We start from the raw sequence: 72,089 nt of genomic DNA on the forward strand, positions 1-72,089 counted from the left end.
ATGAATCAACATAAAGATATTTCACTCATGAAAAAGGGCAACTTTGTCCAAAGGTTCTGAAAACTATTAAAAAGTTTCTGCAATCCAAAAGCAAGTAATACTAATCATTTGAATTTTTTTGCCAATTATTTTCTAAATTAATCAAAGAGTGACTGATCCCATCAGATCTCAGCTAAGGAAGGCTGGTCCTGATTAGTACTTGGATGGGAGACCACCTTGGAAGACCAGGGGCAGTTAGCCTCAACCCTGGGTAAATGAGGAGGGTTGTGTCAGTAAGGGCATCCGGGCTAAAACTTCTGCCAAATCATTCATGCGGATTGATTGATCCACTGTGGCAACCCCTAATGGGAGCAGCTAAAACAAAAAAAAAAGTCTTAATTAATCAATGAATCAGTTGATCTAAGAAAACAGAAAAAAACATTCCCTAAGTATTTTACCCACAACCTAAGGTTGCACAATTTATGAAGGGGCCATTTTTTCCAGTACCACTTAATGGAGCTCTGCAAACCTGTTGAAAAACACAGTGCAAGATTGGTCTGAAGACCTTTCATGATGTCAACCACCCTATCAAACGGCTCCTTTGACATTGATGCATAAGACCAAATAGCATAAAAAATACAGGACTCTGTGCACTGATTTAATGTACCGAGTGGAGCACAATAACCAATAATGAAAGCCCTTGACTGGTAAGATTATCCCTCTCCTCCACTTTAGGCATAGCTAGAACTAAATTTAGATCTGAGCTGTCAAAGATCTCAGCCAGACGCACACGTTAATGTGCTTCGTTATCCGCACATGGTCCAGCCCGCTGGACCCCTTGACCTCCAACCGCTCCAGGTTGCCTTCAACACCTAGTGAATCCCATACGTGGCTGCTGCTGCAGGAGTAGTAGGGTGGGGTAAAGTGCTCCAAGTCCCAAGTGCTCACTCCAACAGGCAGGGAAATAAGCCATTACGGACGAGCCTTCAACCTGAGAGCAATCCACAACCTTTACGTTGCGCACTGCTTTTTATTTTAATCTTCCATCACTCCTGGTTAAAAGCACTCTTATCAGTTGTAGCGCAAAGCAGCAGGGACAGACGCAGCTCTCAGCACTTCGACAAGAGAGCTCTGCATTTCCTTCCTCTTGGGCAAACCATTGTTCACTGATTAGGATGCTGGCGAAATCAAAACACAAAAACATGGGTTCCCCTGGACTTCAACAGGAGAGGAAAAGTGATTTAACTTTTGTAATGCATCTCAGCTGACAATCAAAAATGATATGCATTATAATTTCAAATACTGGAGTGCTGTTCTAGAATACTATCCTGCTCCCACAGTTACCGTAAATTCACAAATAGAAGCCCAGAGCTTTATTGGACTTTATTGGACTTTATTGGACTTTTCTATATAACAAAAAATAAATTTTTTTTGTCAGCATTCTCTTAATCCAACCTGGCAGCTAAGAGGTTGACCCAATGATGGTGAGCCAGGTCAGCAAAGCAGTGCATAAAATATTTGTATAGAGTAAAACACTGAAATTCTCAGATCGGCCTTTACTAAGCCTTGGTCAGTGAGTATACATTTTAAAACCTTTTCAGTGCCAAAAACCAGCCTATGGCTAAACCTAAAGCTGCATTTGAAGAACCTTTTAATACTCGTAGAACACAGGTCCTTTCACCATGCCCCAGCAGCAGGTTTATTGGCTCTGACTGAATCTTCGTAGCATAGCCCACCCTCCCAAAAATCCAGCTTTAGTTGAGAGGTGTATAACACCTGCTGAGACATTTTTTAAATAATGTTGCTGTCTGTGACAGCCAGAAGACAAAATTAAGGCTTTTTAATCACCATGAAAAGCTTTTTCATCTCATTTCTACACAAGTCATTATATCAACAACAGAGAGCCACTTCATATTCTCGTATTTTCTCTTATTTAACACAAAATACGTTTTCACCCAGCAAAAACAAGAGAGATATACTGCAAGAAGGATAAAAGAGTCAGTTGACTTACCATCCTCCGTGGGGACGTAGATGTTCAGGTAAAGGCAGTCTTCGCTCTGCTCCTGCACATAGGTCACCAGTGTATCCAAGTTGGCGGTGAACCACACAGGGAGCATATCATTGAGTAAAAATCGGTCCTCTAAGAACTGAGGACAAACTGGAGCGAATTGAGTAGCATTCCTGATGCCTGGCCAAGACATGGGCGGCTCTGGTGGCTGGAACCTCCGCTCCCCCGTCGGGGCCAATGCGTATGGGATCCCCAAATACTGCTCCACCGGTCCCAGGATCTCATTGGGTAAAGTGACCTTCACACCCCGTAATTTTCCATAATTGGTGGTGACAACAGGATTCTGCTGGGCAGCCGTGCAGATGGACGTGAGGCCCATCCACAGCAGAAGGTTGGCCTTGGCTGTGGAGGGACACATCCATGAGGGGCTCCTGAGCGCTGACATGCTCCCGTTGTGCTGTGCTATGCTGTGCCAGAACCTGGCAGCTTATGGTTATGGTCCACCTCTGGGGCCTCCACCCCTACCGCCCTCCACCCTCCTGCCCCTCCGCCCGATATGCTTCCCGCTCCTCCTCAGGCTGCGAGCTGAGAGAAGGAGCCCCGGCCAAACGAAGCAGCATTCACAGAGCTCCCCATCCCGAGAGCCTGCATGGAGACTGACCGCTGTTGTACAACTCCCCCGTCCGGAGTAGGAGAAAGCCTAGGACACTTTTCCATTACGCAGAGTCCAAATCTGATGAGATATCCTGAAAGAAGAAAGAAAACAGAGTTGACTATAGCATCATGAGTAATTATGTTAATCTCTTCTAGAAAGATTCATTCAAAAACAAGTGGGACCTGCTGAGATCTTGGGATTGGTTGAAATAATTTGATGATGGGTAATTCTCAGCCTCCACTGTGAGGGCATTTTGGAAAGCCCTCTGAATTAGAAATCTAGTCTGCAGGCTTGGATGCATCTCTTGGGTATTTGTGTCAACACCAGATGGCACAAAGCCCGTTAATTCAATTTCCCATTAGAGCTCTCGCCTCATTCTACTGCCCCCAGGTCTTGAAAATATCTAAAATATTAAATATTTATATTTTATATTATAAGTGGTTTGGTTGAAGAAAATCTCACACATGACTGGCCCAATTCAAAAATGTTGATTAATTGCCCTCTCACTCAAATAACACTATGTGCCACTCAAAGTCAGGCCAGATCAATTATTAAATCTCATGCTGACCGGCACCGACTCCCTTCTGATATCAAATATAAATGAAAAGGCTGCATGAATAAATGAGTTGGATTCAGGCTAATAGAGTCCAAGTACACTCCGGCTCTCGCACGTACACTAAACAGTTTTTTCTTTTCAACAAGGGTTAGTGAAACAGAACAGAGAGGATTCGAGCTGTCGCCGAGCACGTTGGTGGGTGGGGGTGGGGTGGGGGTGGGGGGTTTCTGTCGTGTAAGGCCTGTCTGCCTGGGAACACATCAGCTCAGAAACAAGAAAATGGATGCACTGGGCGCTGCTGCTGACAACCCACCATAACACAGCGTCATAAATTAGGCTGACAACATGCTGGCGTCGACTGAGTTTACTATCACCCAGAGAGAAAAAAAATTATCTGTTAGTGTCTGTTAGGAACAGAGGTGAGTGTGAGGCTGTGTTCAAGGCCCCGATCATTGATATTACCATTAAACAGAGGGGATATAAACAACAGTATGGCCCTGGACAGCTTTACGCAGCCTAAACAACAGTACATGCAGCTCTGAAAACCACTGCATATCATGAACCTTCCACAAGGCTTGTTATGTTATTATGTCTGTATAATGTTTGTAATGTTAAGAGGGGGGTGACTGTCGGTCAGGAAACCTGGACTTATGATATGGTTTCAAAATAATCCAACCACTGGTTGTGCAAATGTTTGATGAAGAAAAGAAAAGCATGGACACCTTTTATTTTGGTGCTCTGTGCAGAGGCTTGGTATCGCACCCTACCTTTTATGGCTTAGTTATAGTGCCATGCAACCCCTTAAAAGTTTACCATCCTACCCCCAGGCCCATCTCAGAGCTAGCAGCAGCGTTTCCACGGTTACAGCCAACAACACCTGCCCACAACTGGCAAGAACCAAAGCAAAAATGTCTCATAATTTCTGCTTTGTTAACAATGTTGTGGAGTTGGCAGCAGGATGAGAAAGCTTTTTTTTTTCTCAAGACTGCAGTAAACAAATGCTTTAAAAATAAAAGCAAGTTTCTTAAATTTTCAGAACTGGTGCTGTGATCTCTTAATTTTCCAAGAAAACGTCCTTGGAGCTGTGTTTCTGAATCCTTCTCCCAGAGTGAAAGAGGTAGAGCAGCCTTCTCTGACCAAACAAAAACATGGCAAATGTTGATTGTCTGACTTTTAGGTCTAGTAAACACATTCTAATACATTTCTAACTTTGGTAAACAAACACAGTTAAACGTTATACCTTCTAGTCCCCTAGTAAACGAATAGGGCCGACCTTCACTTGACAAGCCACTGCTTATAACTCACCACATGATAGCATCTCACGCTGTAAGGTTGCACCTTAAAGGAAAATAACATCATAATGTTCCATGGCTCCCTCTCGCAGGAGTCATCCTTCTCCGTGATGAAAGTACAGCTATAAGTAATGGAAGCGTCATAAATAACTCTCAGTGCTGCTCTGATGTGGAGCTGATTTTCAGTGGAAGTCTAACTTTAATTGCAGCTCCGGAGAGGGAGTCTGAGAGGCCCACTTGTGTTGAATCTCCAGATCCTGTATTTTGGAACAGGCATGTTTGTTTGTTAACTCTTTCCTAATGAATTTGACTTGATTTTTGTTCATAAACAACTTTCTGGCAAGGCTGTAAAACAAGAGCCTAATCAAGGCTGTATTCTGTGAGGCGATCGTGCACCAGCAGCAAGGGGTTGTCTCTGCGGATGCTGTGGCAGGGCCCGGAGGACACTGCCCAGATGAGACAGCAAATAGATGTCCTGATTCACAAGTGGGATTGTGAATAAAGGGCTAACGGGGTTGTAGAAACCCAAGCAAAACACGGTGTGAGTCCACCAAGTCACAGTCTGATACGTTGTTAATGGAGTAGCTCCACGAAGAGCCACCAGCTCTGAGTTATTCATATATTGATTAAACTGACTGCTGTGGACCCACATGCACTGTTTCAACTGGTTATTTTCAACCTTTTAGCTCATTCTTTAGCTCACCACACACCAAGACAAAAAAAGAAAAAACTAAGTCTGAAGAAATCAGACCTGTGCTATTCTCTTTTGATTTACCTCTAATCCTTTTGAAATAAAGGTTAGAGTAGAATATGGACAAAAAAGAGACCAAGGACAGATCCCTGAGGTGCTCCACGGGTAATGGAGGATTTACACTCTGAAAGATCCTATGTGTGGCTATACAAATACTAGCATGTAAGCACAGTACTGTATATACTGAAATAACCAAGGCCTTAAGGGCTCTATTATTTTAGCTTATAATGTGATTTAATGGTGCATAAAGTGTTGACAAACACATTTGCAATTAATTTAATTATGCCATCCTAATTGGATGCTGGACCTGAAGCCTTTTAGGGCCCTAAGGGTCTAGGGAAGTTGCCCACACTGTAAATTAGCTAAATCAGGAATAGAATTATGAGGGCAAAAAAATATTGAGTTGATGAATTATTTTGCTTCCCTTAAGTAATCAAAATTTCATATGCTTTTTTTATTCTTATATACAGTCAAGCCCGAAATTATTCATACCCCTGGCAAATTCTGACGCATGTGAGTAAAAGTTACTTTTACTCACATGCCACTTTTTGTTCAAATGTAAATAAAAAAATGAGTAATCATTTTTTCCACAATGATGCCTCTTGTCCATCGTCTTATTTTCTTCTGGGAGACGTCTGTGTCATTTCTAATCAAGAAAAAACTTGCTGGTTGAATAAAAGTAACTTTAAGCCAGAATTTTCCAGGGGTATGAATAATTTTGGGCTTGACTGTATATATATATATATATATATATATATATATATATATATATATACAGTCAAGCCCAAAATAAATCCATAAATATATATATATATATATATATATATATATATATATATACATATATATTTATGGAAGAACGGTGGCACTTCATAAACAAAAAAAATACAAAAAAAAAAAATAAAATCACATCATACAGATTTCTGAAGATAAAACTCCAATCCAGATTATGCCAAACATATATGGAGGTGGGCCTTGTTCCACCTTTGTCCTTGCAGTTTCGTTATGATTGTCATTGTCACATGCTGGAGAAATTGCTAAGAGAAATGTTTTGGACAGAAACCTTACATTTAGTACTCCCACGTGGTGTTAATGACTCATTTGCTTTCAAACTATTTAAATTCAGACCACCTGTGTCTCCTGTCTTCATCTCTACCGCCCATTTTTTTCTTCTCCTACACTGATTACATTATACACCTCTGCACATTATTAAGGAAACCTCCTAAATGCTTTGAGCTCATATTAACATCCCAAGTGTTCCAACAACACAAGAAAACAAAAACCTCTTTGGTTTGTTGAATAGCTTCACTTGTATTTACTTTAGCATGGTAGCCTCCTTATCTTTGCCTGTATAGCAATGTATTATATTTTGAATTATACTATTATCACTACATACCGTTTGATATATGCTAGAAACACAGAGATCGATGGCCTTGAGAAAACAGTTGTTTGTCTTTTGGGTGCAACCACAGTTCATCATTGGCTATTTGTGCTTATGAGGTTATATAAGGATGACATTTACTATGACATGGGGGAATGCGACAGCCTCACATGGCAGGCAGATCAGGGGAAACTGCTGCTGACTGTTCACAGAGGTCACGAGGCTCCCCAATGCTTCAGTGATAAATCGACACAATGTATTGTATTCGTAATAATGTGTTTTTGTTTTTTTTCTTTTAATGATAAACTGTCCTTCAGACGGCTCAGGGTGAATGCCCCCGTGGACCACCTTGGCAGAAGCACACGAGAGATTGCAAACATTGTTCCCGCTCTTAATGATCAGAGGCGATAAGTCGAATGAATACCAATGACGGCGCTCTCTGTCGTTTGCATTTCAATCATTACATGAGGCAAGCCTGTCGGAGACACCCTGTCCTCCTAACTGTAAAACATAACAGACGCTTGGAACCACCGCAGCTGATAATTAGCTATATTATGCATATATGTTGAGACTCTGCATATGTTGTTTTTTTTTTCCCCAGTGCATGATGGCGATCAGGTCAACTAAAAACTATGCAAATTACTGTTAGCACGACAAACATTTACATTGCTACAGCTTTAACGGTTGCCACCTGATTCAGATCAATGGAATTAAATAGTGAACTACATAAAAAAAAAAAAAAGACAATCAAATGGTCCCTCCACAAGCTCTCTCCCTGTGTATTAGCAACCATTTCAGAACAGATGACTGTTTGTATGAGCTAGTTCATTCTAAGCATACACTCAGCCTGTAGAGAAAAAAAATAAAAAACCTTGTCTTATTTATTTTCCGTGCCTGCTTACAAGGTTGCTGGAGCTGGAACCCGTCCCAGCTCATGTTAGGGTGAAAAACACTCACAGTTACACTCCATAGGCAATTAAGCCTCCAACATGCGGCGTGACCAGCCTGAGGTAATACAAGCAGACACAGGGGGAGACAACATGCAGGGTCCTCACAGAGGAGCTCCAGCCGGCCATTTCTAGGCTCCCCTGTGCCAACTGTTGAGCCACTTTGTGAGCAGTGCAACGGCTCCCCTTTTTGAAATATCCTTTTAGCAGTCTGCATACTTATTTTGAATACATTTCCATTAATCATCCCTCACAAAGCGTGTCTCAATTTTCTTATTTCTGTTTGGAGGAGCAGGGAGACTGTCTGGAGGTGACATGAGCGAGGGCGCGGGGTGAATCCCAATTCCCTTATTTTAACGGTCCTGGGTTGACCCGGAAGTCGTCCCAGTCCGCCCTGATAATGGATGTCCCAAAGCTTTTATTTCTGTTTGGAGGAGCAAGAAGCAAGGAGGCATCCTGGAACTCTGTTACAGATTGAGACGCCCCTTTATCAGATATCAGTTTGTGATTGGATGCCTCGTACTCTGGATCAGAGAAAAGGAGGTCTCACATCAGTTAAAACCTCTCTCCGTGAGTTCTCTCTTCTTACAGTTTCTTCTTACATCTTTTCCTCGCATCTTATCTGGATGGGACTAAGACACAAGTCAAAAAAACATGAAGGCAATTCCTGGAATTTGGGATTCACCCACAGGACACCATCCGCCATGGAAAACCTTTAAGGGACTGGCACACCCTTTAATTGGAAATCCGTTGAGAAAGGCTCAACTTTATGCAAATGTCCTCTGATGCAATGCTAGCGAGGTGAGTGCCAACTAACAGGAAGTTGATTCCAACGGGAACTGGAGTGCAGACTTGTTTGCAAGTCCACGTCACCAGTACATGAAGGATTTTTTTTTTTTTTTTTTACAAAATGGAGGGAAAATCTTAACATTGTCATTCCTCCAGGAAAAGAGGCAATTCCATGCTTCATGTTTGCTCTAGCATCACACTAGGAAACCACTTAGCTGCCCATGTGTGACTATGGACTCCCAAGGGCAAGACAGAAAATTCACAAAAAGAAGCCACTGTGCAATAAAAACACAAACTCTAAGGAAAAACATGCCTGCACAACGTGATGGAAGAACACTCGCCAAGGTCTGCTCCCACCCTGAAGAGGTAGCCCCTCATTCAAGCAAGGCCTGAAATTTTGGCTCATCCATCCATCCATTATCTATACCTGCTTATTCCTAACCAGGGTCACGAGGATCTGCTGGAGCCTATCCCAGCTCTCTTTGGGTGAAAGGCAGGGGTACACCCTGGACAGGTCACCAGTCCATCACAGGGCCACATAGAGACAAACAACCTCACACACTCACACTCACTCCTATGGGCAATTTAGAGTCACCAATCAACCTGACATACATGTTTTTGACTGTGGTAGGAAACCGGAGTACCTGGAGAAAACCTGCACAAGGCCCCTGCTGGGTTTCAAACCAGCAACCTTGCTGTGAGGCAACAGTTCTATCCACCTTATCCACCATGCCGATTTTGGCTCATACTACAGTAAAATGGAGGTTTTGCTCACATTTTTTTTAGTAAATAACTTTTTTTGGTGTTTTCCTTAAAAAAGGAGGGGTTTACTATTAACATCTGTGGAACCACACACACACACACAAAAAGATCCAAGGCTGCTGAGTGCATATTGTAAAGGTACCCATAATCACCAAGGATTACTCTCAGACAAAAGAATCAAACCAATTTCCTGCCTTGGTCCTCTTGTCATGTCATTTCTAGGAATTTTCTGATAATATTTGGTACACGCCAGACGAGTGGATTACTGAGCTGCACTTTCATCGGGGCTGAATTGTCCAAAAAAAAAAAAGAAAATAAACTGTCTTACAGGAGGGAAATATGATGGAAAGAGGATGACAGTTTTGATTGGACATGGATAAACGATTTTAAAATTTTTTTTTATGAGCAATAACATGAATGTTTGTAGAAGTTGGACAAGTCTCAATCATAACTACTCAGGACGATTTTGGAATGCTGGTTCATACAGTGGGAATAAATACACACCTGTCAGCCCCCCCCCCACCACACACACACACACACACACTCTAAAGATGGCAAAGGATGGCAGCTTTTGCCTTACATGGAGTGGATGAGTAGGACGCATAAGCTTTTTAGGGAATCCATTTCCGTGGAGATTAATGTGATTAGAAGTTATTATCCCTCATATAACAAGAGATGTGCACTTTCGTTTCCGCCACACACACACACCCACATACACACACAAACGCCCACCCACACATGCGTCAATATTGGTAGACGCTCGTGTTCTGTGTTCTCCTTGTTGCCCTTGCGCACCGAACTTCGAGAACGGACGTCAAAAAGCCTTTTCATCTTGTGCACGAGGACGACGCAACGCGCACAAGGTCATGCAATGTTTTAAACCCCCTCGGCAGTCTGAATGACCCCCCCCCCACCACCACCTTAAGTAGGTATGTATGTGTTCCAAAAGAAAATACAGAAAGAGAGGAAGAGTAATGCATAACCCCACCACCACCACCACATACACACACACAGACACACACACACACACACACCCCTCCCTCCTTCAAAACCCACATGCAGATATCCACACCACCATCTTGTGGCCGCTCAGATAGAGATGCGCACAGGAAAGGTGCCTATCGCCTCGGACGTAAGAAGAGTTGTGGTGCAAAAAAAAAAAAAAAAACAGAAAAAAACGCAAGTGTCAAACGGGTTTCAACGTTTTTATTTTTATTTTTTTTTAATAAGGCGGAAATTGCAGTCTGATCACACACCCCACTTCGTCCCGACCACATTACCGTCCGGTCCTTGCCGCATTAAAGTTAACTGGAGCTGTTGCTTTGGCACACTTTGGTTAAAAGCACCGCACGCCTGTGTGTGTGTCTGTATGCGTGTGGATGTGTGTGTGTGTGTGTGTGTGTCTGTATGCACAGCACTAACGCTGATTTACACATAGCCTATAATAAAAGCGTCACGTGTGATTTGTGCGGTTTTAATCGCGTATTCCTTTTAGCGACATTTACAAATGAGTCGGGCGGAAAATGCGCAAAAATGAGCCTCTGATTTTTTTTTAAACTATAGACAAAACCTACATTGTTCCTGTTTCCTAATATTTTCTTATAAGTTGTAAAAATTATTCTGATTCGTGTTGTGGTTACAAGTTAATGTCGCTGGTTGGTTGAATTCCCCTGTGGGTTAGGGGGGGCGTTCTGTTCACACTGAAGCGCGTCCGGACGAGCCGTCAGAGCAGGTGGAGGAGGAAGAGGAGGAGAGGTGGTGGTGGTGATAATGGTTGGGGTGGGGGGGTGTCCAGCGCCTAAAAAACGCAACGAAATCCATCCACTTGGGGGGGGGTAGAAAAACCGTGACACACTTACCTCAGCCTGTATCTCCACCGTCTTTTTTAGGCAAGTCCGGACTTCGGGCGAAATACGCACCACATAGAAAGGAGGAGAAAAAAACCCCAAAAAAGAAAAAAAAATAAATAAACCCACAATAAAGTCCACGTCCAGTCTGCTGGCTCTGCAAATCCAAAGTAAAGAGAAGCGCAGTCCCGGTGTGTACCGAAGGCAACCCAACTACATGCGTGCGCGAGTGAGTGTATGCGTGCGCGCGTGTGACTGGGGAATAGAGATGCGGTTTGATCGGCGCAGGAGATGTTTCAGTGAGTCATTGCAGAGGCACTGGGAACGGCGCGCAATCTAATTGCTCTCATGGAGCGAGTGTACGGAGAGGACGAGATTAGTGATAGAGAAACCAGGTCTCTCTCACTCTCTCTCTCTCTCTCTCTCTCTCTGTCTGTCTCTCTCTCTCTCTTTCTGTGTCTAGCTTGCCATTGGACTACACCGACTGAAATTTACTAAGCCTGCAGCCAATGGATTGCCGCATTCTCTCCATCACCCCCTTTAACCAGACGCCGTGTTTTGGCAGCACTGGCATGGAGCGTTGGGTGGGGGTGAAGGAGAAGGAGGGGTGGTATGTGTAAGGTCCTGGGGCTCCCAAAGGAACACTCCCACCTTCCTGCTGCCCCCTTTGTGCCACAGAAGAATGAATAATATTTACAGTAATATCCTCTTGTCAAGGTTTTGGTTGATGTTCTAGTCAATGATCATCTTAAAAAAAAAACCCTTAAATTTCATTATTCTTTAAAATATTAATTATCTGTTTCATCTCAGCTTCAGATACTACCAAAAGAAATTCACAAACTGGAATACTACATCTTCTGAATGAGAAAACCCAGAAATATCCACAAAACATAAGTTCAAAATCAGGTTTCTAATCAGTTTTTCTAAAAGTGGAAGATCCTTTACTTAAGTAAAACTATAAATTCCCCTAATAATACTCTGAATTTAAAGTTTTCCTTCGATACAAAAGTATTAGCAGCTAAATCTTTTTGAAATACTAAAAGTAAAAGTACTCACATCTCACATGAATGTATTTTATACTATTGGGACAGTTTAATGCTGTAGCTGGCAGCTAATGATAACATATATGCTAACAATTTACTACTTCCCCACTGTACTGTATTTTGCTTTACCAAAAAAGTAAAGCTTCCTGCTATGTTGGTTTCCTATAACCCAAATCTTTTCCTAACACTAAGTCTAACCGGACCTTGACCAGACCTTAAGACAGATCCGAAAATACTGATATTATCATTGGAAGAGACATCACAAAGCACAAAAGTATTTGTGTTTCCAGGACATTAGGATTCCAAATCCTAATCCAATTGGACATGGGAAATCATTTGGGTCAAAACTGAATTTTATTAATGAAACATTTCCTTCACGTTCTTTATATTTCCGAACCCCTTTAATAATATCTGCAGTTCAAGCCTATGTAGGCAACTCGCATACAAATTTTATTAGATCTCAGGAAATGAAGGGCGAGCGCGTTTGGAATCCACTGCTGATACCCTTTCCTTTCAACGGGTCTGCGTTTAAATTTAGATAATGATAAGAGGCGGGGGATGGATGCAGAAGCTTTTAAAGTTTCAGGAGGGTTTCTTGTGATATCAAGGTCAGATCAGCTTGAATAAAATCAGCACCCCCACTCCCCAGCATCATCATCATCATGTTGGTAAAAACTGTAGAGTTGAGACCCCGAGGATGGGGCTAAGGATGAGAGGGCTGTTCAGAAGGTGGGCTGCTCTTTGATGTCGTCATCATTTATTTCCCCCCTTCCCCTTCCCATCATAACCTCAAGCAGCTGGGGGTGGGGGATGAGGGTATCTTTTACACCTCTGAAGTGTGTATATCAGCCCTGATTTGACTGGAGGACTGTCAGAAGATGGATTGGGGGAGGCCCTGTGATGGACTTGTGACCTGTCCAGGGTGTACCCCTGCCTTTCACCCAAAGAGAGCTGGGATAGGCTCCAGCAGATCTCTGTGACCCTGGTTAGGAATAAGCGGGTATAGATAATGGCTGGATGGATGATTTAGGGGGGGGTGTCACTGCTTACTTGGAGGGAAGTCAGCGGACCTCTGAATATGACCCACGACCTTGCTCCCCGTGTATTAGCAGGATCGCCACCCCAAATACAGTCACAGCGGTGAATTCAGTAGAAACACTCCCACTCTGCAAAATTTCTTATTGGTGTAAAATGCAGTAAAACATGGTAATAATTTAACCGCACTGATCTCTGTTGCGCTGACACAACTAATGATTTTTCTTTCTAGCGTAATTAAATGAATTTGTCACTGTCAGATCAGGTTAAAATGAATAGCTGTCACGTTATAACCATTTTGGTATTTATGAGTTCAACTCTTATGTCTATAAAAATTATGGGTTGACTAAATATTTAGCTGACGGTTTGCTTAAAGGCTTAAATACTTCTGTTTTGAAACATTGACAGGTTTTCTGGCATGTTTAGCATTTGGTTTCAAGTCATCCAGAAAGCCATAATTTATTTCTAATTTAAGTAACTGTTAATTTAAAGGGTCAGTGTGTAATATTTAAAGTGATCCAATAGCAGAAATGGAATACATGGCTGCTATGTTTCTACAGTAGCCCAGAATGGACAAAACTAAACACTGGTGATACAGGGAATCATGTTTTGCTTTAACGGTGCCGGAGACTCAAGTCTGCAACTCAGACTCGAGTTGAACATAAATTGCAGACACATCACTCGAACTTGATGTTTTTGACTTGTGAAGAATATTTATATATTTATTTAATACATTTTTGCACGTTAAATTTTGGCAGGTTATAGTTTGTTTAGTATTTTCTTGTTCTTCTGGTAAATTAGAGGCAGAATAGACACAACAAAGTCTTGACTTGGACTTGTGATTAAACACTTGAGACTTGACTTGGACTTGTGACCAGAGACTTGAGACTTGACTTGCAGTTATGACCAGAGACTTGAGATTTGACTTGGACTTGTGACCAGAGACTTGAGACTTGACCTGCAGTTATGAGCAGAGACTTGAGACCTGAGCTGGACTTCCAAAAAATGACTTGTGAGCATCTCTACTGTAGAGCCAACGACTTTTGTTTCTCTGCTAATAGATCGCCCTAAATATCACACATTGAACCTTTAAGGTCCAGAAACAGCATTACATCCTAATTACACTGTTTGATAACCTAAATCCGTCCATTACTCACAATCCAGTCTGACTGTAGTCCTAACATTCAGCCTTAAAAACACACCAGTACTTAAAGGTGAAACATGTTAAATGTGAAAAGTTTAGTGGCATCTGTTGGTGAGCAAGCCTTCTTGTTATGAAAAAAGTTTTCTTTTACTGTAAATTTTGCACAAAGGCATTTTACAACCAACTGTGACTGTACGCAGCTATGTCAGACGTGCAGAAACCTGGCAGGCACAAAGTTCAGTGTAAACCCAGCAGTGGATAAAGAGTGTATGGATGATTGGAGCGTGTGGTCGTGCACTCTCTTGAGACTGTCAGACCTGCAGACTTAAGAGCAGCGCCACAAGACGAGGGCAAGAAGTGTGGCATTTAATACTTCACAGAGGACAAGCTCGCCTCTGATGATTTAGACAAACAGTGGCAGGGACTGCGAGCAGAGAGACCAAGATGGGGGAGGGGGGCCAGGGATCTGAGACAGCGAGGACTCCTCTCTTCCTCTGTGTTTAAGCACAGACGATTCCTGTCGCCTCGGGGTAGCAAACAGATACATAAAGGCAGTAAAGGGACCGCTGAGGCATGACGATGGGATTCTTCAGGAGCAGCCTCTCTCTGGTGTTGACGTGCAAAGACGAGGACAAGGCCTCTTCAGCAAATACTTAGCAACAAGTGCAGTTTGTCTGCTTTTATTGGATTTTTTTTTTTTTGACATCCAGAAATCTCTGTGTTGATGCAGTAGAGACGAAGCAGATGGCTTGTTCCTCTACCCATAATCCTTTAAAGATTAATCAGTGATATTTTACAGTCTCTTCCCCAAAAATAACCAAAGCGATCAATCACTCCTCCTTGTGCTTCCAATTCCCACTTTAGGCCAAAATTTTGGTGCTTTTGTTTTTCAACCCTTTTTCGTATTCTTTCTTTTATCTCCTCCTTTTTCTTTGAATACCCAGAGGTGTTGGAGACATTTCAGTTTTGCTATGATATTTCCGTCCTTCGCTCTCCTTGACCCCGCCAGCGATCCTCACTTCTGAAACAGACAAGCGCATCTCACAGACATCCCATGTCGCCCTGCAAGTCTCATGAATTCAGATTGGTGTCGCCTGCAGTCGGTCCCCGACCTCAGGCCTGCAGAAATTTCAAGCCCCTGACCAACTGGGCTTTTGAGCCAAATCATAAATGGCAGCTGCCGTAGCGACCAGGCAGTCGGACAGATGGGGTGTCATGCATCACAATATGCGTGGGATATCATAAAGTGAAGCGTGTATTGCGGTGCTGCAGCTGGTGTTTGTTGTGCGATTTAATCAAAGCATGTCATCAGTTTGAGTATAAATAATGTATAAGTCACATGAGTGAATTTGGCATAACTGCAACACTTTCTCATGATTCAGCCTGTCACAGAGTTGGTCCCTTTCTTCCCAGCTTTTCTGTCTTAACACTCAGGATTTGTTATTATTGTTATTTTATTGTCTTGTTTTCTAGTCATTGCATCAGTTTCACCTAATGATCTGTCACCATGTCCAAAAACACTCAATTGGCTTTAATTTGAGCATCTGATGGGCAGATAAATGGGTATATTGCCTGGAAGAAGACGGTTGTTGTTACCATTATGTCTAAATTACAGTTTCATAACATAAATCTATCCATTACTCACAATCCAGTCTGACTGTAGTCTTAAAATTCGGCCTTAAAAAACACATCAGTACTTAAAGGTGAAATGCGTAACGTGAAAGATTTAGCGGCATCTAGTAGTGAGCCACCCTACCCCACTGTACCCTACCTCCTGCATGGACACGGGACATGGGGGTAGGGTACAGTGGCCATCGTTTTCACAACAAAACTCAATTTTCTATCTAGAGCCAGTGTTTGGTTTCTCCATTCTGGACTATTGTACTCAACATGGCCGCCTCTGTGAAAGGGGACCCGCTCCCTATGTGGATTTAAAAGGCTCATTCACAGATCAAGAAAATGCAATATTTGGTATTTATTGGTATTTACACACTAATGACAACATATTTATGAACACTGTATTCTGTTTCTGCTAAAAGATCATTCTAAATATAAATTTAATAAATTTAATGCTCCTCCCCTAATTTTCTGTTTCCCAGAACGCCCTTGGGCAGCATCCAGACTAGAGTTTAGATTCTCTGCCCGAGCCCGAGCCCGGACTTGACCCGACCCGACCCGGCTTGTGGGTCAGGCCGTGATCAAACATTTGTTTTTTTTTTATCATTACTTAATTAGTCTAATTGGGTGGGGAGCTATGCCATAGATAGAAATATTATATGAATATTTTTACCAAGTAGGCGTAAGCAACATGTGTAGGCCTACAAAGTTGCACAATTTGCAACACGTGTCATGCGCAGCAACACTCCAGCTCCTGCGACAGCGTCTCCTCCACTGGCATACATAACACCGGGCCTGCTGTGCTGTATTTTGTATAACTTAAGTGCAACATGGAGCTTGAAGACGTAAAGAAAAAAATAAAAACGGGAGAATTAACTTTGAGCAAGTTTGGAGGAAGGTCGGTTTTCAACAAATCGTGGGCAGTGTCCTTGTTGCATTATTCATTAAGATAAATCTAAACTAATTTCTGTAGTTCAAACAACTCAGAATTATAGTTGAGAACGTCTGTTATAACGGCCCACGTATTAAAAAATTGTCGGGTTTAAATCGGGCTCGGGCTCATAATTACAGTTAATGCGTTGGACCGGGCCGGGCTTGGACACAAGGTGCACGGGCTCGGGTAGGGTCGGGTTTAATTTTTTGGGACCGATCTAAACTCTAATCCAGACAACATGTTTTTTTCAAAAGTCAAAGATCTGTTGGTACATACAAAAACTTTAAGGCCGTGGTGATTCTGCAACGAGGTGTGTGGGTCTGTGACAACAACAGTATCCATGACGACAGGCTTCATAGTGGAGAGTGGCAAGTGTTTTGTCAATGCAGAGAGCTCTCTGCAGCAGGTCATTGATTATGCTTCATTTTTTTGGGCATGAACACCTTCACTTTTTGTCGTGAACAAACCAAGCAGGGTGGTTTGGGTTTTTTTTCCACTTCAGGCCTCATCTGGCTACTTTCTAGAAATGCTAGTAGGGTAGTTAAGAGTAGTTATTTTAGTTGTGATTGTCATATACAGATGTCATTGATGTCTAACTAGGAGTTGAAATTGTAACACAGAGTGCAACAAGCAAACAAACACGGAGCTAGGATGCCGTGATGCCTTTCAGTTCCACGTGATGAGATGTGGCATGACTGTCCAGTCTATTAAGGGAATGTTCAGTGCCGTCACTCCCCGAGTGGCTCACTATCTCAGGAACAAGTTAGAGCAACACCCAAAGGTAATACCATTCACCACACACAGCTAAAGTAAAAACCCACAACGCAAAACCGGCTACAGGCACCGAAAATTAGTCCATGACCTTGACCTGTAAAAAGGCAGACCCCGCCTGAGAGCTGCTGAGAGCCCATTAGTCGGATGCTGCAGCTTGCCCTGCCTGGTTTTAGGAATTTATTTTTTTTTAATCACATAAGATCATAAGCTGTGGACATTAGTTTGTGTAATCACACATGTCTCCAGGCTGTGTGAGTCAGCAGAGTGAGGAAACAAACTATGTCAACTGTTCATTATAGCTGCATTAGAGCTCTATCTGTTGGACGGCGAGTGGCAGGTGGGGAGGCCGCAGTCGCACAGCTGCCATGTTGGATTAAGATGGATTATTTGTTTGGCAGAAAAAGTAATCCTGTGCGATTGCTGATTGGCTACAACCCCACTGTGCTGCGCTCAGAGAAAGGTACGACTCCTTTGACGATCTTCCCCCAATGCTCCTTTGTTTCTGTTTATTGCGCTTCAGTAAACTTTAGACGCTTCCAGTTCATTTAAGCCCTCAAAGTCAAAGCGTGTGTGGGGAAATCACACAAGCGGCGCAGCAGTAACACCCACGAGGATGGGGACACCTGGCTGATGTTCCTGTGAATAAAAACGACTTTTCCGGTGCCTGATATCCCTTTTTCGTTCTCTGCTGGGCTTAGATATTTGCTAAAAGCGCCATCCACAGCACCAGTAACGACAAGATACTTTTACACCAGCCATTCCTTTTAATAAAAGGAGTGAATGCACCACCGCACCTTTTCACATTCTTGACCTTGGAAATAGCAGGTGACATGACGATCGCACCTCAAGAAGCCGTTCTGGAGCTTTTGATCAAATTGGATGATGATCATCAAGGAATCACAGGCATGGCGCTCCTGCCCCCCTCTGGTACCAGCTCGCAAACAGACTCACCTAGTCATCATTATGCAATCAGCTCACGGTGCCCCAGCTTCTCCTCCACCCGTCCCCAGATCATTCTCCCAGTCACAGTGGCAACTGGAAGATTAGGTTGACTTTGAAAAGTTCCATTATTATTATTTAGTCTTCAGTAGAGTGGGTTTTCTTCCTGTGTTTGTGTTCTGTCCAGGCAATTTCACCTTAGGTAACATTATAACAGAATTATCCAGAACCAATGAACCGTAAATGGCCAATGTGAACCACTCACTGTTGTTCTAAAAAAATAGTCGTAATAAGGTCATAGTGATGTCACCAGGGATATCTCAGGTCAGTAAAAAAGTCTGCTAGAGAGCCTGCGATGCCACATGAAGGAGGCTCATATAAAGAACTCCAGTTGCATTATGGGGAGTGTAGGATTTAGATGTTTTGGTGTTTATCCCATACTGGGGACCAACAATTCAGAGCCTCTCTGTGTTCACTGATTAAATGACTTATGCAAAAGCAATTCATTTGAATGAAATAATTAAGGTGGACCAATTAAACACTGTGTCCATTTACCCTCTATTGCAACCACGTTATTCAGTTCTTTCTAAGAAACTTTCTACAAACAAACATTATTGAGAATATAAAGCATTTCCTAAGAGACTAATGCAGTAAAAAGATAGAGATACTCAGAATGTGTATCCGCGGGGGTGGAAAACCGAAATGTGCACAGAGAGGCAGCAGAGAAAATGAATTCAAGGCCAACTGTAAAATCAGAAGGGGTTTCTATCGCTCATGTTAATGAGGAGGCACCCGAAGTGCAAACCTCTGTAAAAGCTGAACTATTCCTGAACTGGAGTTCCCACCCAGAAACATCATCCTTACCCCAATCACACAGGCCCCCACGACCCCCCTCCTCCCCCACCCGTTAGATTTAGCTTAATTTACTTCCTTGGCCCTGAAAATACACCCCATGGATTTGCCCCCTCCATGAGCCTCAGAGTAAAGCATATAATTTGCTATTATACGTTATAATTGCTAAAATTGTTATAATTTGCATTTGCTTACAACACTTTTCACACTATATGAATGCATCAATTTTTATGTGAAGGTCCAATGTGTAATATTTAGACTATGGTGTTCATAAATATGTTGTGTGTAACCCACCAGAAAATACCAACTGTTCTATTTTTGGAATTTTAGAATGAGCCTTTTAAATCTACATAGAGAACGGGTCCCCTTTCACGGAGGCAGTCATGTTGGGCAACCATGTTTCTACAGTAGCCCAGAATGGTCAATAAAAAAAAACAAACACTGGCTCTAGAATAAGGGGATGCGCAGAAGGTTGCATTCTGCAATCTCAAGTACTAGATGCTGCTAAATATTTCATTTTACACATGCAAAACAATGCAATTATCTTGTTTTCTTGCGACATCAAACCACATCTCATCCGCAAAAAGCATGCTTCCTTCTCCAATTTTTGCATGTCCTTGAAGTCAGAAGGGAGATGTGATTAAAAAAAAAAAAGGTAATTGAAGGCTTGATCATGAGAAAACTGCATCTAATGTCTGAAGATAACTTTATAATTAAAGCCTGAGGAAAGTGAATTTAAAAAAAAAAGACTGAATTTGAGCGCCGATTGTTGTGCATAATGACATAATTAAAGTCATGGTCTCCAGATAAGGGGTTGAAAGAAATTAGAAGCAAGGTAGCTACAGCATATGTGCTTATAATGCACAGGAGATCTCAAAAGAAAAAAAAAAAAACATGCCACGCACTGGACTGCTGCAGAGCCTAAAGAAAAGCACTGTCGTCTGACACTTTGATCTGAGGCTCAGTGGGATTTACCTGCCTGTGTTATGTTTCAAAGCCGTCTGCACTGACCCCATCACTTTATGTACAAAGGAAAAGCAGACACTGGAGATGGACTGGTTAGTATTCACACAGGCCTGTTTTTTTTTTTCTTTTTTTCTATTTTATTTTGAAGGGATCTAAACTCCTGAAGCTAGTTGCCTCCTGGTCTGCAACGTGGAGGGTTATTAGGCCATTTAACTTCAGTAGGCAGGTCTGTGAGTAGTTGCAAACCTGCTGGGATTAGTGGACAGCTCAACTCAATAAAGGCTCAACTTAAAAGGGTTCCATCTAAAGAGACTTTCCACCTCCAAGCATTTTCACTTGACTTTTCTTTTTCTGCACAAGTAATCTTTTCTTTTCACTTAAGCCCACTCTATTTAGAATATTATTTAGTGCAATCTGTTGTGTACAGTTCGGTCCATCTTGCATACACAATCTGAGACACTAAATAATAAAAATATGGTTTACAAATTAGCTGGGAAAAGGTGTGTGATGCATTAAATCAAGCTTCACAGGGGTGGGAACCATGAAGTGGTCCCCCTTGTGATGCTGAGCACATTTATAGCATGGTAAACATTGCTCTGGTGAGGCATACAAATGAAGGTGCATTACAGTAGGCCTGAAATCTCTGGTATTTCTGTTTACACAGAGCAGTCCATGGCTAATTTGTCTGATTGAGGTTGCTTCCCAGCGTGCAGGGACTGCCAGCGCTAACGGTGCCGCATTAATTCACAAACCGGTCAATTGTTTCATTATCCTGAACACTAGAGAACGACCGATCAGTGACTTGGCATCTCCCATATCCACCAATATATGTCTATTAGTGAAGCCAGACATATGTGTAGACTAGAGAAGGAAAAGGCCACATATTTAATGAGGACACTGGTTAACAATCAGGAGATGAGATGCATCTCGTCTCAGAGATTCGTGCCGGCTCTGTCCCGTGTTGCTTGGCTACTGCAGATCAATTCAGTTGGTGTTTTATAGTGAATAGAAAAAAAGGTGAAGGTAACATTCTTTTTTTCATAAGCTCACTAGCGAATTCTTCCTTATCTTTCAGTTCCAGTAAAAGTGCTTAGATCTCGATTGTGTAACTATCACTGCTCATTAGATTTAAAGGGTCAATGCATAATATTTTTAAGTATCTAATTAGCAGAAATTGAATATCCATTCACCCATCCATCGTCTATACCCACTTATTCCTAAGGGGGTCATGCATATCTGCTGGAACACTATCGCAGCTCTCTTTGGGTGAAAAGCAGGGGTACGCCGAGGACAGGTCAGAAATTGAAGATATTGTTCATAAATATGTTAACATTAGTGTGTAATCACAATAAAATACCAACTGTTGTATTTTCTTAATCCTAGAATGAGCCTTTTAAATCTACATAGGGAGCGGGTCCCCTTTCACAGAGGCAGCCATGTTTTTACAGTAGCCCAGAACAGACAAACACTGGCTCTTGACAAGGAATTGTGTTTTGTTTGTCTTTCACATTTTGCACATTGTACCTTTAAAATGAGGATTACCCATCACAAGGAGTTCTTCATTAGGCTCTCTGTCATCTGCTGACAGGATCAATGAGGGCTTCAAATAGTACAATCGGGTGGATTTCTCAGAGAGGAGCCTCCTTAAATGTGAGCAGATGAATGAAATGAATGTTTTCATGCACATATTCTCCCGTTTAATTTAAGATTCATGGAATGCTTGTCAGACGCGGCCGGACCGAGGGTCACGGTTGTCTTCGAAATGACTACGAAGGGAGCTTTTTGGCTTAGAAGAGATGAAACAATAAAAGTAATGAATTGATATAAACCTGTTCCTCTTTGTCCAACCAGCAATATATCAAAAACAATTAGCAGGCACGGTGTCAGATTCAGAATTGATACAGTTCTTTTACTGCCCATTCTTGTTTTCAGGTGATTAATAGTGGCTGCTAAAGCTTCAAAAGGGTCATTACTTAACACTGATGTTAAAGGACTGAACCAGGGGTTTTGCATGTCTTAACCCATTTACTACACATATACCATTGATTTCTGTGTGTTATGCCTGAGTAGACACTTGAAACTGGCTTGACTTGCCCAATCCATCAAAGCCAACATTCGGTCCATTTTTGTCGAGGTGACAGTGGTAATACAGTTATGTTACACCCCACAGCGAATTACCACACACTGATATGAAAATTAACTAATGTTAACATTCACTGTGATGGATTAGAAAACTTAAGAAAGCTCCAGACGTCTACTAACAGGCTTTCGTTTTATAGAGAAGAATGAAAACCCTTGTGTGATCTGGTTGGATGTTAAGAAGAAAAAAAAAAGGCCTGCCCAAGTGATTTTTAGAATTTCAGGATCAGCACACGACCTGTACAGTTCCTGTTTTCTAGTTCTGGAGTCAGAGAGTGCAGTGTGTGGAGAGTATGTTAAAGAAAGCAGCAGGTGTGGACGAAGGGCACGGGGGTGGCATGGGTTAATTATCCACATCAAGCGAGGCTCAGGGCAGACCATCAGTGGCATTCAGCCACCCCACACATCCCATGTTGAGTGGCATGCATCAGCCCTGGCCCACTTCTCCTTGCTGAGAGGCCATTTATGGGCCTCACGACAGGGGGGAAGAGGATGTGCATAAAACAAGGCTGTGCCCCTGGGGTTAGTGTGTCGACGGGGAAAGCATGGGTGCAGAAAATTCAGTAACACAGAAATCCTCTTATGAAACCGGAGAGAAGGTGAGCAGAGAGGTAGAGTGCTGCTGGTCACGTGGACAGGATATCGGAAACACTTGAGGTTCTCGTGATGGGGTGCAGGAAATTTCAAAGGTTCTGGGGGTTCTGAGCATAATTAGGTTATTCCTTTTTAATTCAATGTAAGTCAGAATCTTTGAGCCAGAAAACCTATAGGAAAGCTCACCACCATTTTTCTGTTGACATCACAGCCTCACCAGGATCACATAACAGGCAAACAAAACTGCAGATGAATGCTAACGGTGTCTTAGCAGGGGGATAAAACAGTTTATTACATAAATCGGTGACTAAAGCTCACGGCCTTCCTTATGGTTATACGACACAGAGCTGTACATTTGTCATTAACCACCCGGGGAACCACAAAGACCATGTGGACTGGCTGTCAGATCCATCGGACGTTTTCCTGGAAGGGCTCGATGAGTTTTGCGGGTGCGATCAATACGCCCACCGCCTGCCATCCATCCGTAATGCCTCCCCCGCTTCATCCGTCACGTCCGGAGGTCTACACGTTTCCCACTAACCATGCCACATCTCCAGACAAGTGCTCTCCATTTTAATAGATTCTAACTTCCCTTCCAATAAGGCTTACAGAGGAGGAGGGGGAGGAGGGCTATACAGAGAGAGCTTTCTTCATTAGGCAGCCAGGGTATCTTAATCAAAAAGCTATTTCCACCCCCCCTTGCGATTGATTTGTGTCTTGGCGTCCATATATTAGTGTGAAAATTCCCTCTGAACTGGACGTCCTCCTTCACATTACAGGTTATGAGAGAGTTTTATCTAGTACACAGTTTGTTGACGCACAAATAATTACCTTAAAAGCATCAACAAATGAAGCAATGTTGCAGAATAAGCCACTCGATTTTTTTTTTTTTTTTTTTTTTTTTGGTCGTTTGTTTTTCCATCATACATAAAAATGAATCCGGGAAAATATGTTTTCACTCTATTTGTGTTAGCTCCAACTAGTTCCATTCATTAGGTTCGTATCACACCAGGCTTTTACCTCACCCACTTTAAAGCTGCATTTCTGCCTTTTGTTTTGTGTTCGCTGTAAGAAATGAAAAGCGTTTATAGGCAATAATCAATTATATGCAGAGATCTTTCCATTGTCTAGCAGCTTCAGTTTCCACTACACTTAATTTGTTTCAGATTGGCTGCTGGATATTTTGTTGTAAAGTTGTTTTATGAATGGATGAAGCAGTATGCAACGTGGGTGTCAGTCGTTCTCGAAATGTGAATCAAGAGTCAATGGCCATGTTTGATTGATCTATCATTTAAGACAGTGGAGAGAGAGAGAGAGGGAGAGAGCAAGGTTAAATTATGTATTGAGCCGGCCTCGGGCTAATATCATCCATCGTTTAACCGGCCCCTGACAAACCAGACGCAAGCTGGGGCTTTAATCTATAATCACTATATGCTTATGCTACAAGATGACGTTAATGGAAAACAGATGTAAAGGCTGGAACGAATGGAGTTCAGCACACTCCATTGAAATGAGTGGATGGAGTTATGGACTCAGATTAGGTTCGTGTTTGGTTAAAGATCGCTCGGACTAGAATTCCAGTCTAAAATCATTCGTATTCCAATGAGCTCATTTCATTAACTGCCCTTGAGTAAGCTGGGTAATGCATAAGTGAATAAATGGTGCATGGAGGAAGCCCAAAGTATTTATTTAATCATTAAAGGTTAGAGTTTCAAGCGTAGGCGTAGGAGTAACCCATGAGGCCTCAGGGTGATACTAGCTATAAGGTTGAGGTGGTGGTTACCAGGTAAAATCCAAATTTATTTAGAAATGCAGTCCTACACTCCATCATGTGATACTGACAGGGAGGCATTTGATCGGTTCCAAATTCATTTTACAGCACGATGAAGGTCACGCCATCTGTTGCAGGTTCTGCAGCAGATGGCGTGACCCCTCCACCCCCGCACAGCCCTGATCTCAATATCATGTAGTTGGTCTGGGATTACATGAAGACACGGAAGATCTGAGGCTGGTTTTCCAGGATGCTGGTACAAGTACCCTGAAAAACCATGTGCAGGTGTACTCCTCTACTCAGGAACCTTTATGTTGCTCAGTGTCCAGGGCGGTTCTTGACCTCAGGCCTCCGAGCATCAGAGAGGCATGGCTTACTGCAGCATATCCCACCCCACCGCTGCGAGCCAATCAACAAGCACAAGCAACATTTCACAAGATCAGCGCTTCCTCTTGGGCTGGGGTGCAATTAATGTGGATTTTTTTAGATTCAAATTGATTCTACGCCTCTTTGACTGAAACTAACCCAATGACAGAGGTGACGATGGCGATCCTCTTCTTCATGATCCTCAGCTCCCTCCCCCTCCTCTTCCCCCCTGCCCTCTCAGTGACTCACAGGATTCAGTTGCGGGGCCAAATAGCAATGCACAATCATGTCAGTCTTAATGTAATCCTCAAATTGATTTACCAGTTTGTCGTGAGCACGACAATGATGGGAAATTGACGCGATCTGTGGATGATGAGGAGGGTTCCTGTCGAGAGCCACGGGACATCCATCCACACCACAGAGGGAAAAGAGTGTATCCCTGTAGGTGATGTGTCAGCCTGATGAGCTAACAGTCTGGCTGAAACAGGTTTATTTTGGGGGGGGGGTGAGATGAATGAGGGCCAACTTAGCTGCTGCCTTGGAACAGATAGACATGACTTCATCAGATGAATTAAACCAGAACGATTCAGTGCTGGAGGTGGTAAAGAGTTCTAACCGTTAACGTCACCTCTCTGCCAGACCCTTTCACCTTGGGAAGTTTACAGCCAAACTCGTGCCATGTAAACAAACTTATGCACAGCAGAACACATTAGGAATCTAATTAGTATTGATCTCCTGCCTGTCTTGCATTTCTCAAAGTAAATTCATTTGGCCGGCACTCAGTGATCCGCCAGCTGTGGTCTAAAATCCTTCCAACCCAGCCATTTACACAAAAGCCAGTGGCTACTTTAGCTTGGAAGACAGCCTTGGAGCTGTTACTCTGTGCTATCCAATTACAGCATCACAGTTATTTAAAAAAAAAAGATCATTCATTATGCCTGCCTAGATCCTCTTCAACTGAATATGTTTAAAACACATCCCTCCGTTTGAGGTTAGTTCACGATTATCCTACATGTGCAAAAGCCTCTTGAAATTCAGTTCTCTCCATAGTAAAGCCTGTCTAATACAATCCCACTTCATACAGAGACACTTCACATTGCTTAAGCACTGACTGGAACACTCCTGCGCGCCTGCATACGCACCAGCAGCTTACTCCTTCCTACTGCCCAGAGTCGAGGCCTCAGAAACATCTACAATCTCCAGGACATCATCTACCTAAAAAATAAATTAATTAATTAATAAACACCACAACTACACTCTGAAAGCTAATGTGGAAAGTGCAATCTAGTGTTCATATCCGGATCGTGTCGGTGCCCATCCCCTCTAAGAGGTGTGAGTATGGGGTGACGAGATTTTGGCTGCACAAAGACACTCACGTGGTCATTTTTTCCCTCCCAACTCCACCCTTGGTTGCTGAGCTTCAATATAGAAATTCATCATAAGAGGGGGAAAATAATGTCATATTTGGTCTATGATCTGAAGGTTGAGTCATGGCAACTGGACTTTCAGTTTTTAAGTCGAAACATCTGATGGATGGGTGAAAAACTGAAAGTCCAGTTGAGCCATGACTCAACCTTTAGATAACTTCCCCTCGATGACTGAGAATCTTCATAGACATATTTGGTCCTTGAGGAACCAGACATTAGCTTACGGTCGGAGAGTTTCCTGGTGTCCTGGTGTTATGGTTTGTATAGTCCTGTTTTGTGCTTGTTTATGTGTCGATGTGTGTCTCTGGGGAACCCTGTGCGGCTCTGTGAAATCTCTCACTCTACCAGTCAACATGTTGTGATCCGCCTTGTCATTCAGCATGCTGTAAATAATGTCATCTCTATATCCTAACAGCCTGGGATTTTTTTTATTGCTGTTGTTTCAGCTTCTTTTCTTTGTTTTTTTCATTCAAGCAAAAAAAAAACAAACAAAACAAAAGGTAAGGCACTGTATGTTTGATTACTTTATTTTTGGGTGCCTCAGATTTAAACTCCCAGCGTTGAACTCCAAAGAAATGTTTGTCTAGTGAAGGTCAAAATCCGAAAGTAGCGCCATTTAGAATTTTTGAATGAAGTAGGTGTTTAGTACCAGAGTCTATGAAAAGAATAAAATATTTAAAGCAAAGGTGAAAAAAGAAAAACTAGGTCCCTCTAGTTGCTGTTTTGAACACTCACCCAGAGGAGACAGCACCTTTTTGGTCTATGGCCCTCAGCTTTGGAACTTTAGTACTACATGCTAGCCAGCTCTGTAGCTTCCTTAAAAATCATTTCTTAAACCTAACCTTTTCAAAAATCTGTAAAATCATAGAAGAAAATTTCCAACCACAGAAGAACAAAACTTCCTGATCCGGGGGCAGATGGTGCTCTAAAAGGCAGGACTATCCAAAAGTTACGTAAACAACTCGAGTGGGATTTTACGTGAACCCTGTATGGTCTCACGCTGTGGCTTTCTGGCAGCATTTCGCAGATCTCCACAGTCAAAGCTACGGATTCACCCCCCTTGGCCTCCAGAGGTCTGCACGCTCTGCTCTGCCAACTTCAAACTGACTGGCAAGTCTCTCTGCTAAAGAAGAAAAAAAAGTGAGTGTAACAATGTACCAAATGTAGATTTTAAACTTTAATCTACCTTTCAATTAAATATAAGCAGCAGCAGAGAGGGGAATTGAATATGAATGGAGAGTCCGACCAGCTTCTCTGCACCTGGTTTGTTAAGAATACTCCATTATGTAAAGCTATGTTTATTTATAAGGCTGTGAGGATGTAGGTTAGGCCAGCCATGTTGCACCTACACTGCAGTATGATGGTGTGTTTTCTTGGAACACAAATATGATGGGGAACGCCTAAGTCTTTGCGAGCTGTTTTCAGTGCCAGAGATATTTCAGGGTGATCCATTTTTCATGGGGTTGCTTCCAAAACAACAACAAAAAAAAAACAGCCCAAATGTGATGCAACATTCGAGGCTCTGTGTTAATTTCAAGTAAATTGAAAACAAAATCGAGGCTAATCCAGTGAAATCACAGGGAGCACAACAAATCGTGGGTTAAGCTCGTGTAGTGGTCCTGATTGGGTGTTTGTCAGATCAGGAAAGGAGGTCAGCCAGAAACACAGACTAGGACGACTCTCAAATGAAGCTGGAAATCAATCTGACTAGGGCTGTAGTGACGGTAACTTGAAATGAGTACTCACCTCTGGCTCTCTGGCCTCCCTAAACCACTATGTGGGTACGTGAAGAGAAAGAAAGGGGTTTATCTGGATCCACTTAGCTGTGCAACAGCTTAAACAGTCATTCATTTAGGTGACTGGTGTCTAATTCTCTGGACACTGATCTCAAGAGAGGTAGCTGCTAACTGCTTCCTCCTCCTTAAAACCGGTCTCTGGCTCTTAATAGAGAATGTCTGGTCCAGTGTTCGGACTCCTCCGAAAAGTTTGCCGGGGCTGTGCGGACTTTAGGGGTGAATGAGGCAGGCGATGTGCACAAACGAGCAACCGCCTTGACCGTGCATCAGGTTGAAAACAGGATGGACGCTTTGCTGCGGCGAATGTACACAGCCAATCGGCGACACCAAACCACAGTGGAGTCTATAATCTTCCCGTGTATGAGATGAGGTGCCATTCTTCCCCTTTCCTCCTAATTGAAACCACTCTCCTTGGGCAGGCATTGCATTAATTCTTCCAGACAGAATCTCTTATCAAAATACAACAGGCCTGCTCGGGTAAATAAAGGTCTGGCGGAGGGGAGGGGGGAGGCTGTAACGGCTACAGCTGAACCATGGGTGCATATAAAACAGATATTAGATCCATTCTAATTATGCTCTTGGAAGCGTGGCTGCTTGGCCTTCCCCGTGTACAGAAGGGGTCAGAGAGAGAAGTACAGCAGTGATTATGAAATCGATAGCTCTCCACTGAAGGGCCAACTGATTCTAAAAGGCCAATTATCATGACAGCTGCCTCAGCAAAATGCGTGGTATTTTTCTGCTGTGAAAATCTGATTGGAAATACGACTGGGATTCATGAGCAGAGCTGGAGCCAGAGATGCAAAGTTAGGACCCCCCCCCCCAATCAAGCCGTTTATATACAGACAGATAGAAGAATCATGTTTTGGGGCTTACCTAAGTCCTTCACCATTCCTCTAGCCCACCCCCACTGCCCATTTCACTTGTTCTAGAAACCAGCTCCTCTCTTCTCTGGCCAACTTCCTCTCCAAGAGGCTTCAGTGCTGGATCCCTTTTGATGAGCTGAGATCCTGTGTGATTAACGAAAGGGAAATTAGTTGGGAGTTCTCACCAGCCTGCTTTCGGACCGGAGGAACTTTTCATAATTCTTAGATCTACATAATTCTTAGAGGAAGTTCCCCACCGCTGGAACTGAGCACTATAATAGTTCTTAGAACGCAGTTGTGGGTGACTTTTTTAGCTCCTACTTTGGAGTAGGAGGAGTTTTCAGTACAATAGGAGCCAAGAGTGAAATATTGATTCATCAAACACTAAAGAAACTAATTTACTAATTTTTTTAAGTAAATTTTAGTAGTGTAAACAAAAAAAAAGTTCCCAGATAGACCGATGCTGAAGTTTAGACTGCCTACACGGTGGAGAAAATTTAGAGATCTTATAGCAACCTATAGCAACCATCAGCCATTACTTCAACTTTCCTGCTGTCGGTGTGAATGTGAACAGAAAGAGAGGCCCTTGAGGTCTGTAGTTTTTTGGGTCCATTCCTCAGTGGGGTAGTTCCTAGAAGTTTTTTGGTCTGAAGGTTTAAAACTGGCAATGTCCTTTAATCCCTGTCTGACATTCAGTACCTGGGCACTGACATGTGTGAGTAAACGTGTGAGCAAGTGTGTGTCACTTTTTACTTGTTTTGCATCTATTTGGATTCGGATCTAGCACTTATTTTTATTTGACTCTGTTTTAGTCGCTTTGCATCCTATTTTTTGTGGCTTTAAGCAGTTTTTTTTTGTAATCATTTGTTTGGCTTCCCTGATCTGTCCTGGGTATACCCCACCTTTCGCCCGGTGTCATCTGGGACTGGCCCCATCACACTGCAAACCTGATTTAGCGAGAGAATGGACAGATGGATGGATGATTGACTTACCAACAAAATGTTAACAGTCAGTGTGCATGACACTCTGGTCTAGGGGCCCCCTGAGCCCTTGGGCCCCTGGGCCTGTGCCCAGTAGGCCTGTTCAGTAATCCATCTACGAGTGGGTAGGCATAAGTGCTCCATTCTGCTAGAACTCCCACAGGATCTCTACAAAAATACTCAGAGAAATGGTAGAATTTTTGTGGGGGACTTGACTTTAATGTGATCCTGTAATAATTCCATTTTGTAAGGCTCCTCAGGGAACACGCAGGCGAATTGTTCCACTACCACGCCGATCCAAGCGTACGCCCGGAGGTTGATTTCTTACTCCTGCTTTTAAATCAAGTTCAAATAAAATTCATAAGCGGGAGTTTAATTCAATAAGCGTCACCGAGACACAGATCAAAAACGCACCTGAGCGACATTAATAACACGAAAGGCAAACATTTCATCCGGCCTCTTAAGCTCGTCACTTGTGACTGCCTCTGCGAGTAGTGCGCTTTCACGACAGCCTCCTACGCTCATTACAACCCAGAATGCATCTTTTATTCTTGCAAATGCAATAATGGGAAAAGAGTCAAATGGATTTGGGGTCGAATGAAGTTTGTGGTGGAACAAAGGAATGTAAAGTTGCAAAAAAATTGCAAAAAAAAAAAAAAAAAAAAATCCATGATTTGATTCCAAAAAGCTTAACGTGATAAAAAAAAATTGTTTATGTGAAGAAGAAAATAGCATATTTTTGAATTTGGTCCTTATGGACATAGTTGCCTCATTCAACAGAGCTGAAAAAAGAAGTGGGCATAGGTGGGGGAGGGGATCTGTAGCAACAATAGTAGTAGTAGTCATTAGATCTATAAATATGCACCTTAATGTGGCATCACTTTCCTCAGTTTCCTCCTCAGTTCCATAGCATTTAATCAATGCATTTGCTCCGAAGCGCCAGGAGACATGAGTAATTCATCATGTTAGTAATTCATAATTAAAATGGCGCTGCGGAGCTGATGCAAACACGGCCAGGAGTGCTGCGGTGCTCAGTTAAAGCCTTCTCTCACTGTCAGTAACAAACACACACCCACACACACACACACATTATTCACACCACTCCTGGATAAGTGAGTACTTTAAAAAAAACAAAAAAACACAAGGGTCAAAGTTGACGGAGCAGCTTTTTCAAATGTTTCCGGTGTAGCGTGGCCCATCTAGCGAGAGTTGACCTCCTCAACGTGACCTCTGGGATGACCTCGAACTGACACCTAGTCAGTGAATGTCTAGGTATTTCTAAGAAAAAAACCCAAACACAACAGAACCTACTGTAACTTAGCGAGGATCAGCATGTATTACATGCTGTTACCCAGAATTGTGCATATCCATGAAACATAATGGTGTTTCAATGACTTCCTATGCCCAGTTACCTGGATTTAGCAGGTGTGACATGTTTGATAGTCTGTGCTCAGGCTGTCTTGATTATAATTTAAATTGTAATTCAACAAGTTTCCACTTCTACACACGGTGGTTTAAACAAACAGTATTTTCTGCATGGAAATATCACTTCATTTAAATAGCATGAATTTCCCCACAGACTCAAGTAGAGCTCTGAAAAGATGAATGAAAAGAGAGTGATGGCTGCACGAAAGAAGAAAGGGTATTTATTCGTATGCTGCCACCCAGTGTTTTCCAACCGGCTGGGAATAAGACTAAAAGTTTGGCCCGTCCAACATGAAGTTTTAAACATTGTACAGGCTTTTATTCTAGCGGGGTGGACGGGTAGGAGGGGCACCCTGGAGATTTGCTTCCATTTCTGTCTTTGTTTTATTTGTCACAAAGCAAAGCAAACCTTGTATAATTTAAAGCGTGTGCTGTCAGTGCTAAAACTCTCTCCTCCTCCTCCTCATCATCATCATCATCCTCTGGGGGATCATCCAGTCTTCTGTACATGAACAAACAACTTATTTTGTAACAAAAAGTGTTGCTTCTTTTTATGCTGGGTGGATCAAATATGACTCACCTCTGAAGAAGTCTATTCTGTTGCCGTATCTTAGATTAATTTAATTAAACTAATTGGACATGAGCCTAGGTCTACGGTGGCCCCTAGGGAGGTTTTGTGTTCAAAACATTTTTTATGAATGTCCTATAACTGGACAAAAAATCCTATAACACCCAGAATGCATTGCCAAAATTACATCATCCTGTGGATGTCTTTCGAAGCGTATACAAAGGGGCAGTCACAGGTAAAACACAGGGTGGCTGTGGCTCAGAAGGTTTAGTAGGCTGTCTGCTAACTGGAGGGTTGGTGGTTTGATTCCTGGTTCTTCCAGCCCACCTGTTGAAGTGTCCTTTATGCTGTTTCATTTGTGAATGGTGCACTTGAGTGTAGAGTGAAATATCTGTAGTGAAATCTCCCTTTAAATATAAAAATTAAAGTTAAAATCGTCAGAGTCCTCAAGGACTGTTTTGGAATTTTATTGTAATTCCACGTCCTGTTTCATTCCTCAGGTATACTTGCCTGATTGTTTACACCTGTTGCTCATTAACCCAGTTCAGTTCACATACCTGCCCACTCACCTTCCCCACTAATTCGTTTGTTACATTTAAGAGCCATGTCAAGACTCGCTAGAGCCCATGCCGCGTTTTCTGCCCGATTAGACTCAGTTTTGCCTTTTTGTTGCACCCTTGTGTTTGCTGTTTGTTTTTGTGCTGATCTCAGCTGTAGTTTTTGCTTCGGTTCATTTGTTTCATTACCTCAATGTTCCTCATCCCGGGTTGGTTCCGCATGCAGTCCTCTTAGTTCCAATTCAGTCCTCCTCCTCCTGTTTGTCGTAGTTTGACATTAAGTTAGTGTTTTGGGATATAGTGTTGGGTTTCCACTTTCATTTAATTCTCACTACCTCTCTAACTCCACTTCACATTGTCAAAAGACTAAAACTAAATGAAAGTCAGGTAACCTGAAGGAGGAGACCAAGGTGGTTGGATGGGTTGACAAAAAATATTTTTCCTATAGTAGACCTAAAATGTCGAAGATCAATGTGAAATTTTTTTTGTGCGTAAAACCATACAAATATTCATCATCCCAAAAAGATAAGTTTACTTTAACCTGAGGGGTTAAAAAGCGGTTTATTTCAAGCCATCCCTCTCCTCGATTCCATTCATCTGTCAGTCCAGCAGCCTGACATCAGGTTTAACAGTTCCTCCGTGCGCTGTGTGTGGACAGCCGGAGGCCACTGTAAATTGAAGAGCCGGATTCCACTGGAGACTAATTTAATTCTAGTGTTGTCATCTTTTGCGCGCCGCTCTCCACCTGCCCAACTGTCCAATAAACGTGTAAAAAAAAAAAATCTGGGTAAAATTAAACTGCCTCCATTGCTGTGAAGCCATCACAAAGGCAGCTTATAGAACAAAACAGCTGGAGTTATTTCATACAGCATGTTGCTGTGGATTGAGCACTATTGACATCTTGGCAGGTGACGGTCTGGAAGAGAAATGCTACCATCGACCTGGTCAGCCCCCCCGGAGCTCCGACCTGATGCTCAGTCCCTGATGAGAACCGTCTCAAGGAGGGAGGGGGGTGCTTTCCCGGCCACTCAGCACAATGCTGCTACGACCATTTAAACACAAGGACAAGCAGCATCCCTCATTGTCCATTAGGATGCCGGGGGGCGCCTGGAGCTCGGGTCATTAAAGACTGCTTTACAACAACTGCCTGTAAATTGAGGGTCTCCAGTTGAATGGGTGGGAGGGGCATTAGTCATGTGTCAAATGACTTGGAATTAATCCTGCAGAGAATATGAGGGTCTTTTTAAGCCACGCTAGGGTCTAACAAATGGGATGCAAGAACAGTAGGCCTTTGCTTCACACAGAACACAGGCATATTTCCCCCATAACGCCTGAGGTACTTTCTACTGATTATCAAATTATCCTTTACTGCATCATTTGCTTTCCCTTAAGTTGCAGTTTTCCCACAACTATACACGTTGATATTTCATTTCAGGTAATTTAAGTCAGGTATCACCTACTATCATAAACAAATAATCTGAACTGAATTGAATTGAAGATGCTCACTTGACTACAGTAGAGTCATTTTACACTAGACGCAAAAGGATCCAGTGAAAATCTGCACCGTGATGCAACATGCATGAATTATATTGAATGATGAATCGTCATTGCTCCATGATACCAAACACCCGAGACCCCCCCACCACCCCCCAAAAAAAGAGCACAAAGTTTAATTCCACAAAGCGTTATTGCAAAACATGATAATCTGATAGTGTCTGGCCTTAATTGTGCATTAAACTCCTCTTTGCGTTCACAAATCTGCTTCCCGACATCATCCCCTCTATCACCTGCTCCTTTAATCAAATTTATTCTTTCATCAGTCGAAGCTGAATAAAACATGAGGTCTATTTGCATCACTGAGGAGGGATTGGGTCTCGGAGCAAGTGCAAGAAAAGCGCAGGGTCTGCATCCTAGCTCATAACAGGCAAAGTGCTTCTTTCCCGGTCAGAGGCCTTTCGATATCTTCATCTCCATAAAATCCCCTCGGTTCAAGTCGCGGTTGCCCACTTTGGCAGCGGAATACCAAACAGCATCCAGCAGAACTATTTCCATCGGATCTTGGCATTCTTCTGTGCTCTGCCCCTTCCTTGGCAATTCAGGGATTGCCTGGACTTTGGAGATATGCAGACTCGAGATACAGGAGAATAAAGAAATCTGTCTAAAGTTCTGCCACCTTAGTGGCATAGTACAGTTATTTGTTTTGGCTGAGTTTTTAAGACAAACTGAGGCTTTTCTTAAGCGTAGGAATACCAGACAGATGGACCCAGACAAATCATTTAAAATACCTAACAGGCGTGATTTCCTGGACATTAAATCCCTTTTCTGTAAGGTGAGAATATTTTTTTTGTCCAAACCTCCTGAAGAAAAATACAAAAAAGCCTCTCCTCTGCATCCTCAAAGACATGACATTCAGTATCTGAGACAAGACTAAAGGAAACATAGGCCTCCCTGTATTATCTGATGAGCCTCCCCTGTTCTGCTTTTTCCGCATTCAGCTACAGGGACTACTTGGCAGCACCTTTAAACTGAAGAAAGAAATGTTTCTTAAATGTTTAAAATGAGGTCATCCATACGATGTCTCTGACTGGATGTCCCGTGTTTTCCAGCTTCGTCTGTTGAGGAGTTGCTTGATAAGATCCGGATATAAAACCCAACGCGGAAGATGAATGTATCCCGCAGCCGTTCTCGCGCCTATCAGTCGTGAGCACAGACGAGGACGAGGGGTCTGGGGGAAAAAAAGCACGTCAGTGAGCTATCTCTGCTGCCGCACCCTCACCCCCTCACCCTCTCCACTCACAGGCAGAATTAAAGTTGAAAAGGTTTGCGGCGAGGATAAAAGAGTAGGGTGACTGGCAGAGATGGCAAAGATGTAAATATATTTTCCATCCATCCATCCATCCATCTTCTATACCCACTTATTCCTTAACCAGGGTCACAGGGATCTGCTGGAGCCTATCCCAGCTCTCTTTCGGGTGAAAGGCAGGGGTACACCCTGGACAGGTCACCAGTCCATCACAGGGCCACATAGAGACAAACAACCTCACACACTCACACTCACTCCTATGGGCAATTTAGAGTCACCAATCAACCTGACATACATGTTTTTGGACTGTGGGAGGAAACCAGAGTACCTGGAGAAAACCCACACAAGCACAGGGAGAACATGCAAACTACAAACATAGAAAGGCCTGGGTTGCGAACCTACGACCTTCTTGCTGTGAGGCAACAGTGCTAACCACTCAGGCACCATGCTGCCTACTGTAAATATATTTTCTGAAAGCAAAAAAAAAAGCCTCAAGTGCTCATGGATTTTATAAACAGGTACATCCAGGCACGCAGTGATGTGAAGACATGGCTGGCTGACCCACTGTCCAGTCATCTGGCCAAAGGCCATTAGGTCGATGTCTTTAAGTGACAAAAAAAAAAAAAAGAGATTTTAGCCCTTAGCTGGAAACCATTATTTTGAAATGGGGTCAGAGCATGCACAAATGAGCGGAAATATGCCAAACTCCACAACACTCCTCACCAGCTGCATTTCAACTGCGAAAACAAAAACACAGCAAGCCCTTATTGTTGCAGACAATCACTTTCTAATGCCCTCAATCAAAGAAAACCCACAAAGACCTTGAAAAACATGTCTGACGGCTAGCGGATCTGAGACTCCAATTCACATTAAAATCACTCTGAGGCTTTTTACAGCGCATTAATGTGCATTATGTATTACGTGTTGGTAGAGTGGTTCTCAACACTGTTCACGGCAGCTTTTGGACTCTTTTCCTGCCGTGAAAGAGGAAAATCTAGTAAAAAAAATCAGGTTCCTCTTGTTTTTTGGATGTTGAATCGATTCATAAAGGGTTTTTGTTAAGGGTTAAAGTGAAACACTTTCACCTCACTCACGGTCCCTAATTTGTGTAGCCCCGGAGGAATATTCGCATGCACTCTGGTCTTTCCAAGTACTTTATATGCAGTCATCTGTAAAAAATTGCCAGCAGAGTCAGACAAACATTAGTGATCTTCTAAAGATGCAGTTGTTTTAGGAGCAGTTACTGTATGTCTGAAAACAACCCTGATTAAATCTGAAAATCAACAGGAAAACGATTTAAAATTGAAACGTGTTTGCACAGTCTTGGTTTTCAAGGTGGTGTTATTTTTGACGCAGCCTTCAATTTCAGTCTAAATCAAAATCCAGACATTCGTTGTAAAAGTGCAATCACTGTGGGGAAGAGACTGAGGGACGCACACAGAATAGAATGAGCCAGGAGTGTGTGTGTGTGTGTGTGTGTGTGAGAGAGAGAGAGAGAGGTGGGTTTGGAGGGGAGTGTAAACTACAGTGGTTAGGTTGTGAGCAGGAGAAGAAGGAAAAAATAAAATAGCTGAGGAGATTACTCCGCTCCTTGAGGATGAAAGGCCGGGAAGGCATTGGGAGGGGAAGTGGATGAAATCCTGTTTCAGTGGCCTCCTCCAGCGGGGCCCTCCGTTAAAGTTCTGCTCTGGTGACGAGAACACGTGAGTAGTGTCTTTGGCATTTCAATAAGTCCACGGTGACTGTGTTACAGACAGTATTTTGACTGATCTGTTGCAGAAACTACCTGTTTTGCTTACCATATTCCCCCTGCGAGGCCTGATTTGGTCTTTTGCTGGACAGGAGAGTATAAAGCTGCACTAAATCTCGACTGCACATCTTTCAACTTTTAGATTAGAGTTCTGAGACCGATACCTGGGCCCACAGCTGCATCATTAAGCCCTGAACCTGAACTGTACCGTGAAATTTAAGACCTGAACCGTACTTAAGACCAGAAGCTGTATTTTTCATTTCCTTTACTTTATCCATCGCTCACAATCGACTCTGGACCCGACCCAAGCCTGAAGCTTTACGGCTCTAACCGAACATGAACCCAACAAATCCTGAGTTCAGGGTTAAAGGAACAGAACTCTAGCCTTTAAGCACCAAAAAAAACCCAAAACAAACAAAAAAAAAGACTTCCATATTTGTGACACTTACATGCTGTATTGCAAATAGAAACATGATATCCATTCACAGTAGGGAGATTGCTTCATTCGAAAACACATGCATGACATGTGACAGACAGTGGAAGTGGCGCTTGACATTTTGAGGCAATGCAAAGGAGCAACAGCAAAGTAAACCATTTACAAAGTCTTTCCTATATTTTAGGTTCAGGTCTGTGAGCCCAGGTTTTTGGATCACTGCCAAAACTTTAACCATAAACTGTTAACCCTGAACCCCATCCACCCAACCTCAACCCTAAACTTCAATTATAATTTTGTGCAGAAGAAATGAGTTTCTGTTCACCACTAGTGTAGTAGGAGGGTGGCAGAACTTTCATTTTGCAACTCAATCCTAAATTTCCTTTGACAAATTAGACTGGAGGTCAGACAGAGTTAATTATCCAGCGTGCTTTCCGATTTGGTTTCCCGCTCAGTCGAATGCCGGTAGGCCAAAGACCCGTGGCTCGAACTCCTCCATGCTCCTGAGTCGGAGAGTGGCCTCCTGGGTGAGACTAGGATCCAGGTTGTCATCGGGAATCATCACCACCTGCATCCCCGCCGCCAGTGCCGCCCTCACGCCATTGGGAGCGTCTTCAAACACCAGGCACTGGGCCACGGCAAGAGAGAGAAAGAAAAAAAAAAATAGGCTTATCATCCTATAAGCCTATCATATCCACAGGATGTCACCAAAAACAAACAAGAAAACAGGAAAATGACACCATTTCCGTTTCATTATGAACCTGTCAGACTAATCTGATGTGCATATCAAGCAGCTGGACACAATAAAATCCTGCCAACCCCCCTGGACTGAGATGAGCTACCTGCCTAAATATTAATGTGATGGATAACCATATCATTACCCTTAAATGTTAAGACTTTTTATGACTTTTGAGACATTGTGCCAACATCAGTTAATATATTGTCTTATTTCAATCAGAGTGGTCAACTCTTGGTTTTTTTTACCCACAACAGAGGCGTTCCCGAAATGTACATAGCAATGACGAATTTACCCAGATACCGCACGCTCCTGGAAGAAACTAAGAAGAGGAAGAGTCTGTATAACACTGGGGAAAGGCTCTTCCACTGACTGTGGTCTCCGTAAAACACAGCTTGATAGTTCTGCCTCAAAGGGATCATCAAGTCTAATGTATTTATGGGCTAACGTATTACTGCTCGCAGCATGTATCATACAGTCGGAGGTTAAATGTTCTAGCAATAGCACAGATGCTTTTTCGTTTATGGCCAGTGCAATTAGTGCCTGAAATACCAAGACTAGGAGTTCAGGACCAGGACTAACTGTCTTCCTGTGTGGAAGGTTTGCGTGTAAACAAACAAACAAACAAAAAAAAAACTCAAATAACCTGAAGCCACGTGTACAAAGTAGCTGCAGTGAAACAACTTCATTCTGTGATGCTGGTGTAAGAGTCGAACAAACCTGACAACTGCAAGAGCAATATACAGTTGTTGGACTGGTACCTAAAAAAAATGGCTTTGTGCATGGTACATGGGCATCCCTAGAGAGGAGAAACAACAAAATCCATCACAAACTATTTCTCTTCTTTTTGCTCCACAGTTAAACCCCCATGTGAAATAAAGCACAATAAATCAGAAAATCAAAAGGCCATGGAGAGATCCTGTATTCTATTCACCTTGAAATGCCAGTACTAAATCTTTTTAATTCAAATTAGCATTAATGTATGCCAGAAAGTGCCCTTTAACCTGGATTTTGAAGTGCCCTGTTTTTTTTCTTTTCTTTTTTCCTTTTTTGACAATGCTGGACAGTGAATTCATTAATGGGTAAAAAAAAAAAAGCAGACCTGGAACTTCCAGGTTGGCAACGTTAGTTCAGTGTGAAGAAAAGAAAGAGTCGTACAATGAGTCTAAAGCAGTCTGAAGCAACCAAAAGCGAAGTCTCAAAGAGCGCCTTAAGGGTCTTTGTTCTCAACTCCAATACTTAGGTAGAACAAAGAAGCCTCCTCGAGTCTCTCTAAACCCTAATTGACTTCTGTGATGTCAATAAGTCTCAGACTGGAGGATGGCAAACAATGACAGCGGAAACACTGAGAGCGGACAATGAAGGGCCCTCGCTAATTCCCTTGATTGGGAGCAATTAAAACCGGTAATTATCCAATGAGCTCGAGAAATGACCCTTTAATCTGCTTCCTGTGTGCCGCATTGAAACAAATGGAAACAGACACGTTGCAGCTCACAGTGGGACGACAACTCAACCAGATTACAGAAATGAGAAAAAAAATCACTCTTTATAGCCGCAACCCAGGGTTTAAGATGGTCTAGCCAGATGTTGACGTAAACATCTGAAACGTCTGTCTTACTCATAATACCGTATTACCTTGAATACAGGCCAATCCTGATTCTAAGGCCACTCCCCTCGCTCCCCTTCTTCTCAAACCTTTACTAACTTGGGAGTACACCTTAGCCTTTTTCATGAAACTCCTTGGATCTCTCTGTCTCACTTGACGTATCCAAAGCTTTTTACAGGCGCCACTTTCTGTTGAAAATGCGTAACGACGTTTCACAGTGAATTCCAAAATAAGGGCAGATACTGTATGCAATGCATTTTACCACTTCATTCATTTCGACTTAAATAAAATCCCACCCCCTTACTTTGAAAATTAATTTTAAGCAAAAAACAGCTGCCTATATTCTGGACAGTATGGTATTTTACGCAGTTTCCTTGATTCCACCATTGGCAGTTACTAAACAATGTAATTCCACGACCCTCATTTGGCCCAAAGCTTATTCCCCAACATTTGCTGTCACACATAGAGTAGGTGTTCTGCTTGTTAAACACCCCAGCACAAAGCAACAAAGCCTCATAAAAATCTAATAAGGTGAATCCACTGAAACTCACAATACCAGTGTTTTAGGAGGAGGAAAGTTTAACCACCTTTTTATACCAACATTAAACCTCATAACCCGAATTCACAGTGCACTAGGGAGACTACACTTGCTAACATCAACAGGAAATAAGGGAAAACTCACTACTGAAATAACCCCTCTCACTGTTTTTACCCACTGTCTTTTAAAATTGGACTACAGGACCAAGTGCATGACCAAGAAAATTTAAATGAGAGCACCCGGCATGTCGCTGCATATGCTCTCTGGAAATGTGGCTAAGCAAAGTTGCAGACCTGCATTATAAAGCCTTCAAGTTGATGTTGGCTGGACTCCTGATGTTAATTCCCTCGCGCTAAACTGTGAGGAGATGCAGTATTTGCCGGTGCACCTCTTTCAAAAGATGCCATGGAAAATTTACAACCTGTCTTCAGGCCTGAACCCAAACACACGCAAGATTCATCAGCGCCAAAAGAATCTGGATTCATTGTGTACCCGAGTCAGCACTGCTCGATGAAACAAGACAAAGGGGAATGTGGGGTGATGCCAGAGATGTAAACTGTGTGTTTGCTGCACACAGATACATGCACACACCTTTCCTATTGTCTCAGACACAATTGGCCCACTAACACAGACACGGCCCCCTTTAGAGGAGCGTGTCGTGGCGAGATGACAGCGGCCGATGCCTGCATGCTGTGATTTGGAAAAGATTCAGGACCTGTTTGGCAGCAGACGGCGCTCCTGGCTGTGGACAGCAGTTCAATAAGGACGCCTCTACAATCAGCAGCTGCCCATGAGAGGAACCTGATTGAGCAGAGTCCTGCTACATTTTCAGCTGGGTGCCTATAATCAGAAAGATCATGTCTGTATAAGCAAAGATCAGACACGGGATTTCACCCTGAGGCATCATACGGTGTTGTATTTTGTATATCGCCTCTGGTGATTTTGATGTATAGAGATGAGTCAGTGTTTGAATGAGTGCAGTAAGGGGGGTGCTTTAAAGCTATAGTTGAACTTCTGTTAGCAGGCCTTGATAAATCTCATTTCCTATTCAATACGGTAGCACCGCTCTCAGTTGGTGGCAGCCTTTAAGTTTCTGTAAGCTGCTTTGAGCTGATAGGTCCATGTACGTGTCAAACACACATATGAACACACAAATATCGTATACAGGAGTAAGGGAACCTGTATTTTGCATGTGCAGCAGGAAGTGGAGATTAGATAAGCGACGGTGACAGACGGCCTGTCGCATCTTCTAAATGAGTGAACGAAGCCAGCATTGATGAACAGATGGGCCCCTGCAATGGAGGACAGGAACAGGAAGCGCAAGTATTTGCATTAGCGTCGTATCTCAGAGGTTACTCATGCAGCCCCGAAAGGCTCAAGGTTGATTCGGAGGCTGTGTTTGGGCAGGGTAAACCAGAAAACCAATGTCAGACAAATGTTGGGAAGAAAATTCTATAAATGTCTGTCACGGAACTCTGACCATATTATGACCACACTGATAACTAGCTTGACAAAGCAGTAGCCACTGACCTCTATAAGGATTAAGATACCACCCGGAGGGCAAGTGGAAATGTACTTTCAAGAGTAAACAGCCTGAGTTAGCTGAAATGTTTTTGGCTTTGCCTGATACACAAATCCTCGTGACAGAGAACTCCAGTGCACACACAACCTTGGCAACCAATCATCACACCACTAGCAGAGTCACTATAACAAGCACAACACTCCATGGTATTTTAGCAATCAGGATTGGAGCAAAACAGAAATATCACCCAGAGACAGCTGCTAAAAAACAATCACAACTCAAGAAGGATGAATTCCTCTAGAATAAATATAAATCGGCTAACTTCCTGTTTAACCCAATGAACTCTAGGCCTTATTCAGTGACATCAGTCTCTCAAGTATCCAGATAGTAATTGTACCTCACTGTCATGCCTTAAGAAATAGTTTGACTTATCGAAACTCTGGACCCAAGTGTACTTTTTAGGACTCTTTTTTTGTCTCGGCCATTGTGACTCCTGTAAACCCAGACTGACTACAAATACTGTCCTCAAAAAAAAAACAAAAAAAAACCCACAAACACTCTAGAGCCACCGCGCAACCCTACAGGGGGGTAGAGTATTTTAGATTCAAAACATACAGTAGGTTTTGTTGGAGTTTAGCACTGCATTAAGTGAAGTCCTTGAAACTGCTGAAGGTTTCCAAAAAAGACATATTAAATTCCTTATGCTAGGATGATACCTTCTTTTTTTTATTATTATCATCTGAACTGAGCAGCACTGTTTCATGATGCATAGACAAAAGGACAAATGAGACGAATCAATCAAATGAGTTAAATCTGGGTATCGTTTGGAGTCAAGTGCTGTGACCTTCAGCTTTAAAAGGTTCTTTGTGAAACCGGCGTGAAAGGAAACATAGCCCTGCATGTTTACTGACTGACACAATGCGTTCACAGAGGCAGCTATTACCGAGCATGTTTTCATTAGGAGATAACTTACTGCTGTGCTGAGTGTAAAGAGATTGGAATTGGCTTAAAGAGAAGCCTGTGGACGGCCCAAGGACTTAATAAAAAAAGAAAAAAAAAATCACTATTGAGCCAAAATGAGTGTCTGCAAATCTCACAGCCACCATGCCTCCCTTTGCTTTGCTTGTGATCTGAGGAGGACCCTGCAGCAGGCTTAACCTACATATTTTAAGTCCATGGTGATAAAGTATCAGGCTAGGAAAATACAAATATGGAGGAGGGATGGAGCAGCGCTACGCTACACGAATGCGGAAAGGCTGCAGAGTGTGGGCTAAGTGGTTTTAAATCAACTTGGCCATCGCTTCAGTTTAAACCCATCACCGACCCACAACAGTTTGTCAGAGTTTATTCCGAAAGCTTACCTTCTTGAATATTTTACAGAGCAGAAAAAAAAATCATAAAGTGAGCTTCAAAGCCAGTTATTTTTTTTAGAGGTTTTAATTGTACTGCAGCTGTTCTACTTGTGACCCTGACCATGTGGAACATTTTTCTTTTTGTGACAGACTGGTGACCTGTCCAGGTTGTAGCCCTGCCTTTCACCCGAAAGAGAGCTGGGATAGGCTCCACCAAATTCCTGTGACCCTAATTAGGAATCATATAGGTATAGTAGATAATGGATGGATTCGGAGGGATGAAAGCCAAGCTCACGTGGCATAAAAAAGGGGGGGTGCGAGTGAACATTTTCTTACGCTCTTAAATTTTTGTCTAGATAACAGGCCAGAATGTTATGCAGAATGTTAAGACAAAATAAAGATAAACTTTGTTAATCCCCAAAGGGAAATTCAGGTATGACATGTTAATGTCATATATTATGTCGCATGTTATGATTATGACATAATTGGATAATATGACCTCAGTGAGTTATGTCCGTGTACGGTCGGCTGTCACTGATGATGGATGTATGTGTTTAGTTATTCTGAGACTGGGACTGGTAATAATTTTCCTTCCACCTACTACTTCTCAATCATCGAATGTGTATTATTATTACAGATCACAGATGATATGATGTGTGACATTTTGTGTTGATAGTGTACAACGAAGTATATATATATAAAAAAAAAAAAAAAAAAAAGTATTTTTACACGCTACACTTCATAGTCAGAGATGAGAGAGCAGTGACAGCTTTGCTGAGAAACACAGCCTCTGTTCCTACAGTAAATTATATTATCTAGGTATTATCTGTATTACCTGTCACATGGTGACAGCTATGGAACACATGGGGTGTCACTTGGAAATGATGTTTGACTGAGTGAGAACGTAAAATCTGGCAAAAGGAGCTTGTGCTGCCTCGATTCTGTTGTCGTCACAGCAAATACATGGATGTCTGCTGCATGTCTTAAAGCATTAAAGAGTCAGGAAGGGATGGGAAAGGAAAAGAAAGCATGAGGGCTAAATTTGGAACTGAGAACTTCTGTGCAGGGTCAGTCTGATCAACAGACCTACAGTACATCCAAGGTGAATCGCTTGATCTTAAGTAACGGTTTTCCCAAAAAAATCCTGAGGATATGATTGAAGTTTTGAAGGACAGACCCTCAGGGCAAAACTCTAGGGGCAAAAGTATTTATAACTGTTCTGAATGGCCATCTTCAAAGGTAGGGTGAAAAAAGAACTGCTGTCTCTTCCTGTTTCATCCAGTGTTTTGTGTATTTGTAGTCTCAACACAATAAATTATTCAAATTTGCGCTAAAGGTGCATGTCTTGGGACAGTCCTTGCTTAAAGGTGTGACCCTGCTAAAAATGGATACAGTTGGGAAGTGAAGTTTAATTTCCACTTTGACACCTCCAAAAATTTAGTTCATTTGCTGCGTTTGCGTAAATTTTGGAATGTCTGTACAATCCCAGCTGACATTGGGCGAGAAGTGGTCTTAGGTCGATCTATCACAGGGCCGACACATAAACAGAGGTGTGCTCAGGGGTGATTCCAAGTCACCAATTAACCCAACCTGTATGTCTTTGGATTGTAGGACAGAGCTGGAATACCCGGATCCAGAAAATCCAGTACGGGAATTAACGACACAACAAACACTTAGAAAAGGTAAGGACTGAGTGTGATCTCTGAGAAATGCAGTGTAGGAGTTCTTTGCTTTAAAGTGACCTTAGCCTCACCACTTACCTTCAGTACATTTAACATTTTCACATAAAAATCTTAACTCAGAGATTCCCTTTTGGAAATCAGCGGACTAGTATGCATTAAATGAGTGAAGAGGGGAGTATGGTGAGTTTTGTCAGGCTCAGGATGGGCTGACTTAATGTCCCGATAGAAAAGTTCTCATCCTGATTAGACCCGATTCTAATATCAGGATCGCAAAGGTGTAATACCCAGGTGTACAATTAATGCCAGGGGTAGAACTACTTTCGCTCTCTCTCTCTCTCAAATCAGCATGAGCATGAACTAGCTCACTTTCATGTTTCATTAATCTCCTTCAGGCTGCCGAGCACACCTTTGGCAAAATCTCCTACCTCATCGACAGTGTTACTTCTTAGTGGGGAGGGGGAAAATTGTCCCTGCTCTCCATGAAAAAGAGACCAGTGTTTTTTTATTCTTTCACTTTCGGTCAGCTCTGACAGCCGGTGTCGACACCATATTACTCACCTACGAGGGCAGTGAACTGCGCTGTTCACAATGAGGGACACTCTCCCCTCTCTCACCCATCGTTCTAAATATTACATTAAATCACATCTTGTAATATATTTCCTTTAGAACAAATTTCAGTTTTTCTAACTCTGCGTTACTTCTGTGGTTTGTCTTCAAAAGACAAACCTACTCACTTAAATACTGAAATAGTCACTTTAATGGTTTTTCTCCTATTTAACAAATCAGAACATCTATTTTCTCAGTTCTATGGTGTTCCTCTGGGTTCTATTCTATTCCCTTTTAGCTTTAAATTTTACTTACTTACTTCCTTAACTATTAGTCAATATGTGAAAGATATCCATCCGTTATCTATACCCGCTTATTCCTGTTTAGGTTCACAAGGATCTGCTGGAGCCTATCCCAGCTCTCTTTGGCTGAAAGGCAGGGGTACACCCTGGACAAGTCACCAGTCCATCACAGGGCCACATGTAGACAATGGGCAATTTAGAATCACCAATCAACCTGACATATATGTTTTTGGACTGTGGGAGGAAACAAACACAAGCATGAGATGTGATTTAGATAGAAAACACTCCTTTTCCTTATCTTACCTTACCTTATTACTTACAGAATTAACTTCCATTGTCTTTATTGTTCTGATATAGGTTGGCACATGGCACTTACTTGCTTTATCCAAATTAGATGCTACCCAAAACATCTGAGAAGTGCTGCACTCTGTTTTTCATCAATACCACCCTCATAACTTAAAAACACCCTTTAAGAAGCACTTAGTGTTGCTAATACGCAAAACTGCAGGCAGGACTGGGTGACACATTGAATTAATGTCAAACTTTTGGTTTTAATCTGTACTATATATTTGGAACTGGTATACAAACCCTAACTACACTGCACAAATTATTGTATATAGCCAGAATTTTAAAAACATTTGCAAAATTGTCCAGTTCCGATATTATCATCGGGTGATAGGTTACTTTTTCTACTTCATTCTATGACCAGGTATATAGGTTATAGCTTACAGGTGACCACAGAACAAGCAGTGTTCTTGTATAGAAGATCTTTTTACTGCGAAATCTAGGCAGGTCTGTGTGGCCCGCCTCTCTGCCTCTTAAAACAAAGCCTGTGTTTTATCATCAGGGTTGAATTAAAGCAGGAAGAGCTGACAACTGGATGTGTGTTATTGCCACACGGCTGCTTCTCTCGCCTCGCCTCTGTCTGCTCTCCTCTCTCCCTCTTGTCTCGCGTCTCTGCCAGTCACACCCCCATATTCACAGGCCTCCCCCCACCACCGAACGAGAGCCGGGGAATGACGCATCATCATTCGTTATTCCGCTGAACACTCTGTCGATTCCTCCCCCCCCCCTTCTGAGCCGCAGTTTCATATCTCATCAAGAAAAATGCCAGCCCTAACGGCGGCTGGCTCCAGATTAAAAAATCAGGTGTGCTGTGCCACAGGCAGACCTATTTGTAGCGAAAAGCCTTTAAAGTGAGAGGTGAGGAGTCGAGTTAGCAAAAACGTATCCGTTTGATGCCTCAAATTTCCCTGTTAAATTAGGCCATAAATGTCCAAATGCAGTATGAGAAACACGCCATTATTGCTGTCTTTTTTAATTACTTCTCTTTGACTGCGCATTGATTTTTATATTAACCAGACCCCATTTCCAAATGCAATTTTTTGGACTTTAAGTGTGACGTATGATCCCAATCACTTTTTACGAAGGTTAAGGGTTATAACAAAGTGATGGTGGGCCTGCTGAAAGAGGTGTCATGGTTCTCTTTGATTCCGTCACATTGGGCCCATGTGTTTTCCACCACAGAAGGGGAACAAATCTCCTCACGTCTGTGCCTGCATTGCCTTCAAACGCAAAAAGTCAAAAGTCTGACATTGTGTAAGTAGGTGGACACCGCTATCCATGGTGATGACGTCTCGTGGCCAGGGTGACAAGTAGCTGCTGTCGCAGCACAGCCACTGGATTGGTGAATGGAATAACAAAAGCATAGCTTTTGATTTCAATTAAGTGCTTGTTTTAGCCATGGGCCCCCAAAATGTCCAAACATTATGTGTGAATAAATGTCTGCTAATAGATCCCTGTAAACATTACATATCGGACCTTTAAGCTTTGCACTGAGCAGCAGTAGGTTTAACCAAACCCACAACACTACAGTTTCTTTTTTTTTTTTACGTGCGGTCCACAGTGCAAATGTTTTCATGAAAGTAGGTCAGGCCTCACAGTGTTATTTGGTGTCTTTTAGTGAGAATATTTGGCAGCTATTTTAGAGCAACTCAGCGCTGCAAACGGCTTCCAGAGTGTCTGAAAATATATCTTAAAACAGCACGGGAACCCTGAAAAAGCTCACCACTTTTGATCAAAGCGCCAGAATGGAAGTGCGTGTCTGTCAGTGCTGAGAGCGGCTGACATTAGCCCTTGCTTGCATTACTTCAAATGGAACACATTAGCTGCAAATAAAAAAGCCACTGACTGACATACAGGCAGCTAAACACAGCTAGATATAAGACATGCTGTATGTAACCTACTGTTTGACATGTTGCTGACATGTAGGTCTAAGTCTTCACTACCTGCCGCAACACTTATTTTCACTGAAGGTACATTTAAGCTCTGTGGGATCATATTATCAATTTAGGATTTTTAGCCGGGGCAGCATGGTGGATTGGTGATTGGCACGCACAGCAAGAAAGTCCCTGGTTCGAAATCCTTCAGGGGCCTTTCTGTGTGGAAGTTGCATGTTCTCCCTGTGCTTGTGTCAGTTTCCCCCCCACAGTCCAAAAACATAGATGTCAGGTTGATTGGTTGTTTGTCTCTATGTGGCCCTGTGATGGACTGGTGACCTGTCCAGGGTGTCCCTCTGCCTTTCACCCAAAGGGAGCTGGGATAGGCTCCAGCAGATCCCTGTGACCCTAAATAGGAATAATAGATAATGCATCGACTTAAGATGTAACACTTCCATAATCTGTAGCGGCTCTCACCTTCTCCGGAAGAGCTGGGGGGTTGAATCTGCTGGCGCACACCAGGAAGGAGTCGGGCTCAGGTTTGCCGTTCTTCACCTCGGGGTCATCACCCAGAACGACATGGTCGAACAAGCTGAAGAAGTCACCGTGCTGACTCGTCTTCAGCTGGAACGTGGCACCAGCCGAGCTGGTCGCCACTGCAATGGGGATGTTGTGCTTGTGCAGATGACATATGAGTTTATCCACTCCTGGCGGTACAGATGTTACAAAGAGTAAAAGTTAGATTCGTTTTAGAGCTGCATATACACATGTACACAAAACAGCAGTAGTCCTACATATAGAATAAAGAACACAACCCACACAGGAGCTAATGATAGGCTGCTCCTGAGCTGAAAACAAATCAGTCCCATTTCATGCTTTTTTTTTTTTCTTTCTGCGTTCTTTTGTGAAATGCTTAAAATAGGACAGCAGCTGTGAAAATACCTGGCATGAGTTTGGCAGAAGGAAATATTCTTTCTTGTATTTTTCTGCTTTCAGCGAGGAGTTCCTCGGCCGTCATGGGAAGTTCCAGGGTGTCCCTAATAATCTGGGCGGCATCCAAAGCCTTTTTACCCATCACTGCTGACTTCACGTCCCACGTGTACCGCTTTCCAAACCGGTCACATATTTCCTGGAAGGACACAGTGTAAAGTCGCTCTGTATCTAAAATGAAAAAAAAAAACAAAGAAAGAAAAGAAAATGAATAACTTGAAATAAATGTCATGGATAATTAAATATAAATGCACCCGATATACCACCATTAACATATTTTCCCTGCAAATGAATAGAGACTATAATAATTGGCTGTGACCTCAAACTGTAGACAATGTCACCCCAGACGTGTTGCTTTCACATATGAGAGTTCTAAAACAGGGTAATATTACCAAACCAAACCTCATTCAAACACACGGTAATTTTTGGTTGTCAGGCTTAGCGATAGATATGATCGCCAAGCACGACGTCATCCATGTTCAAGTTGGTCAATAGACAGAAATCACTAATTCGGCATATGAATGGTTAATAAATAAGCTCCATATGTCGGTGAAATCCTAAAATGTAAAGGTGGGTCACCGTCACCGCCGCGTTTTTAGGTAACTTGGGGGGTGTTACACTGCCTTAATTTCAACCGGTCTAAGGAACAATAAACGTCGAAATTCAAAGATTTATAGCACAGGCAAACATTTTAAACATGCGCCGAATTTACCCGTAGATGGTGATGTTATTAAAACTCTACAAATCAATGGACATTTAATAGATTATTTCGCGAGTGTGCGAATAAAATTGTGAGACCGCTCTTTTTTTCTAAGGAGATCCGCACGCGAACTCGTCACCATGCAAGATGATAGATTCGAAGTGAATAAATGAGTTTGCGGATTGTTGCAGTTTATTCTTAGTAGCGACCTCATAACAACCTAATAACAATCCGTCCATGTCGAAGACGACATGGCTCACAGGGTTATAGCTGCAGCTTGACGGCACAGACATGTTTGACTCACGGGTTTAGTTCCGCGGTGAATATGACGGAAGAGGGACAAACAAAAACTAACACGTGTGTTTCCACAATAAATTAAGAAAAAAACAGTTAATAACGTGTAATTCCAGGATAGTGACCCGAAAGATGGTTTTACGGTTTTTTGTTTTTTTGTGCAATTGTTGTTGTTAAAACAAGCCATACCTTTAAATTTTAACCTGATGAATAAATAAATAAATAAAGCTTTAGTCTGCTCTGGGATATTTTTTATTCGCTGTGCCGCAATGGCTTCTGGGAAGTGAAGTCCATACTGAAGTACTGTCCTTTTTTAGACCATAATGCCACACTACCAGCAGCATTTACTTGTCTGTTACAAAAAATAATAATAATAATGTTTTATCAATATGAAAAAACTTTCTTCAAGTTTTTAATACTCTTTTTATTATTTGTGTGTTGTTTGCATTACTTAAGACTGTACTGCAGTTTAGTAGTTTGCATTTGATACACAGCTATGGTAAAAAGCAGTGTTAATATCAGTCTACAGTGTAAGCTTCTAGTTCGAAATGTGTAGTTTACCCTGATGATGTCACCATGACATCATTATGGTATACTTATACATCCATCATCTGTTCCCATCCATCCATCTATCCATCCATCTATTATCTACACCTGCTTATATATTACACATATTAAATAAAACAAGTTTAGGACCCAGTAATGACCCCTGTGGAACTCCTTGTGTGGATCGAAATGTTTGGATTCATCACTGTACATTGTGTAATCTAAGTAACTGGACAAAAAAAAGTACTTACAATTGGTTTGTGAAAGCAGATCTGTCAAAAGGTTGTTGATTTTGAACCACTACCCCCCTTTTTTATGCCATGTGAGCTTGACTTTCATCACTCAGAATCCATCCATCCATTGTCTATACCTATATGATTCCTAATTAGGGTCACGGGGATCTGCTGGAGCCTATCCCGGCTCTTTCTGGGTGAAACACAGGGGTACACCCTGGACAAGTCACCAGTCCATCACAGGGCCACATAGAGACAAACAACCTCACACAATCGCACTCACTCTTATGGGCAATTTAGAGTCACCAATCAACCTGACATACATGTTTTTGGACTGTGGGGGGGGGACGTGGAGGGCGGACATGCAAACCCCACATAGAAAGGCCCCTTGCTGGGCTTCGAACAAGGAACCTTCTTGCTCTGAGGCAACAATGCTCACCACTAATCCAAACGTGCAGCCTAGTATACTAATCTTTTATGTGCCAAATCATTTGAGGGCACATTTACATAAGTCAAAATTGTGGAATGTCCTCAGTTACATAAAACATTGAACAGACCTAGAGATACTGTTCTTCACCGTGTTTAATAAGAAATTATTTTATTGTGTTGAGTTTAAATCCAGTGTTTTATTGTGTGTGTCCATTCTGCGGAGCGTGTCCCAGAGGTGGGCTGCTGCAAATGACTGTCCAAAGACCTGTTCACCGCATTGTTCCCGGCGCTGCCACATTTTTCTGAATAATTGGAAGCTCCACGTTAACAGAGTTTGTCTTGTTAGTGTGAAAGAGCTGTCAGGGGAATGAGAGAAGCCCGTAACCTGGGCAATCTAATGAGCCTATGGATTTCTGGTCTAATTGGAGGACAGTGAGACCGAAACAGACGCTTTGAGTCCACCATGGGGGGTCTTGCTGCAGAAGCACTAAAGAAAAGTGCTATTTCCTGATGAAACAGGTTTTTTTTGTGGTTTTTTTTTTTTGTTTTTGTTTTGGTTGGTGTTAACATCACAGCTCCAACAAGAAGAGTATTTTTATTTTCTTCAAGTAGGATCATGGGTGCGGAGGAAACAACACAGGAAAAGAGTCTAAGCCTGATGACGCCTGCAATCCCACAAATCAACGCAACAACAGAGAGATGACAGTCTGGGAGAAGTAGCGAGAGATTGCTATGAAGCTAGCCCCGAAGCGACACTTTTGCTGCCTGACTGAAACTGTGTGTTTGTAGATATAAATAGTAGAGTGGTTTAAAAAAATAAAAATAAAAATCACAGTCAAATACACAGTTAGTTAGTTTTCACATCACCCTGTGGAGTAGGGCTGCTGCTGAGACACTGCTGCATTCGAATGGGAGAGCTTTGTGTTTGCTGCCTAATTATTACACGGAAATCCTGATGTAAACATTATTCTGGATTTTCACTTCAGACGCTAACACCCAGCTTTGATATGATGAATGAGATGCTGTTTATTTGATTCAGTATGGAAAACAATTGACGAAGACACTGACTAATCCACCCTCTTTGATTCCCTTTTGACTTAGGTTTGTACACAACGATGTGAACATACCCTGTGTATTCTAAATTGGCAGGATGGCCTGAAAAACAACCAGCTGGGCCTTAAATAACCTCATTCTTTCTCCCATTCTGTGCTGCACACAGTTTGTTTTTGTTTTTTTTCTGTGCTAAAATACCACCTGGACCATATTTACTGAAATAATGAAGATGCTAAGACTAGATCTTAACACCGAATCCCCCTCTAAGACAGGACCTGCAGATCAGATAATAACAGCAACACACCCTAAGGCCCTTATTATGTCAGCTACTGCGCTCCAGCGCTACATATTACCGAACTAATTTGCAGTTAAATGAGTACAAAGCAGCTGACACACAGTGAGCTTGCAGATCCTTGTAGCAAAATGTGGAACAAATTTCCTGAGAGTTAAAAAAAAAAAGTGTCCTTTTGTAGAAATTATGGGCAATTTACATGACAGCAAAGAAGCACTTTAGATTGCTGGAAATGACCTTAACAGGTAAATCGAGTGGCTCTTAACCCCCCCCCCCCCCCCCCCCCCCAAAAGAAATAAATAAATAAAGGAAGTTGATTGAAGCTATGTGGGAATGGTGTATTCTGTGGCACATAATAGAAAATTACGGTGTGATTGTTATAAATGTGTGGGCAAGTTTGGCCCTCTTTTTTCTCCCACCATGCACCTCACTGTAAGCCAACATGTGAAACTGGCTCACAAGTTCTTTTGTTTAGAAAATATGGTTGAGACTCCTACTAAAAAAAAAAGTTTATTTTATTTCCATTTTGTATCCCATACTCCCTGGGCAGCACTGTTGCCTCACATTAAGAACGTTCCTGATTTGAAACCCAGCAGGGGCCCATAGTTTGCACGTTCTCCCTGTGCTTGCGTGGGTTTACTCCGGGTACTCCGGTTTCCTCCGACAGTCCAAAAACATGTATGTCAGGTTGACTGGTGACTCTAAATTGCCCATAGGAGTGAGTGTGTGTGGTTGTTTGTCTATATGTGGTCCTGCCATTAAGTGGGGACCGGGGTGTATGGGGGGACCTGCCTTTGACCTAAAGAGAGTAGTATGACAGACATCCAAGCACGATCCTACCTTTAAAGCCGACATTGTCACCTCCACAGATGATACAGCCATTTGGAATTCTCCTCCAGTTTATCCTCTGCTAACTAACCGTAACACTTCCACTGGGGGGGCCAGGCCCTGAAGCGGGTCAACAAACACACACCGGACCGCACACAGATACGCACACCTGGCTATTTACATTGTGATGATAAGCTCATTAGCTCTCTACGGCTGATCAGTATCGCCCCCCGGAGCTGCAAGTCCCCAGCCGACCATTTGTCCTGCGTGAGATATCAGCAATCACCATTTTAAATGAGGAAAGGTGATATGAAATGCTAATTCAGCATCTAAGATCAATACTGTTCACCTAGGGGTATAAAGTAAAGCAGAGTACCCGGTGCAGCCTGCTGTCCTTCAACACTCAGTGGAAGACATACTGTTTAGTTTACCCGCAGAGAAACTACCCGTGACTTTTGATGGAACAAAGCTTTTCTGATTGGCTGGCAGGTGAATTTTAACTAAACCTACTTAGAAAATTCTTGTAGTTTCTAGTGATAGGTGTTTTGTTTAATTTGTATTATGCACTGCAGCGAGTTGATCCACAAATTAGAGTCCCGAAAGTCTGTTTTGCATAAAACCTGGTAAATAGGAAGGCATAATCTAGGTGCCCCTTCCTAGGGCCATAATGAAACTCCTATTTCTTCTCTGAAGATGCTTCCTGGAGGAGCTATAATCAAGGATACATGAGTGTGCCCTTTGCAGAAGTCTGATACAGATTGACACGCCCCTTTATAGGTAATCAGTTTGTGATTGGACACCTTACATTAAGGATCGGAGGAAAGGATGTCTCACGTTAGTTAAAAGTAGTTCCCGTTACCTTGCATTTTATGTAGACTGAACTAGGACACAAGGAAAAGTCTCAAGAGAGGGAAACAGATGCAATTAGTGGAACTGGGAAACACCCCTGAAGTTCTCACCCAGCTTGTGGATCTTCACACCAAGAACTGCTTGAGAATCAAGAGCCCATCCATTATCTATACCCACGTCTTCCTTTTTAGGGTCATGGGGTCTGCTGGACCAACTCTCACTCAGACACACAAACTAGAAAAAGACACATAACAACCACAAGAAGACACAAACTGATGACAAATCACATGGTTGCTCCTACAAATATAGGGGTCTTTTGACACATCTGTGCCCAGGGGCATAATTTCTCATGATCCATCCATCAATAGGGTTCTCAAATGTCTCAAATATTAGCAAATAAATATGTAGATTTTAATATTTCTTTGAATTTGTGCAAAGCTGTGGCTGTTTCTTTTATTTCTCTCCTTCATTCCTTCCTCAAAAAGTATTCAGTGAAACACGCTGTGGAACTCAGAGACGATAAATAGCACAAACCTCTGGATTCTGGCAGTAGACCTGCTGTATTTACATCATTTTGCTCATCACTTGCTGTCTTCGACTTTGCACAGGCATCATCGGCTGCTGTTATTTACTGGAGACTCAGTTTTCAGCAGCCTAGAGACGGGCTGCAGAGATCCATTCAGAGTCGTACAGTATGCACAAAAGCTTGGCGTGTTTACCCAAGCTGAGCCTTGACAGGTTTGTTGTTCCATCGTTGAGTAGAATAAAAATATCATTTATGTTTGTTTGTTTATGCCTTGCTTTAATACTGTAATATTGATGTTTTCAATTCAAAAACATACATTTTTTCACATTGAAACACCAATAAGCATGTGTTAAAAGTGCAAGGAGCACTCTGTTGGTTTCTCTTTGCTTTATGCTGAATCTATAAACAAAATCCAACTTAATAGTTTGGAGAATTATGTTTTTTTTTTTGTTTTTTTTTTTTACACGTAAGTCTCAGAAAATCCACATGCTTTAATGGAAATTACTTGTGGCCTTCTTTCCTGGTGTTATGATTTGCTTGCCAGTTTCTTTCATCTTTCATCTGGGGATCAGACACAGTTTTACAACAGATCCAGCCTTGCTTACAACAATGAATAATTAGAAGGATTTTTAATCAAGGCCGCAGTTTAAGCCTCACTTGGAAGTACAAAAAACAACAACCAAGACCTTTTAAATCCAGATCTGATAGGACCGAAGAAAGCAGGAGGTTGTAAAAGAAATAACTGTGTTTTAAATGAAAGCAACATATGTTTCTTTAGTGGTTGTTTAAGATTTCACCTGCTCTCAGCTGGAGGTGTGTTTTCGGGGTGTTTTAGTTCGTTTAGCTTATGCACACACAAACGCACAGTTGTCTTGATAAATGAGGCCCGTTATCTGCATTCCTGTGGCGTGTCGGTGGGTCACAGCCGGCCCAACCTCTCAACCCCCCCCCCCCCCCCCCCCCCCCCCCCCCCCCCACACACACACACACACACACCCATGTGTTAACACTCCGCTGCACCTCGGGCACATCTTCCCGCTTGGTATGGCTCCTGAGTTATGCCAGCTGTCACGGCTGACGTTGCAGTGACCTCTTGAGCGGCCCAATAAAATATTCATATCTTCCCGGGGACACACTCGCACAACCTGCACATCCTCCACCCCCCCTAAGAAAATGCTGGCCTTCAAAGTGAATACAAGCAGTTGGAAACGAACAGCCTTGGGGTTCTGGACAAACTATAATTATTTGTGTAAACTGAACCCTGTGGATTTCTTGAAATAAAGTGCGCCTAATTGGGTGTGAATAATAACCAATCAAGACAGCGCTATGCATTGTGTTTACAGCAGGAAATTCAAGGGGGAACCAGAAGAAAATTAATGTTATTGTTCTATTTTTAAAGGGACACACCAGCGTAAATCAAAAATGTGCTCATGCTGGAGGTTGATGTGGTTTCTCTTTAGACTAAGAAACATTTCCACACTGTGGGAGATTTTTTCTTCTCAGTGCCTCTCAGTTTTTAGTTTCCCTGGAGATGCTGCACAAAGGTGCCGGACAGATGGATGCACTGCTGCTGGCAAAATGACTCCTCCTCAAATTACCCATTCTCACTTCTATAGTTCTGATTGTGTGCGGCTTAAACAAGCAAGCTCCGTGTTAACTGTACTGTTTTAGACGCGATAATAGCGTCCCTCCTCGCTTCCAGTTTTTTTATGCTAAGCTACACTAAACCACTAGAGAGATCTCCATTTAAACGTCTCACTCTCTCTGGGAGAGAAACAAAATGAACACATTTCCCAAAATGATAAGAAATAAATATATATATATATATATATATATATATATATATACACATATCCCATATCTCTTCTTTTGATCAAGTCAGACCCTATCTGGAGCTGCTCCACCGGAACAGACGGCTGGCTTATTCAGTAAACTGCAAGTATTTGTCTGACTTATCCCATCCAAACGAGCTTCATTTTTATTGTAGCTGGTATTTCTGAAGAAGAAAATGTGCACATATCCCAGAAAATCACCTTGGATATTGTGAGTGCCAGCTCATTCATTGGCAAATGGAACAGCTCCAGAAAGCATTGCTTGCCTTGGCTCTCTCTCTCTCTCTCTCTCTCTGTTTTTTTTTCTTTGCTTTTGAGGAGACTTGTTGATACCTGCAAATTGACATTTAAACACACGTGGATTCAGTTCTTGAGCGATAACAAGATTGTTACGTATTCGCACGTTGCCAGTTTCAGGGGGCTGACTATTCTCCGGAGTTGCCAGTTTTCAGCATCATCTGAAAAGGCTACTGTGTGTCTACAGGCGTGTTGATGAGAGGCCTCTTGTCATTGTCTTTGATTCTCGCAGCTTACCAAGATACTGCGGGGTGATTAACAGTGAAAGGCAGTCTGATGTACATGTGTGCCTCATTAGGCTTCCCAGAGAGAAGTGGATCAGTCTTGTAACATTACTTCACATATTTACACTACAGTAATTAGAATTACAAAGCCAGATCCTCGTTGCTGCAGCTTTTATCACCGAGATTAATTGTCTTGTCACGAGTACACCATTTTATTGGCTAAGGCCATGAGTATGGAAAATAAAAGAGGAAAAAATATATATTAAATTAACACCATTCTAGTCATCCAAAACCTTTTGCATCCCAGTGATTACAATTCATCATTTAATGGTAATAATACATATTTATATACATTGAAAATCACTGAAAACATCCTAGATTCTAATATGCTGTAAAAGCATAGAAACTGCAGCACCCTCATACATTAGACATTAGTGAATGGTTATCTAATGAATCCTTAACGCTTTGTTCTTAATGGTATCCTGGATGGTCAGGTAGAATCTGGGGTCATTAAATTCAAAGCATTCATGCCAGTGGATGTGTTGATGAGCTGTCAGAGCACAAAGTCTCAGATATAAAATTATTAGTGTGGTTCCCAACTTCATCAAGGTAACACAGTCTTTATTTTCTGCTTGCTGTATAATAAGTAGGAAGTACTTTGAATAATAATACATGATTTTGCGTGAAAATGCGTGCAAATGACCAATCAGTAAACCATTAAAGGTTCAATGTGTAATATCTTGAGTGATCTTTCAGCAGAAATGGAATATAGTTTTCATAAATATGCTGTCATTAGGGTGTCTTAATCTTAAAATGAGCCTTTCAAAGGTAAATAAGGAGCGGGTCCCCTTTCATGGTGGCAGCCATGTTTCTACAGTAGCCCAGAACAGACAAAAAAAGCAAAGACTCTAGACAGGGAATTGCGGCTGGAAATGGGGTGGGTGGGGGTGTTGGGGGTACTCAGAAGGTTGCATGCCACTAAATGTTCTACATTTCACACATTGCACCTTTAAATCATTATAACACAAGTAAAGACTACAATACAGTTAGCAGATTGGGCGAGCACTTGCACTCACCTGCAGTTTCTAACTGCCTATTTGAATGACATATAGAGCTTATATATATATATCTATCTATACATATCATTGTACACACACATACATACATACATGTATTTACTTATATTTATAAAATGGTTGAGCTCTGAGGTTAATATCTCGCCATCACCATGTAAACTAGAACAAAATATCCAACTTTAGAACACATTCCAGCATATGACAGAACTCCGAAGCATGTTTGGTGTGGAGCCAAAGACTTTGTCAGGTTTTATCAGGCACAGTAACACCTGAAATACTGCAGGTTAATCATACTATCAGGCGATGAACATAATTCACACTGGCAGCTCACAGGAACAGACTCTTAGTCAATAACACACCCCGCACAGCTTAGCTCAGGAAGCTGATTGCCATAGGAACAAAGGGACTTAGCTACTGCTATGTTCAAGGGCCAGGGAGGTGGGTGCAGCAGGAATAACAAGGCAAATGATCTTTGGCAGAATGTTGCAGAACTCCCTTGAAAAATCTGGCAATTTAATTTATCCTTGTTGGTTGCAGACAGTATTCACTATGGGAGGCGATTTTTTTTAAGGCTTATTCTCAATTGATCTGCTAAATTAAGCATTAAAAGTAATAAATCAGGTTTCAGCTATTTGACCCTGCACACATTTATCTTAACCTGAATCTAAAGATGTGAACCAAAATATGCAACAGCAATTATGTTTTGAGAGAAATGTAATGACACCGAGTTACTAATGAGGAAATGTTCTAAATCAGCAGAACTAATTGTATTTTCCATTATGATATTTAAAAAAAAAAAAAAAAAAAAAAACAGAAACAAACCAGCATCTGAAGCTGTTGACATTCAGTTTCTGGCTTTAAAGTTGTCCCGCCTCCCTTGCCCCTGGGGCCTGTTTCCAGCCAGGGGGAGCTGTCAGTCAAGTTGACGAGCTGTCTAACAGCCTGTGGCTGGAGGTGAAAACGGCTGTAGGTGCTGAGGAGGCGGCTGATTGCGGATGGGCAGCTATAAATAAAGCTTTGTGTTTGTGTTAAAGCCATTGGAAAGGTTCTGTTCTGTCATTTCTCGAAGCGTTTAGTTTCAGTTGCAAGATCATGAATTCCTAGAAGGCACATTGATATCAAACCATCTCATTTTACCTTAAAGTAAAATTAAAAGGATGTATGTAGGACCTTTAACCTGTTCAAGTGCGTTTCCAAGGAGATGGAGGGTAATGTGATGCTGATGCGTGTAGAGGTTCTTAGTGCAGCTGCACGTGGACAGAAATCTCTGATTAGCTCTGTCAGGGTCTGATTCTGCTGCCGGATGATCAAAGAACTACTGGAGGGAGCAGTCATAATCTGTGAATCACAGATTTGAAGAGGAAAGTCAGAACGGCCTCCTTGGTTCTGAAGAAGTTGCGGGCCAAAACACTGCCTCGTCACATCCCATCTGCAGCTCTTCCTATTAACTTTTAATCTGGAGTGGTGTGAAAAATCATCGCCCTGTAATACCGCATGTTCCATGCTCTGCTTCTCCTCTGATCTCCTCATAAAAATGTATAATTTCCCCTGTCACCATGGAAGAACTGGAGGACAATATTAATGTATTCTGGAGAAAATTGGAATGCATGGAGCGCTCGGAGCGGTTGCCCACTAGAGCAAGTACCACTAGTGCTGTGTGATTACAGTGCTTATCCCTACAGGAATAATTCAGCACGATACAAAGCTTTCTGTGCTGCATTTACTTCTGATGAATCATATTTACAACAAACTGCATGGGCCTCACGCACAATCCATCGATGCTCGGAAAGACTGAGGGAGTCTAAGGGGAGCGGTGCTTATAGAACGGCCTTCTGGGTAAATAACGCTCCATTTAAATGAGCATAAGAGCAACTTTATGAGAAAGGACACCAAGTAAAACACACTGTGGAGTTTTAAAATAAGTATGAGGTTCCGTAAACATTGTATTTTTTAACAGCTCTAACTCCCCATATGAACCATATATAAGTTGTGTATAAACGGATATGATACAGAAATGATGTAATATGGACAGTTTGAGTTCCTGCATTCATGTAAATAAAATCAACGTAACGTATCTTCTGGACTACAAGTTGCACCGGAATATTAGTCGCTTTTAGCAAAAACAGCCATGTTGAACAGAGAAAAAACATATATAAGTTGCTTTGGTGTATAAGTCACATGATAGTCTTAATTAGCATATGAAGAACGTAGGTTAGGCATAACGAGCTTTTCCCTTTGGGAGGGAAGATAAACTGGCGTGTCCTCCTCTCTCGGGTTGCTTGAATGCCAACGCTCACTCCAAACTTTGTTTCAGTTGCATACTTTATTACCTGCACTTTGAAATCTGAAGCGCAAGTGTAAAATGTGAAAGATTTGTTGGCATCTGGTGGTGAGATTCCATTCTGGAATCATGGCAGCCTAACATGGCTGCCTCTATGAAAGGGGACCCACTCCCTATCTAGATTTAAAAGGCTCATTCAAAGATTATGAAAATGCAACAGTTGGTATTTTCCACTGATTACACACTAATAACATCATATTTATGAACACTATATTCCATTTCTGCTAATAGATCCCTCTAAATATCCCACATTTATCTTTAACAAAAAGTTGCAGCAGTGTATCACGCAGCAACTTGTTGTTTATGACAACATGAAAATTGTAAGTAAATATTGACTTAAGCTCCAGCTTCCTACTGATTTTCTGGAAGTTCTCCTAATAATTTCTTGGAAAGGGTGATGTAAGAGGGAGCTATAATTATAAAGGAAATGGCACTTTTGGTGCCAGTGCAGGAAGTAGTGCAACCTACACAAAAATGGCAGGCGGGGAGAGGGTGCGGCAATCCTGATCCAGCAGCAAGCTGAACTGGATTTATGGTTTAAAGCTGCTGTCCTGCATCAACTCACAATATTTACAATCCTTGAAACTCTTGGACGTATCAGTGACATACAAGGTTTTTTTTTTTTTGTGGTTTGTTCCAGTCATGTGGTAGAAAAGCTGAAATCAATACAATCTCGTCTCCCAGAAGTTTTCTCTGACTGGCTGGGCTCTTTCTTCCACTTCAAAAGAGCTCAGCTGCTCCTGCTCCTGGGACCTGGGAGTGCTGAATGTCATGACCCTTTATTACCTGGACCGTTGGAGGTCCTCGAGCAACCCCACTCCTCGTGTTAACTTCTAAGTGACATAGCAACCTGCTCTGCAGATAGGAGGTCGTTTCAAAATGTGCTGCCTCGACCTAAACTTTAAAATTGGCCTTACTAAAACTTGACACTGGGTTCTTGTTTCATTTGAGCCGCCCGGGTCTTTTCTAAAATGCCTCTCTCTCCGATCTCTCTCCCTCAAACTGCAGATGGAATGACCTGCCTCTGCCGCAACAATTTTCTGCTGCAGCTCGTAATGTTTAACACTGGGGTAGTGGTGAATGGTGTGCAGACCAGAGTTAAGTGGGTCCTTAAATGCTGGCACAGTACTGCAGCTTCCTGGCCTCTGGACTTGTATAAGGAAAATCATAGAAATCTGTGGTCATTTTTGGTTGCTGTTTGATGTTTTCAGACATGGCAGAAACATACTTCTAAATCAAATTATATTCAAATTATAGATATAGAAATGGAAATTTGGAGTACAGTGTTTGAAAACTGGACTAAAAGTGCACAGCTTTTTGAATTTGATTTGGAGAATCTAGGACAAAGCCTTCTCGGATATTGCAGCTCTGAGTAAATGGCTAGGCTGATTGTAATTAACAGCCCGAGCTGGAATTACCATATCTCCGAAATTCTCATTTTTATGGAGCCCTCGGACACAGAGAGCAGAAGAAACACTGAACTTTAAACTGCACCAAAAAGACAGGAACTCTATTCATCAGTGACTTAGGGAATGAAAAAGCAGTAAATAAATGTAGCCCCTTTAATATAAAAATTCTAAATGAATCTGGAACAGATATTTTTATTAAGGTCCAAACAGATATGACATTTATTTGTAGAATCCAGCAGGTTTTGGCTCAGTTTCTAAACTAAATCACCGTGGAAACGAGGCAGGTTGGAAGAAGGCGGATAGATGACATATTATCACAAAAAATAAAATAAAAACAGAAATGCACTGGGCATCATAAATTGATTTTATGTTAACAGAGAGAAGAATCTAAGTATGGAGGATTTTCTTTTAATATGAGCTGATGTTCTTTTTGTGTCCGTTGGTGCTGAGTCCTGGTAGAACCTTTAAAAAAAAAAGTGATTTGAGCTCAGTGGCAAGAGAGGCCACGTCTGAAGTCTAAAATCTGGAAATTGTCGGTGATCAGACTGAGCTGTTTAATTAAAGAAATGAGAGATTTGGATAAACAGAAATAAACTCATTTGTTCAATGTGGATGCACGAGCTTTGGTTCAAAGTCGCCCTGTGCAGAGAATACAGAGACCATTAAGGCATTTATTTTTGCTATAATCCCACGTTTATACATTTGCTCAACCAACAGTCACGAATGATCATTAACAGCCGTGCGTTTGCAATGCAGACCAGGTGACTACTACCACATGTAATGTGTCTGATAATGAGGGGAAAATATGTCCCAGTCTGATTTTTTCTTTTTTTAAATATTCCAAAAAAAATAACGAAAGAAAAAAAGATGGCAGCAGGAAGGCAATTACAGGTCCACATTAAAGTGGAAACACTGGACCTTGATTTGTAAGAGAGAACACGCACATTGAAACCATGTCTGTTGCTCATTTCGCAAGGCAGGTGAAAATATGACTTCGGTCAGGGTCCAGAGATTTTGGCCGCCAACAAAGACAATGAATTTTTTGTTTTCTAGTGGGGTATTCAGGAGGTTCAGTTTGGGGAGGGGGTGTCTGACAGGAGCCATATTAGAAAAGGTGCTGTCTGCTGGAGAGGGAAGCAAGTGATGGAGTCAGTGGTGTGTTGGAACAAAGTGGGCCCTGTCGACTATTGGCCATTTTGCTGCCAAACCAATGGCATGTGATCCCTGTCACAAGTTCCTGCTGCCTGCTCGCTTTCGCCTTGCTTCTGCAGTGTTCTGGCTGCCAAGACCACAGACCGATGCTACCATACTAATAAAACGCTTCACAACAGCATCTCACACGTCAAACCTGCCTTTCAGTGTTGACCAAGTGGCCTGGAGGGAATAAAGTGTCAAGGGTTATCCAATTTTCCACTGAGGTTAAGACGGAAAGCATTCTGGGTGGGACAAACACCAAAATACCAGACCCTACGTCCCCCCTTGGTGACGCCCCTGGTAACGTTAAAATATTTGCATCAAAACCATGCAACTACTTTAATGGTGAGCGGTATACCAAGTTACAAGATCATGTTGTTAAATGGTGCAATGTGTAAAATGTCAAAGACCCCCTCAAACCACCTGCTCTTCCTTTTCTGGGCATTAGGTAGGAAGCAGTGGCCGTCACCTTTAAAAAAAAAAAAAAAAGCGATTCACTGTCTAGCACCTGTAGAAACTTGGCAGACAAACATGGCTGCCTTTGTGAAAGGGGACCCGCTCCCTATGTGGATTTAAAAGACACATTTTAACATTAAGAAAATGCAATAGTTGGTATTTTCCAGTGATTACACGCTAATGACAACATATTTATGAACACTACATTCCATTTCTGCTAATTAGATGGCTCTAAATATTACACATTGAACCTTTAATATGAAGTCAACAAATTTTCTAAAGGTCACTTACTCATATTTTAGTGTGAATGCTAATGAGACTTCTGGATAGTCCTACTACTTCATGTGTTCATGTTGAGTCATGCATTTAACACTGATGCATCATGTGAGTCAGTTGTTTGTGGACCAAAGCACCTCAAACATCAGATAGAACCTCCGATACAGACTTAACTTTATGAGGTTTCCAGACCCCTCAGGTCATCTGGGACAGGTCTACCGTGTGTTCCCAGAACCAGAACCGAACAAAGTGAAGCAGTATTCAGTTACTATGCTCCTCACTTGTGGAACAAACTTCCTGAACACCTGAGGTCTGCTCAAACTGTCAGCTTATTCAAATCAGGACTGAAAACACTGTTGTTTACTGCTGCCTTCAAATAATTGTTCATCCTTGTTTTCTTAATGTGCTTTTACATCTTATTTTAATTTACCTTATTTTATTTAAATTTATTTTATTTTAAATGTCTTTGTTTTTAAATGCTCTTTTCCATGCTTTTAATGTAATTATATGCCTTGTAAAGTACTTTGAATTACAAATACATTTGCCTTGCCTTGCCTTACAGAGCATATCATCCTATAATGTAGGAATAACACTGTCAATAGCAAACACAAATACATAGATATACTGTATATGGGGCTTTTCTGCTAGCATTACTGGACTCGACTCGCTTTTCCGTTAGTAGATAGTACCTGGTAGCAGGTACTTTTTTAGGACCTCCTTGGCCAAGGTTCCAAGCGATTTGAGCCATACTAAGTCCGTCAACGGACTGAAGGCCACTGATTGGCCAGGGAGTGATGTCACTAGAGGAGTCATGAGTTTTTAAAAACTGGCAACAGCATTTGTTTTTCCATTTTTATAGTCTTTAGTGAGACAAATGGCTAACGCTACTAGCAAAACAACACCAGGGTCCTACGAGGAGGGGTAGACGTTCCCGTGCTTGCTTACCAAAACCGAGTCGAGTTGAGTAGAGCTGAGTAGTGCTAGAACTGTGTAATGGAAAAGGGGCAATATAGTCATGTCAATTGGAAAGAGGAGAGGAAATGAGAAAAGGCCAGTTCAGGTGCACTGTCCTTCCTCGATAATCCTCAAAATACCATAGAAATCCTCGGCCTTTAAATTTCCTTTTCATTATATCGTTCTGGACAGAGTTTCAGCTTTTCTCAAATGCCAGAAGCAGAGAGGAACATAGTGCTGGCATACCCCATGAAACCTGAGGCTTTGTGCGAGGCCTGCTCAGGGCATCCACCTTCTGAATGACTCCCCCATCCCCAACCCAAGATGGACCTCAGCCAGGTGAGAGCTGTGGCTCATCCCTCATTATTGATACACAGAAGTCCATGAAGGCCTTCTGTTCACACCGTGATGCTTTGTTTTTCTTTAAGTTCTGCTGTTTGCATGATGGAGGGTCGCGTTCGTCTTCTGCCGCCACATGTTCAAGCCACAGAGGCACTTTTGTTAAGGGTTTGGGGAACGGTGACTACTTTAATTCAGTAATAACGAAGTAAATATGCTCCAAAATATTTTAGTTGCTGCAAGAGGATACTTTCTAAAGTTTGAAAATGTGTTAAAGAACTATTTTAAAATAATAAAAGAAGAAATCTACAGTGCCCTGCAGAGATTTCTTGTGAGAAGTTTCTTTTTACATTCAGTGTTCCTTGCTAAAACACACTGTGCGCATCCTCGGGGTCTAACAAGCATGTTAAGTGCATTTCTTCCCTCATAAAACATTTGCAAAGCTGAATTTTTGTTAAAAAGTTTGAGGCAGTCACTGTTGACGTGGCTCATTACTGTCCTAGACTGGGTTATAGCCACGGGGTAGATGTGTGACACCTTCAGATCCCCGCCCCACCACCACCACTTCCTCTCTTGGAGAGCGGAGGTGTGTGTTTTTGTGAGTCGTTGCTGTTTCCCAGCTATTTCCTGCTCTCAAATGCTCCTGCGCACCAGCACCTGGGAGCTGCCTTTAAGTGCAGCGCTCAAGAGCTCGGGCTGGTGGTGGGGGGAATTGGGAGCTGCTGAGAGGAGTTGCGGTGTTACTCATCACCTTCTCCTCCCACACGTTATTCCACAGCATCTGACATGTTTGGTTGGCCTGCGGAAGCAAACGCTGGGGCTGTAATGAAAGTATTTGAATTATTATACGTCTGAAACCCGCTGGACCTTCCCTGGCATTCTGTCACTCCCTGTGTGCCCCCCTGGACTTAATTAAGTGTTTCAGTTATTACAAGAATCCCTCTTAGAGCTGAAAACCCTATGTATGGCAGAAATTACCACCTGAGCAAAAAAAGCCCCAAGTCTCCAGTCTCCAGGGGCCTCCAAACGCTCCAGGGACCCTGTCTGTCAGGATGTGGGTAATTTTCTTGCAAATTGCTTTGGGTATCAAACTGGGTCTTGTTGCATCCAATTACTACAAAGTGTCATATATATAGCACAGGTTGAGATATTCTGACCTATATTTCATAAACAACAAGTGTAGCATTAACATTAATATTTCTTTAAATATATACAGTCAGGTGTGCTGGGACACCCTGAACCAGAATTTTTAAGGGGCAAACTTTACCTCTTCTGTGTCATTAGATCGATCCTGTCTCCGGTACAAAAAAAAATTCCGGTGGGACATTTATGAGGAGAAGGGCATTATTCCCGAAGGTGTAAAAGCTTGTTTCACACCACAGTGCACAACAAACAGGCAGTGGTGAGCTGTGCGCCTGAACTGATTGCTAACCAGAGCGCTCACCACTCCGGGGCGGCAGCAAACGGCTGGAATTCACACTTTTTATTACGGCGTGCGGCGCTTTCCACCTTCACACTTTACAGTACATTATGGTTCATAACTCATAATGGAGACCACTGGGAATATAAGGAAGCTAAAATGAGGAATTGGTTGCTTTAGCCCCAGGAGGAAGTCTTATTACTTCTGCTGAGTCATGAATAATGGATCGGGTTTGCTGTATAATCCCTGGGTGATAACTAACCTGATGTTTGTGGCGTAGGAAGAGGCTGAAAATAGAAATCAGAAAACAAGAATGAAACATGGAGTTGTTTACAGCCCCCCACCCCCAAACCCCCACTCCCTCCCCCATAACCCCTACCCCCCCATCACCAGCTGTGATATAACCACCCTTTTCCACGCACACACGGCATCCATTTGTGTTGTTTGTAAAATCCATCCACCTTGATAAAGTGTGCTCCACCAGCACAGAGGGGGTCCGGCTAGAGATGTAGAAGATTGCTATAGCAACAGCGACTACGGGATGCTTTATGTAGGCTGCAGAATCTGCCCCCCCCCTCCCCTTATCCACCGCATGGATCGGTGACATCTCTCAGGTAAGTGGTTGTGTTACAGCGGCTGACGTGGACTGAAGCACATCTATTTCAGAGCAAGGTTCTTTGGATTGTGTTAGAGAGCTGAATAACAAGCAGGTCCTGCAGCTGCAGAACGACTGCTCCCCCACATGACGGCAGGCGGTACTACGCCTCTCCATCCTTCAAACCCCCCCCCCCCCCAACCACCACCACCACCACCACCGCTACCCCCATCCCCCTCCCTCGCTATTTGCCGTCTCAGAGCACACACCTACGCATCAGATGTAATTCAGCACAGACACACACACGTACACACACTAAGTTGTAGAAAGCTGGCACGAGCACAAACGTTCCCTCCACAAAGAGACTCATGCGCGCGGCAAGGCTTCAAATGTGACATCATAACAAACAAAAGCGGCCCTCTCTCATCCCTGTTCTCTTGATTTCTAATGACTATTGCCCGGACCTCCTCTGGGGATGAAATAGCAGCCACTCTCAGCGGACTGCGGCTGATACAACGGCCTGCAGCTAATGTTCAAAAAGCTTTTCAAGTCGAGAAGAATGTTGAGACAACATCCTTACAGCACAAACACACACACAGACACACACACAAATAAAGCTAAAAAACTCTCTTACGTTGCGTCCTGCAATGTGATTTGGTTAGAATCTGTGGAGAGAGCTGTGTAGAGTCATGTGATTAAACAAACGTACATGTGTCAGTTAATGAATTCATGAATTTTACCTTTATAAAAACCTAACTCAAGCCTTAAAGGGCCAGTTCACCCAAAATGACCCTAGTGTTGGACACCCAGCTGTCACTGCTGCCACCAAATAAGCATTTTCCCAGCAGACATTTTGACTTGACATGTGAGGGGAAAAAAAAGTATAAATTACACAAAGAAATTCTCTTACATGATGATGAACATTGGTATTTAAGATTTCAAATGTAACTACTGTCCATGATCTTTCAAGCTCAACGCTAATTATTACACTGAACTGACACTTATCTGAGCAGGAAACCACCTTTTTAACAGCGTGTCGACATTTTAATTAATAAGTTTAAACACGATGATGTGACAGCTAATTAGAGAGCAAAGTGCCCTCTGTGTACACAAAATATGTCACAAAACCGTTCACCTGGTTTTCAAAACCCAGCTTTATGCACGCTGCCTCCCAAGGGAAAAAAATCCTGTCAAGCCAAATTTTTTTTTTTTTTTAAAAAAAAAAAAGAAAACTACAACTTGACTTTTACTGAACTGTGATCTAGGGGCGGACCTACACAAGGGCAAGGGGGGCAGCTGCCCTCCCACTCCAGATCATCCCCCACACTGGTTTTGTTTGTCTAAGATTAAGGATGTCCAGGAAGTGTTTATTAAAATAATGTAAGTATAAAAATATGTGTATCTTTTGTTCGATTTACTTAGAGAAGTAGAATTGTATTCTATTCAACAACCCCCACATATGCCACCTTCTTATGCCACTCTACTAAAACCCTTTGCCACCACATGGGAAAATCTCTAGATTCGCCACTGCTTCTCAGGTCAGATCCACAGGGGAATGGAAGAAAGTGTGAGTGTGATCTGACTCAGGACTCTTCAGAAAAAACATTCAGAGGTGGTGGAGACATGCATTTATGGACAGGATACTTCATATTTGCAGTATTTTTTAGTAGTTGGTAGTTTCAAAGCACAATTATTTTACAGATGGTTGCATCGGACATTTTTCATGCCTGAGAAAACGCTAGTGAAGTAAATGAAATTAATGAGCAATAACTGCAAGGCAACGAAGCAATTAATAGCAGTATTTGTTAAACCTGCATGACAAGTCAAAATGTCAGCTTCTGCAAGAGCAATACCTAAATCCCCTTTAACACAGGCACCATTTTAATGCACATGATGGCAATTCAGCATTGTTTTGTGTATTCTGGTGACTTTTACATAAATGTCACGACAGCAATCTCACAAGGTCAGACCTGAAACATTTCTTTAACGCTTTCAGTGAAATTCAGGTCTGAAGTGAGTGGCATCAGACTGACGCAAGGTGAAACAAACAAGGTCACTCTAATAAATTTGGCTCAGTCTTTGTGTGTTATACACAAAGAAAAGTGAAAAAGCCCAGTGTAAGTGTTTTTGGAGTCTTATGTCAGACCAGTTTTGTTTTTCCTTGCACTGAAACCAAGACAGAGAAGTTTAAAAATAAAAAAAAACAACTAACTAAACAACTCCAGTAATAATCAACCAACCGTGCATTTCTCAATTTGCATTCCAGCTGCATGGATGGATTGCTTTACAAACAACATGTGAGCAAATAGGACTTAAACAAGTGACAATGGTTGTGCATGGAATATTATAAAAGAGGCAGCTGAATTAAAAAATAAATAAATAAAATAAATAAAAAAACTTAACCGGTGAATTGACTGCTGACATTTATGTTCTTTTTTTTTCTAGTGTGGACACATAGTGTGTTATCCTGTGGTACCTTTTTGGCATAATATGTTGAAAACTAAGTACAAGAAAGAACCTAAACACATAGGTTTTGTTGCCTAAACCTAAACACATAGATTTAGTGCCTAAACCTAAAGACCTAGATTTAGTGCCTAAACCTAAACATGTTGATTTAGTACCTAAACCTAAACACATAGATGAAGTGCCTAAACCTAAGCACGTACATTTCGTGCCTAAACTTAAACACGTAGATTTAGTGCCTTAACCTAAACATCCAGATTTGGTGCCTAAACCTATACACATTGATTTAGTGCCTAAACCGAAACCTGTAGATTAAGTGCCTAAACCTACACCTGTAGATTTAGTACCTAAACCTATACACTTTTGTGCCTAAACCTAAACACATAGACTTAGTGCCTAAATCTAAATATGTAGATTTAGTGCCTAAACCTAAACACATAGATGAAGTGCCTAAACCTATACACTTTTGTGCCTAAACCTAAACATGAAGATTTAGGGCCTAAACCTGAACACATAGATGAAGTGCCTGAACCTACACATGTAGATTTAGTGCCTAAACCTAAACACGTAGATTTAGTGCCTAAAACTAAACACATAGATGAAGTGCCTAAACCTAAAAATGTGTATTTAGTGTCTAAACCTGTACATTTTTGTACCTGAACCTAAACTTTTTAGTGTCTAAATCTAAATCTGTTGTAGTTGGGCCTTTACATAAAAACATAGCTTTTTTGCCTAAACCAAACATGTAGTTCTCCTACATGTTTTTGAGCCACACACTTCCTATGCGACAGATTTTAACACCTACCAGCAAATGTACCAGCTATGATGATGTGGGAGTACTGTGGATTGACTCAGTTCTGTGTCATGTGAACTGGTAATGGAGAATAACAAACCTGACATTTATATTTCAGGTGTTGCGATGAAGCAGCACTGTGTACACAAGCAGACACCCCCGACCGCCACCATGCACCAGCACCCACCTAAGTATTTCCTGCTCGATATCCTGTTTTCTATATATTATTATTTTTTAATAACAGTCAGTGTAACTCACCAATCTGATACTATACGATCAATTATTTCCCAGTAGAGCCACCAATGAAAAAAAAACATCCTGTAAACCAAAGCCACTGTGGGAATGCACCAACAGTGCGTTGTAGGTATACTGTATTAATAATATTATACTTCATATTGTCTTAGCCACAATGTTTGTGCTACCCAGGGAGTGTAACCTTAGAAAAAGCAAATTATTTTCAGGTATCACAAACCAATTCTGTGACCTGGCACTGAAAACAAATCAGCGATCAGATGATATTGAACAGCACTGCAGACTTTTAGTTTGCAGGGTGAATGAAATATTAACAAGCTGTAAACTTGAGCAACTCAGTGTGAACTTTTGGAAGTCTCTCAATAATAGACATGCTGGGGAAGGAGGAGGGAGGGAGGAGGCACAGCAGAATGCGACAGCAAATACATTTTTGAAACTCTCATTTAGTGCTTATTTGCACATGTGTATGTGATTTATCACGAGTGCCCCAAACCCAAGTCTCTTTCAGGAGCTCCCCCAGCTCCCCGAGTAATTCAAACACTGGTGAGTACCGCAGTGAAACAGTGGGGGTAATGATCTGTGAACAGCTCAGGGTATGCGTTTCAATAATCTCTACCATCTCTAAGGTCTGGAATATGCTCTTTGCATGTGAGGCCACTTCTAATGACGGTCGGAGCTAATTACCCAGGCCTACCCTGCTCAGCATTTCCAGGAGGACTGTGATCAATGGTGAACATCCCACTTTGACCAGGGGCCTAAACAAAACAGTAGGATGGCTAATGTCTGTCTGTGGATGTCTCTCTCGGTATTGATCTTTTTTTTTTTTTTTTTTTTACTCACTGGGATCCGAGGGGGGACTACGCCACATACTCTGATCAAGCATCGAAATTGAAAACAGAGAATGCCTCGCGGCCTCACGATTACAATCAGTTTGTATGTTGTTCAAATTAGCCAGGACATGGCATATGTCTCCTTAGAGACCTGCCTGCCCTGCAGCATACAAGCATAAAATGGTGTTACCCATAACACAGAAAGGGGCAGGGAAAAAGACACCCCCCCCCCCCCCGCAGTAAGAATTATACACGCCAAAGATATGTGACAGCAGCAGATTGGAGACAAAAAAACATGTCTCATTCCCTGAGGTTTATTTTAAATAAGACTCAGCTTGCTCAGACGAGAGCC

The 72,089-nt window shown here is 42.2% G+C and overlaps 1 protein-coding gene across 1 annotated transcript; it reads right to left on the minus strand.

The window, feature by feature from the left end:
- Positions 1 to 36,698: 36,698 nt before the first annotated feature.
- Positions 36,699 to 50,255, minus strand: pudp (pseudouridine 5'-phosphatase). Its single transcript, XM_026301378.1, has 4 exons — positions 50,157 to 50,255; positions 49,189 to 49,407; positions 48,724 to 48,953; positions 36,699 to 38,371 (listed from the first exon to the last, which is right to left on the minus strand). The coding sequence occupies exons 1-4, from the start codon at positions 50,227 to 50,229 to the stop codon at positions 38,195 to 38,197; spliced, it is 699 nt and encodes a 232-aa protein (XP_026157163.1). The 5' UTR covers positions 50,230 to 50,255; the 3' UTR covers positions 36,699 to 38,194.
- Between the last annotated feature and the right edge of the window lie 21,834 nt (positions 50,256 to 72,089).

This window comes from Mastacembelus armatus, chromosome 2 (genome assembly GCF_900324485.2).
Source record: "Mastacembelus armatus chromosome 2, fMasArm1.2, whole genome shotgun sequence".
Classification (NCBI taxonomy): Eukaryota; Metazoa; Chordata; class Actinopteri; order Synbranchiformes; family Mastacembelidae; genus Mastacembelus; species Mastacembelus armatus.

What these genes read in the sequence shown, in the direction of transcription:
- pudp (XM_026301378.1), bottom strand. Translation starts at nt 50,229, where the DNA reads ATGTCTGTGCCGTCAAGCTGCAGCTATAACCCTGTGAGCCATGTCGTC. An exon ending in TTCTGCCAAACTCATGCCAG is followed by an intron (nt 48,954 to 49,188) that starts GTATTTTCACAG and finishes CTGTACCGCCAG; the next exon opens with GAGTGGATAAACTCATATGT. An exon ending in CCCCAGCTCTTCCGGAGAAG is followed by an intron (nt 38,372 to 48,723) that starts GTGAGAGCCGCT and finishes GCCGTGGCCCAG; the next exon opens with TGCCTGGTGTTTGAAGACGC.